Raw genomic sequence first — 72,089 nt, forward strand, 5'->3', positions numbered from 1 at the left:
GCCACCACGCCTCCAAAATGCTACTATTGGTTGTGACACACCTCTCTCCTCCACCCCCTCCTCTTCTTCTTCCTCCATGGCCTCTTCCAGTGCTCTGTCCTCAGAACCAGCGGTGCTCCGTAGGCGTTCCAGGGGCTACGCAAGTACGCAGGCAAAACGATGCCATGCCGTGCTTGCGCTGGTTTGTTTGGGGGACAGGAGCCACACTGGGGCGGATGTTTTGTCAGCTCTGCAGGGGCAGGCCGAGAGGTGGTTGACGCCACGCCAGCTTAAGCCAGGAATGGTGGTTTGTGACAATGGCACCAACCTCCTCTCCGCCCTCCGACAGGGACAACTGACCCATGTGCCCTGTGTAGCTCACGTCCTTAACCTGGTGGTGCAGCGGTTCTTGGGCAGGTACCCCGGCTTGCAGGATGTCCTGAAGCAGGCCAGGAAAGTCTGTGTGCATTTCCGCCGATCATTTAATGCCTGTGCTCGGCTGGCTGAGCTCCAAAAGGAGTTGAACCTGCCCAAGAACCGCCTTATATGTGACATGCCCACCAGATGGAACTCAACATTGTCCATGCTGCAGCGGCTGCACACGCAGCAGAGGGCCATCAATGAGTACCTGTGCGACTACGGCACCAAGACAGGGTCAGGGGAGCTCGGTTTTTTCTCACCACACCAGTGGGGCATGATCAGGGATGCATGCACTGTCCTGTCACCGTTTGAGGAGGCCACAAGGATGGTGAGCAGTGACAGTGCATGCATCAGTGACACTGTACCTCTTGTTGCATACGCTGCGTGGAATAATGGACAGGGCACTTGAGGCAGAACAGAGGCAGGAAGAGGAGGACTTCCTTGCCTCTCAAGGCCCCCTTTATCCAGACAGTGTTCCTGCTGTGCCACCCATCACACAGGAAGAGGATGAGGAGGAGGAAGAGGAGGAGGAGGATGATTGTGTCAGCATGGAGGTGGAGGCTGGCACTCAGCATCATCAGCAGCAGCAGCAGCAGTCTTGTAGGGATGATTTACAGTCCCAAGAAACACGTGGACTTGTACGTGGCTGGGAGGAGGTAGCTGCGGATCATGTTGTCCTTAGTGACCCAGAGGACTCTGGACCGAATGCCTCAGCTAACCTACGCTGCATGGCCTCCCTGATCCTGCAAAGCCTGCGGAAGGATCCTCGTATTCTTCGGATCAAGGAGAGGGACCATTACTGGCTGGCCACTCTCTTTGATCCACGGTACAAGGGTAAGGTTGCCGACCTTATCTTGCCATCGCAGAGGGAGCAGAGGATGAGACATCTCCAGGAGGCCTTGCAGAAAGGTCTGTGCAACGCGTTCCCAGAGACTGGGAGGTTACAAACTCCTGGTCCTGGACAACGTGTTGCTGAGGCATCGGTCAGAAGGAGCGGTGGAGAAGGTGGCCGTCTGACTGATGCTTTCAGACAATTTTTTAGTCCGCAGCCCCAAGGTATGATCGGTTCCAGCACCCATCGCCAGCGTCTGATTTACATGGTGCAGGAATACCTAGGGGCAAGGTCAGACTTGGACACCTTTCCCACCGAAAATCCTCTGGCTTACTGGGTCTTGAGCATGGATCACTGGCCAGAGCTTGCACAGTATGCAATTGAGCTACTGGCCTGTCCTGCATCCAGCGTTCTTTCGGAACGCACCTTCAGTGCTGCTGGTGGCTTTGTTACCGATCACAGGGTGCGCCTGTCCACCGAATCAGTTGATCGACTGACCTTCATCAAGATGAATCAGTCTTGGATCACCCACAGCTACCAAGCACCTGAAGCTGATGTAACAGAATAATTTTTTTTGAAATATCACATCCCTTCAAGACTGCCTATGCTGATGCTGAGTGACTGTCCTGTTATGTTGATTGTCTATCCTCTTCCTCCTCCGCTGATATGTTGGAAGAACATTTCTGGTTCTGGTTGATGCCATCAGCCCAATTTTTCTGCCCCTGTTTAACAGGGGCGTTTAAGTACAATTTTTGATGCAATGCTTTGCAGCAGGGCTAATTCCTGCATTAAAACTAGAGTATATGGCAGAGGTTGCAGTGTGGTGGCACCAGCACCAGTGCCTAAGGCCCAATTTTTCTGCCCCTGTTTAACAGGGGCGTTTAAGTACAATTTTTGATGCAATGCTTTGCAGCAGGGCTAATTCCTGCAATAAAACTAGAGTATATGGAAGAGGTTGCAGTGTGGTGGCACCAGCAGCAGTGCCTAAGGCCAAATTTTTCTGCCCCTGTTTAACAGGGACATGTAATTACAATTCTTGATATAATATTTCACAGGAGGGCCCCTTCCTGTGCCCACCCAGAGTAACGGTGAGGACTTATAGTGTTGTGGCACCAGCACCACAACCACCAAAGGTCAATTTTTCTACCACTGTTCAACAATGGCATGTAATTACAATTCTTGATATAATCGTTCACAGCAGGGCGCTCCAGCGCCCACCAAGAGTCACTTTGAGGGCTTACAATGTTGTGGCAAAACCAACACCTTGTTCCGCCATTTCTGCAGAGCATATAGGGCAGGCCCCTACTTTCAAACATCCAATTTACAAACATCTCCTATATGCAAACGCAAGGAGACAGCAGCAAGTGAGATGAAAAAAGATGGACGACAAAACAAATTATACAGGGGTGATAACCCTTCCCTATGTTTTCCAAAAAGCTTAAAAATAGTTTTTTTGACTGGAGCTACACTTTAAAAATGTACCAGTTGAAAATTACAAACAGATTCAACTTAACACAACAAACCTACACAGTCCCTGTTTTGTTTGCACCGCCTGTATACTGCTGTTCTGAGTATATAGGGCCTGGGGGCCACACGCATTTCCTTTTTTTAATATGGGTACAGGGTTCCCCTTAATATGCATACAAGACCCAAATAGGCTGGTAATGGGCAGGGAGGGCTACCCATGCCATTTTTCTCAATGATTTTCAACCATATTGCAGGAACCAGATATAACATTAAAACCGCAAGCAGTTTTAAATGGTGTTATTTCCGTTTAATGTCATTTTGTGCAGGGACTGTTCTAAACACGGGAAACACGTGGCACTTCACAGGCATACTACAGACACCCCCCAGGCACCATATTTAAAGGAATATTTCACTTTTTTTTTTCACTTTTATCGTCATTAAAATCAGTGCTCCCGCCAAAACTGCCATTTTTAAAAACATTTTAGGCATTGACCCATGTCCCCTGGGGCAGGAGTCAGGTCCCCAAACCCTTTTTAGGACAGTATCTTGCATATTAGCCGTTAAAATTAGCACTTTTAATTTTGAACGTTCGAGTCCCATAGACTTCAATGGGGTTCTAACGTTCATACGAATTTGAGGTCCGTTCGAAAGTTCTGGTGCAAACCGAACCGGGGGGTGTTCGGCTCATCCCTACCCACCACCATGTGAAATAGTCAAAGGCACCTCTTGCCAGATTCGTTGGACCATTAGTTTATAGTTGATCATAAAATGCTCAATGTATCAGGGTTAGGAATGATTCTACCACACCATGCCTGCGTCTTCCAGCATCAAGTTTACCAATGAAAAAATGATATACAAACTCCCATAGGGATGCATGTAAAAACCTTCATTCATTTACTGAAATTACAGCTCCAACATGGCAGAAAAGGATTGTTTAATCCCAGGATATAAAATTGTATGGCAGGCTGATGGCTCAGTAGTATTGAGGACCCCGGGATCGGTGGGAAGGGCCCTTCATGGTTTCTTACATCCGGGGCCCTGAAGGTTTTAGTTAAGCCTCTGCCCTCTGGTCTACATTATTGTTACCTCCATCTTTTTTTTTTGGCCTGCCCATCTACCTAATGACAATTACCCCTCTCCCCGTTCCCCTCCTTCCTTTATAACGATTACCCTCATCTGCCCTTGTCCTTCCCTTCTGTCTCTGTAACAATTACACCTGTCTGTCTGCTACCCTGGCTATCTGCCTAGATCACATCTGACCTGTGCTTATGTGATGAAACACGCAGGATGGAGCTTTGGACACTGACATCATCACAATGCATGGCGAGAGTGTGTGGTGGCATCCTACTGTAATATTTAGTGCTATTTTGTTTTTGTTATTTTAAATAAATCTCTTAAATAATAATCCACACTATATGCAGATTTTCCTCTTTTTTTGAGTGATATATTGCCACAATCAGGCTTACGATCGGCTCCTTTGGTTATCCAGCATGGGGCTTATTCCGAACAATCTCTGTGCAGTTTACTTTTGATTTACAAAAACTTTAACATAACGGCCTTCCTGCCCTGACAGTGTCACACAGACCACCTATTTTTTCGGGGGACAGAGCTATTATAATAAAGGGAACTCTTTATATTTTGCTCTCTTTGACTTGAACCCACACAGGCACCACTTGCAAAGAATAATACCTCTTCACTGACAAATTGGGGGCTAAAATCTGCACCCCTGCTCATAGCTATGCCCATTTGTCAAAGCTGTTCTATGAGAAGGGGAATCTCTTTCCTGTTAATGTTTATTTTCCATCATGAAGAATTCAGCATGGTAAGAGAGACTAAATTGTATGCTTATTTGGAAGTGGATCTTTGATTGAAAGATCACTCTGCATTGGCCAAGAAACCAGTCGGCCATCCAACCCACATGCATTCACCCAAAACTGCAATAAAAGCTTTGGCATGGCGCTGCTAGGCATTCTGCCATTGCAAGCTGCTAAACAATATATTGAAATGATTTTTCATTATTGATAGACTTTTTTTCCAACACAAAATATCTATGAAAAGATTTAATTGGCTGTTTAGGCAGAGGCAGCTATCCAAAGCCTGCATCCAGCTAAGGCTCCATTCACACCAATGCCTTTTTTACTTGCTTTTTGTAGAAACGCAGAACATTATTTTTTAACATGGGTTCCTATGCAACACCTTCACATCAATGCATTTTTATGCCTCTGTGTTTTTGGAAAGGGTCAGGGACCTTTTAAAACGTAAAATTCTTTTTTTTTTGCATTTTTTGGTTTCCATAGACTTCAATGGAGAAGCTGCAGAAAAGTATGTTGCGCATTTTTACAGAGATTTTGCTGCAATTTGTGTTTGCCGTAATCTACCCAACAATAAATTTTCCGAATATAATGCAAATTGTGGTAAAAAAACACGGAACGCACAGCAAAAATGCACTGCAGAAATGCTCAAAAGCAACTTGCATAGATGCGAATCGAGCCTTATGCCGCATACACACGACCGGACTTTCCGGAAGAAAAGGTCCAACAGAATCATTCCGTTGGATATTACGATTGTGTGTGGGCTTCATTTGACTTTTTTCTTAAAAAAGTCAGACGGACCTAGAAATAGAACATGTTTCAAATCTGTCCGACGGAATCAATTCCTATCGGGAAAATTCGTTTGTTCGTCTGTATGCTGGTCCGACGGACCAAATACGATGCAAGGGCAGCTATTGGCTACTGGCTATTGAACTTCCTTTTCTAGTCCCGTCGTACGTCATCACGTTCAAAATGAACGGACTTTGGTCCGTTCATGTGTGGGCAAATCCATTCGGTCGGAAGTCCATCGGGAAGACCGTTGGATCTTTTCTGCCAGAAAGTCCGGTCGTGTGTATACAGCATTAGACTCTGGGGACCACAAAAAGGTAAGTATTTTGGAAGCTCAGGGGATGGCTGTGTCATTTTTGCAATGGTAGGGTCAAGGGGGACCAATAGAATTAGGGTCTCTTTACACTTTAGTCCTCAAGCATACTGGATTTTTATAAAAACGGCAGTAGCTTTGCAGTGAGTCTCGTCAGCGTTTTTTTTTTTTTTATCAATGGGATCAAAAATGTTAAAAAAAAACTCTGTGAGCTGTGTTTTTGAACGTTCATCAGTGTTCTATGGCGTAGAGCGTTTTTATAGCTGAAAAACTCTTCCCAGAAACCACTAGTTTTGAGGGTTTTTTTTACAGCCAAAAACGCCCCTGCCAAAAACTGCTGATAAAAGCCTATGTATGCATGCATAGACACATAGGATAACATCAAGGGGAGTTTATTGACTGTAGCAAAAACGTGCACACACGTTATAGCACATGTTAACACATGTTGGGTTAAGGAACACCACAACGGATGACAAAAAAGAAGCGTTGCAATTTTAAATGCAATGTGCAGCATTGCCTTAGTTCGGGGTGCCATTCAAAATGAATAGCATTACAATGCAATGCAAATCACGAGTGTAATTTGACCCTCTAAGTACCTGTCTTGGAAGAAATATTTGAGCTACCAACAGTGGCAGCCCGTGCATTAAGGGTGCACGGGCGCCGCCCCCTCTCTCCTGCCACCCCCTCTATCACCAATAGATAGATTCATGAATTCTATGATTCTATGGCCGCTGCTTCCACCCCCTATTCAGGCACCCGGCCCCTTTTTGGGTGCAGGGTGCCTGAATTACAGCGGTGGGGGGCGGGGTGTGGTGGGGGTTTAAAGCACCTGATTAGAGCCATAGGCTCTAATAGGATTCAAAAAAAGGTGACCTGCGAACGCCATGCTGGCCGCTCGCAGGTCACTCAGTTGTGATAGAAAAGCGAATGACTATTTGATTTCCTAATACTAAACTTCCTCTCTGGGTCTGTTACCCTTCACCTGATTGGCTGAAAAGACAGGTGCCGCCATTGGACGCCTATCAGCAGGAGAGTGTGGGAGATGAGGATGGCAGGAGACGCATGGAGGACCCCGCTCGTCGCCGTCACCCACTGCCCCACCGAGACAAGGTAAGTGCCGGGCAGACAGCGAGCGGATGGTGTCACACTGGGGGCATTCAAGCATTTGATGGACACCCTGGCACAGTCACAGCATTTGGCAGGCACAGTGGCAGCGTTTGGTAGGCACAGTGCAAGTATTTGGCATAGTGGCTGCATTTGAGGTCACAGTGGCAGCATTTGATGGCACAGTGGCAGCCTTTAATGGGCACAGCAGCTGCAATTGATGATTTTTTTTCAAAATTGTTTTGCGCCCCCCAAAAGTTTTGAGCACCAGCCGCCACTGGCTACCAATGCTAGCGTCCAGTAGAAAATGCTAGTCGCTTGGCCATTCCAGCCTTCTACAGCAACAGACCTAAACAAAGCTTGCAGCAAATTAATGCCAGGAAAATAATTCCTTTTATGTACAGTATGCTTGTTGTTTGTGATTGCACCAGCATGATAGCCAGGCAACTAGCATTTAAAAACGTCAGCGATAACAGCCTCCTTACTTCTCTCTAAGCCAAGGGTATGCAGGTGATTTATGCATTGTGTTTTATGTGTGCAACTAGGATTCCTTCACAACTGTCATTATCAATCACAATGACTTAGGTTGTGATCTGTAGTTGCCCCTTTTGTCTTGAAATTGTCGTCGCAAAATTTACCACGGACGTTTGAAGCACAGCAGTCAGCACCCAATCAATCACAGACAACTGGTTGATGATCACAGAGGGGGCTGCAAAGCACCACTGTCACACATGTAACACTATTTAGCCTAGGTTCACACTCTTGCGATGTGGGAACCAGCGCGATTCCAGCGCCAGATCCCGCATCGCATCTCTCCCCACAAGCAGTTCACACTGTCCTCTGTGATCCACTGCAGGTGTCAATACAAAGTTCATTGGTTGAGAAGAATGGGTGTAGATCGCGCTGGACTGACTATCAGTCAGTGTTGTAGATTGATAGGGTGTGGGCAGAGGGAAAGAATTTGTTTCCAGAAGTCTGTGCCCAGTTTGAAAAAAAGGTGGTGATGAGCCCTGTCATGGGCTTGAGCTGCTACCTCGATGTGCGTCCTTATGGTCAACTCCACATGTAATGTAGAAGAAATTAGGATAAAGGAGCGCCTGGTGATCAAAGAGGTAGTTAATGTGTATTTTATTTGAAGTTTAGCAATAAAAAGAGGCCAACGCTCCAAAAAATGGAGGAGGTGTGAAGAGAAGGGATCATGTTTTAGACCCCTTTCACACCGAGGGCGTTTTTCGGGTACTATAGCATTAGAAATAGCTCCTGGAATCCGCCCTCAAACTGCTGCACCATTGTCTCCAGTGTGAAAGCCCAAGGGCTTTCACACTGGAGTGGTGCGCTGGCAGGATGTCAGGAAAAGTCCTGCCAGCAGCTTCTTTGGAGCGGTGAAGGAGCAGTGAAGTCACCGCTCCTCCACCGCTGCTCCCCATTGAAATCAATGGGGCAGCGCTGCATTACTGCTGGCAAAACGCTGATATTGCGGCGTATTGCCAGCAGTTTTAACCCTTTCTTGGCCACTAGCGGGGGGTAAAAGCGCCCTGCTAGTGGCCGAAATGCGCTGCAAATCCCACGGTAAAACGCTGCTAAAAATAGCTGCGTTTTACCGCCGACGCTGTGGGCGGCTTGGTGTGAAAGCCGTCTTAGCCCCTGTACACACGGTCGGAGATTTTGCCAACCAAATCCGTCGGATTTTGCCCGTCGGATTTAGTCCGACGGATTGTGTCCGAAACTGTTGCATACACACGGTCGGGCCAAGTTGGCGAAAAATCCGATCTTTCAGAACGTGATGACGTAATTTTGTTACGATGGGACTACATTCAGGCTAGTAGCCAATAGCTTTGATGTAGGAATTTGATCTGAGCATGCGTGGCACTTGGTCCGATGAAAATGCTCTACACATGATCGGATTAGGTCCGTCCGGCCCAGTTGGTCGGGAAATATTTCCAACATGTTGGAAAATTGGGTCGGACGGAGATTCGGACGGAATCAGTCCGATGCATACCACACACAGTCGGATTATCTGACGACACGGTCCGATAAGACTCATTCCGACAGATTCTCCGACCGTGTGTACAAGGGCTTAGAGGGAGAAGATCTGCTTTAAGATCCCTTTCACACTGAGGTGGTTTTAGCTAGAAATAGCCTCTATATAGCACCTGAAAACCACCTCCCATTCTTTGCAGTGTGTCTTTTCACACTGGGGCGGTGCTCTTGTGGGACATTAGAAAAAGTCCTGCAAGCAGCATCTCTAGGGCAGTTTGGGAGTGCTGTATACAGCGCTCCTAAAACACACTGCCCATTGAAATTAATGGGCAGCGTTTCCAAAGTGCATGAAAAAGCGTTTTGGAAGCGCCGCAAAATAGTCGTTGTTAACCCCTTCTTTGGGGTTAAAAGCACCATGCTAGTGGCCAAAAAGCGCAGCTTAAACAGCGCTAAAGGGCCATTAAAACGAGTGGTGCTTTAGTGCTGACGTGGCCACAGCCGCAGTATGATGGAAAAAGAAAAAAAAAACATTTAGGCTCCATGCACACTAGCATTTTTTTAAGCTATTAGCATTTTTTTCTGCTCCTAGAAGCTAAATAGTGTTATCTTATGTGTCCATAGGATAACGCTTGAGAGGGGATATGATTTCAATTTATAAATACCATACTGGTGACCCCACAATAGGGATAAAACTTTTTCGCGGAAGGGAGTTTAACAAGACACGTGGCCACTCATTAAAATTAGAAGAAAAGAGGTTTAACCTTAAACTACGTAGAGGGTTCTTTACTGTAAAGCTGGCCATACACCTATAGATTATCTGCAGATTTTCTATGGTTAGATGGAAAAAGTGCAACAGATTTCTCCATGTTCGCTAAATTGTGTGGATGGAGGAATCTCCCACTTTTTCCATCTAACCATAAAAAATCTGCAGATAATCTATAGGTGTATGGCCAGCTTTAGAGCAGCAAGGATGTGGAATTCCCTTCCACAGGCGGTGGCCTCAGTGGGGGGCATCAATAGTTTAAAGAAACTATTAGATAAGCACCTGAATGACCGCAACATACAGGGATATACAATGTAATACTGACATATAATCACACACATAGGTTGCACTTGATGGACTTTTTTCACCTTCACCTGGGAATAACGTTTCAAGAAACTCTGGAAAAACGTTTCAAGAAACTACGCTGAAAAGACGCTGAAGCTCAAAAAATGCTAGTAGCCTAAAGTAGTGATTTCATGTGATTTCATGTGCGGCTTGCCAGCATGTGCAACTTCATGCAACTTAATGTAAGTCGCACATGAAGTCACCAAAAATAGTGCAGGAACCTTTTTCAAAATCAGTGCAAGTCGGAGTCGCACCGATATGAATGGCTCCATAGCCAGAAATAGGGTGCGACTTGTTATACAACATTGATCTGTGAAATCGCATGACAAGTCACAGTGGTGTGTATGGGAGCTAAATATAAAAGCACTGCCCAGGGGCTTTCAGCCTCCCATGGCGTTTTACAGGCCACGGGCAGCAGGGCTAGACAATGTGCCCGTGTTTTCTGCCCACACCTCAACTAAAGTTGCCACCTCATCCCTTTAAACCCAAACACATATTAATTACACAGGTTCTGTGGCTGATTAAGGTGGTAATTAATCTCATTTGTTGCCTTCTCTGCATTTAATTAGCCTCAGAACCTGTGCAATTCATATGCGTTTGGGTTTAAAGGGATGAATTCTAACCTAAACACCTAGTGTGCATGAGGCCTTAGTAAGCCAAGGATCCAATACTTTCCAGAAATCACCTTTTTTTATCATTTGAGATAGCTGAGAGCTTATCAGTGATCAGTTTTGAAATAATCCAGTCAGAAATAATTGACAGAAAGTTCTATGACTTAGAAATTCGAATTCATGCTGCAAGGAAGACATCAGGCCTGGTTTATATATGTGTGGCTGTGGATTTGTGCCTTGGGTCCGCTGCGTATCTGTTCACCGTTTCAGGTTTGATTTAGGTCTGAATTTTTGCCTGATTTCGCAAACCTGAACCGGACCCAAAGATACACAGGACCCCTATTGTAATCCGCTCCACGGCCACCCCGGACATGTGTGCACCGGTTCCATTGAGAGCCAATCACACTCACCTGTCATGCGAATCGGACTCGGGGAATGCCGCATCCAATTTGCATATATGTGAACCCGGCCTAAACTTTCGTTTAATGGTGTTTTACTTACCTTGCAAACTACGCTGCATCTCAACATCTATATCGCAATTTTTCACTTTTCATTAGGGTTTCCACCTGTTCGGGATTCACCCGGACAGTTCGGGTTTGGAATCATGGGTCCAGGTTTCAAGCTACTTGAAACCCGGACACATTATTCAGAATGGACTATGGCCTCCCAGCAGGGTTGCTGGCTGCAGTTGTCTAAGTTGAGAATGTCTGTTACAATTTTTTCACACTGCCCAAAGCCAGCACTAACAATCCCCCCCTACACACACACACACACACACACACACACACACACACACACACACACACACACACACACACACACACACACACACACACACACACACACACACACGGAGAGAGGGCTCAATCTCTTCTTCTTCCTCCCGCCCCTACCCCTCTGTGTCTGCCCATACTCCAATCCCTGGCGCTGTGCCGCAGAAAAGAAAAGTGGGGGGCTGGAAATTTGAAGTCCAGCAGCCTTAGATACATCTGGATGAGAGGTGCCAAGGCGTGAGTGAGCTCACCATCCATCCCTGTCTGTGACTAAAGTCTCCCCCTTCTCTCTCCTGCCTCTGAGTGAGTACACTAAGGTAAATCAGAGTTCTCAGAGCACCCCTTATATCAGAGTTCCCCTTTACACCACAGTGTTTCCCCTTACATCAGAGTCCTCACCGTGCATCAGAGTTCTCAGTGTTCCCCCTTAAATCAGGGTTCCCAGAGCATCCCTTATGTTAGAGCCCCCAGAATTCTCCCTTACATCAGAGTCTGCAGAGTCCCTTCTTACAGTGTAAGGGAACTCTGCAGATTCAGATGTAAAAGGGGAACTCTGTGAGCTCTGATGTAAAGGGGGACTCTTGTGATTAACTTCATATGATTAGAAATGTTATTTACCATAATTGCAAAATATAGAGTTTATACTATAAAAAAAAAATTGCTGTGTGCTGCTAAAGTGTTCAGGTTTGACTTGAAGAAAAGGTGGCAACCCTAGATGCATGTGACGTATGTGACAGGGGGCGCTGATCTGTTTGGTCACTGCTGGGAGGGAAAGGGAGCCGATCAGTCAGTTGCGGGAAGGGGAGATGAGCTACTGATCACTGGGGAACTGAGCTACTGATCACTGGGGAGCTGTGGAGTCACTGCAGGGAGGAGGTGCAGGATGAGCTGAGGAGTCACTGCTGGGAGGGGGAGCTGAGCTGCTGAATCGCTGCTGGAAAGGGGGAACTGCTGGAACGCACAGAGGTGTAGGCCCCAGTGGAACACAAAACTTGGAAGAGTGCCAAATCTCAAAATATAATTATTGTGTATATTCATGAAATAATAAAGTTCTCAAAAAAATAAATGTATAAATAAATAACAATTTTATCAAAAATAATAGTAATAAATATGTCTTTGTGCTTTCTTCTAGTTGCTTAATCACGCCATAAAACATGAACGTTCCCTTCAAGGATGATGCATTTTACTTCCGAGTTATTTAACCCCTTCAGTACCGGGCACTTTTACCCCCTACCTGCCCCCGATCCATTTTCAGCTTTCAGCTTCCCATTAGTGCGATGTGGGAACCCTGCGAATCCAGTGCAGGTTCCCACATCGCACCCGACTCACAGGCAGTTCACACTGCCATATGCAAACTGCTGGGAGAGTCAATACAAAGTTAATGACACCCCCAGATCTGTTTGCAGATCTCAGTGCGAAATGTCAATTCGGACAGAAATCGTATCGCAGGGGCTGTGAACATCCATGCGATCCGATTCTGAATTCAAAAAATGGTCTTGTGCGAGTTTGGTCCGAATGCGATGCAAATTCAGCTGTACTAGCTGTATGGCTGAAATCGCATCGCACATGTGATCTGCACTGCAGTGCAACACTGTATCCATATGAAAGTTTTATTATTTTTTTCCCACAAATAGAGCTTTCTTTTGGTGGAATTTAATCACTGCTGGGGTTTTTATTTTTTGTAAAAAAATGAAAAAAATAATCCAATAAAAAAAAAAGTTTTTATTCCTCCGATACACCGCATCACCAAGCACGGTAAAGAGCCTATCACAGTGATGGCAAACCTTGGCACCCCAGATGTTTTGGAACTACATTTCCCATGATGCTCATGCCCTTTGCATTGTAGTTAAGCATCATGGGAAATGTAGTTCCAAAACATCGGGGGTGGGGGGGGGGGGTGCCATGGTTCGCCATCACTGGCCTATCACGTAGGCTCTTTACCATGTGATTAGCTGTGTCCAATCGCGGTTGATCACAGCGTTACTCGGAAGTTCCAGCTATCGGCTTTCCTCTATTCACGCTGACAGGGCGTAGAGTAGAAAGGAGAGCCAATAAGCAGCTTTCCTAACATGTGGGGGGATCTGCGCTGATAATCAGTTTTGCTCCTTTTGGGATAAAGGTTTTACATGCATAAATAAAAGCTGATCATTGTAAGTACCCCTGTCAGTGTTATAGGGTTTGTCTCATCCCTCTAACTGCTACTTCTGCAGGACAGATTGACCTTTTGGGAGAACAAGAGACTTACTGGCTGGATCACCAGACGAAAATAAATGAAAGAAAAACCTAAAAAAAAAAAGGAAATCGAATGCAGCCCCCACATCTTTGGAAAGCTGCAATATAATAAATGTTTGTTTTTGGGTTTAATGCGGCTTTAAAGTGACAGATGTATTGTATATTGGTAATGATTTGCTATCAATGCAAATGACAACCAATAGCGTTGTCTGTAATGACCAGGCGCCAATACTTTATAATGTAACCTAGAGTAGTAAAGCGGCTTCTGATTGGTCAGTTTTGAAATGTCAGGTAAGCTCAGCAGTACAGCCAACTGTCAGTTCAGTGGAGACAGAGACATGTCACGGAAGGGCACAGCGGGACCTCCAGGCCTGGCCATGGATTGGGATTTCAGGGCTCTATCCGCTTGTCCCAATACTGACATCCTGGAACAGACAATTAGAAGAATGGCCTGGACCACATTCCATGAGCTGCGGCTGGAGGATGAATTCTGTGATGTTACCATAAAGGTGGACGATGCCGAGTTCAAAGCCCATAAGATCATTCTCTCTGTATGCAGCCTTTATTTTAGGTAAGTGTAGATAAATCATTACTGCCACAAAAATTAGACCCATTTAGCTCTAATCAATCTGCTATAACCTTGTCTAAGAACTGCAGCCAACATTAGTACTCAATGGGAATTGACCTTCATGGTGTAATGGCCTCCCATTGCCTTCCCCTGTCTGGTGACAGTTGGCCTCCACTGGTCACAGAGACCGTTTTGCTTCAATGGCTGTTGGGCATGGCCTAGCCATAAGACCCCTTTCACACCACACTGCTGATAGCGTGGGCGGTAAAACGCCGCTATTTTTAGCGGCGTTTTACCGCTGGATTTGCGGCGCATTTCAGCCGCTAGCGGGGCGCTTTTACCCCCCGCTAGCGGCCGCGAAAGGGTTAAAACCGCCGGCAATACGCCGCAATAGCTGATTTCAATGGGGAGCAGCGGTGGAGGAGCGGTAAACACACCGCTCCTTCACCGCTCCAAAGAAGCTGCTGGCAGGACTTTTTTCTGACGTCCTGCCAGCACACCGCTGTAGTGTGAAAGCCCTCTGGGCTTTCACACTAGAAACAATGGTGCAGCTTCTTTAGGGCGTTTTGCAGGCGCTATTTCTAACGCTATAGCGCCTGCAAAACGCCCTGGTGTGAAAGGGGTCTAAGGTCAACATTCATTCAACACTCCCAGACTGGAGCTGAAGGCTTGCTGAAATCTTATCCATTGCTTTGTACACTTCTCCTCTATGAAGCTCCTCAGCTTGGCATTCCTAAGCCTTATCCCAACTTTTGAATCAGCATTTCATCCAAAAACATCCAAATACATTAATACAACTACTGACAGTGTTTATCAATGCCATGTAATAGTATAACATTTTGGGGCTGTGCTTCGATCTGTTTGGCTGTTTTTAGGATTTCTGGTTGCATTCGTTTTTACATTAGGCTAAAAATCTCTCTTTCCTCACTGTCTTTCCTCAGTCTTCTAAGCCGAGTGACACTGGGGATTATACAGCTGAGTAGACTGACATCTTGTGGCTTACAAGAGGTACTGCAGAGGCTGGCCAAATGATTGCACCATGTTCAAATAGTTCATGCAACATGGGGTCAGTCTTGCCCCTATTCAGAGCTGAGTGTGATCATAGCCATGTGATTTATTCTTAATATTATTATACACTTCCTTTTTTTTTTTCCTTCATTTCTGTGCCCTATTAATATGAAAATATTAATAAAAAAATGATTTAAATAATAAAAAAAAGCAAAAAAGAAATAAATAATATTATACACACAAGTGCCATCCTCCAAACCTATCAGAAGGTCCACGCCTCTGCACGGTCCTGGGTCTGGGAGTAAGGAATGCAAGAGCATGTTCATTGCACCCATGATGCACTGATTGCGAATGCAACGCTCTGCAGGCTTAAATGCAAAAATTTATTAAATGTACATTTTTTGCTACATTTTATTACCCCTTCCCGATGGTCGTACGCAAATCTGCAGCCTCACAGAAGTGGGTCTTTATCCGTGGGGCCACATATATGCGCCAATCACAGCGCACTCCCAGCACAGAGGGCGGGCTGAGTGACACTGGGGATTATTCACCCCAGAAGACTGGCATCTTGTGGCTTACAAGAGGTACTACAGAGGCTGGCCAAATGATTGCAATGAGTACCACGTTCAAATGGTTCATGCACCATGGGCTCACATTTTCCCCATTCAAACCTGAGTGTGAGCATAGCCATATGATTTATTATTAATAACATACAAGTTTTACGCTGTGTGGGTATCTTTGACTTGGAGATTGTAAACCTTTTACTTCTTAAACAATAAAACTTCTTAAACAGAAAAAAAAAGTATTATACAGGATTTATATAAACATCTAGAGGCTTCTCTTGCATGTTTGTTCTCATTTTCAGAACTTGTCATAGAGGAGCAAAATCACACATTTTTGGCGCCATAGATTGTTAAGTGATAGCGCCTGATAAACAAATAAAAACACGCCTTGTTTAAGCGCTCCCATTATAGCTTATAGAGCCGAAAACATACATTTCTGGTCTGAAGAGCCATGGAAATCACTGCTTTATACCCCATTGGCCAGGTGCATGTCCAGAACAGCTGGTGCATACCTCCCAACTGTACCTGATTTCGAGGGACTGTCCCTGATTTGGATGTCCCTCTGTCCCTCATTCCTCCTCATTTGTCCCTCATTTTGGTCTGATCTATATAGATGTATATAAAATGCACTTTTTATCTTTCAAAAAGTGTTTCCCAGTGCTAAACCTTCCATCCAAATTCTAAATTGCTGCATTTGTAAATTTTAAAAGCCAATATAAAGGAATAGTAGTTTTTAAAAAAAGCCCTTGTGGATTTAATTAACCTTTTTTTTTGGGGGGGGGATTATGTCCCCTTTTAGGGGCGTGGCAGGGGACGTGTCCTATACCTACATACGTTTGCTAGTAGGTGTCCCTCATTCCCAGCTCAAAATGTTGAGAGGTATGATGGTGTATGGCGCATCTGACCAATGGGGGCGCAAAGCAATTGTTTGCATGGCTCCGCCTGCTTGTCCTGAAATGAGGAAAAATTATTTTATTTTTGGGGTATGTGATAGAATGAGATACATGAATAGCTACTGTGCCGTGCAATGATTTGGTTGGAGGGCTTTTTGATTGCTTTAGTCCCTTCTCAACACAAGTTGTGTGGCTACTGTATAGCCATGGCTTGCTTTTACTACTCTGATGGCCAAATAGCCTGCAATAGCTTCTTGGCTAGGATCTTGGGTTTGGGAACCCCATGGTGTGAAAAGACACATGGCCACATCATTTTTTTTCTATGGGCTAGGCTTTTTCGCTAAACCAAGGCAATTTTTACTGCCAGGCTGCAAGGCCTAGCCAGCGCACCTGTACCCACACTATTTATTTTATGTATTTTTCTCTATTGTTGTCACTTTGCACTTTTGTGTATGTTTCTTTCACTTGGATGAAGGGTATGGGCCTCAAAAAACACAGTCACTTCCAGCACTAATAGGTCCTCCAAGGTGTGGAGTAACAGATGTCAGATAAAATGGTGGTGTGAGAGGTACTGTATTTATTGGAGTATGACACTCACTTTTCCACCATGAAAATTGGGTGCAGATAGCGCGTGCATGTTATACGCCAATACTTCAATTTTAGCTGCCTCGGAGGGGTCAGGGCGGGGGAGGGACGAGTGCCGTTAGATTACATACAATGAGAATCTCCTGTTTACTTGGCTGTCCTCTGTAATAGGAAGTCCCGTGTCCTGGGCCGCCATTGGACCACTGTTCTGTCTATCATAGGAGATTCTCACTGTATGTAATCTGTCATCGCTGGTCCCGCCCCCCTTCCTGTCCCCTCTAGGCTGTAGGTGGGCATTGATCTGGCTGCACTGATGGCAATGGTGAGGCTGCTGTATTGATGGCAATGATGAGGCTGTAAAAAGAATCTAATAACCGGTGTAACTGGCGCTACCTATGTAACATAAACAAATATTGACTCTTATTGATGAAACAAATGAAAAAGAGAAAATGAGAAATGCCAAGAAAAAATAGGAGTAATCTATCTCACCAGTAATAGTATTCATATGTGTAATCGTACCTAAATAAAAATGAAGCCTCCCTAAGGAAAGTCCACTTATTTCAATCCAAGCCCAAAAAAAGGCACATACAAGAGGCTACTTCCAGAGGTGACATACAATCGCACAGATTCCCTACTGCGACTCCAATGTGACAATAAGCAGTGTAATAATTTAGGACCTTATCCTGAGAACTTAGTATAATCTTGAACAAATCATATATAAATTCTGTGAAAAAACACCAGATTAATATAGAAAAACTTGTACTGAGTGCGACTTTTCCTTAAAATCGCATTAATGCCACATTATGATAAACCCACCGATCTGTCGGCTGGGAAGAGAAAAATATAAAAATCTACTCCAATTACTACATGTGAAAAAAATATATATGAATCTAAAAAATATATGAATATATAAAACAAACTCTAATAAGTATATGTGTGTGAGACGTGCAATTGAAAATACCGAATTAGATGACACAATTCAAATTCAAAAACAAAAAGTTCCAAACATATGTACTAGCAAAGCATCTATGAAAAAAATGATACAAATAAAAAATGTGTTATAGTGACTCTTAGAAAAAAAAAAAAAAAAATATATAAAAATAAAAGTCCAACTCTCCAAAAAGTCTTCAATAGTGCAAATTCAACATTAAATGTTCATAAAGTGACTTTTGTGCTTCTTGTGTGATCTTCAAAGTGACTTCCGTGCTCCCCCGCAAGGTACCCCACTCACCAAAAAAATTCACCCCTACAGGGGTAGTTCGCCTTTAAATCCAATCTGCCGATATCCAGCTCTTTGACCTTCTGACCTCTTTATTTATAATCGTTCGTATCCAAAAGGAGATTCCATTTGTGCCCTTAGTTTGAAGTTAATATAGCCTCAAGGTTACTCTCACAATGATTATGGGACTTCTGTATTCGGTATTGCTTGCCCTTTTAATTGGCTAGGGATATATGGATATTGATGCTCTCATCTGCTTGGTTTTCATCCACTGTCCAGCACATTACAATGATGAGGCTGTATTTATGGCAATGGTGCGGCTGCAGATGGGCACTGACCCTTATTTTTCTTCAAAGTTAATTATTTAAAATGTAAGTTTTTTTTTCCTGAAACTTCCTTCTTAAATTGAATGTGCCTGTTATACGCCGGTGCGTGTTATATGCCAATGAATACGGTATATATGGTATCCAAAACTGGGTGGATGCTGCCTTCCTCAGATGGGGTAATCCGAAAGGACCTACAAGAAAAACAGAAATGGAAGGCGCGCACACCTAGTGCATTACCAAAGATAATTTAAAGCGGGAGTCCACCGGGACTCCGCGTTTTTTTTTTTTTTTAAAAGCCAGCAGCTACAAATACTGCAGCTGCTGACTTTTAAAATAGTGACACTTACCTGTCCAGCGCGCCCGCGATGTCGGCACCCGAATCCGATCTCTAGGTCGTCTGTCGGGTCCTGCCGCCGCCATCTTGGGTATGGGAATCAGGAAATGGAGCCTTTTGGCTTCATTTCCTGGTTCCCTACTGCGCATGCGCGAATCGCGCTGCGCAATAAGGACGCTCCCCGCTGCCTCTGGGATCTGTGTGTTTCCCAGCAGGCAGCGGGGTACTTGCGGGAAGGGGCGGGCACTTGCGGAAAGGGGCGTAAGTTACGCCCCTTTCCGCAGAGAGCTATCCCGGAAGTGGGTGCAGTTACCTGGATTATCCAGGTAACTGCACCCCCCTCCCCCCTGAAAGGTGCCGATTGTGGCACCGGAGGGGGGGAGGGTTCCGATGAGCGGAAGGTCCACTTTAGGGTGGTCCTCCGCTTTAATAGTAAAAATGTTTTGTTTTAGTGGGTACTCACAAAATGCAACGGACAAAAGGCCATAAAAACAATGCATGTATAGGGAATTGATTCCTCTTAATGGATTTTAGGCCTCATGCACACGAGACGCAGTTAAACGCGTGTTCAGAGGCAGTTGGACACTTTTTTTAACTGCTCCTGAACTCATTCAATGTTATCCTATGTGTCCATGCACACAGTCTCGTTTTTTGCCGTTTTTATGCAGTTGCGTTTAACCTCGTTTTTCCAGAAGAAAAAAAATGGGTTCAGACGCAAAAGTTTCCACATTTCAGACGCAAAACGCAGCAAAACACGGTAAAATGCGCCAAAACGCCGCTACCGCGTTTTGCCGCGTTTTCGTTTATAAGCGTTTTTAAAGGTGACCTTTTTTTTTTACATGAAAAATCTCAAAAATGATTGCAAATGATGAAAAACCATTAGAAAAATATTTTAAACAATTGCAATTGCAAGTGGACAATCCACAACTTGTGGCAAGTGACATGGCAGGTGGCAAGTGACGTGGCAAGTGGACGATCCACAACTTGTGGCAAGTGAGGTGGCAAGTGATGTGGCAAGTGGACAATCCACAACTTGTGGCAAGTGACGTGGCAGGTGAAGTGGCAAGTGACGTGGAAAGTGGACAATCCACAACTTGTGGCAGGTGACGTGGCAAGTGACTGGGCAGGTGACGCGGCAAGTGACCTGGCAGGTGACGTGGCAAGTGGAAAATCCACAACTTGTGGTAGGTGACTGGCATGTGACGTGGCAAGTGGACAATCCATAACTTGTGGCAGGTGACGTGGCAACTGGACAATCCACTTGTGGCAGGGGACGTGGCAAGTGACGTGGCAAGTGGATAATCCACTTGTGGCAGGGGACGTGGCAAGTGACGTGGCAAGTGGTACAATCCACAACTTGTGTCAGGTGACGTGGCAAGTGACGTGGCAAGTGGACAATCCCCAACTTGTGGCAGGTGATGTGGCAAGTGATGTGGCAAGTGGACAATCCACTTGTGGCAGGTGACGTGGCAGGGGACATGGCAAGTGACGTGGCAAGTGGAAAATCCACAACTTGTAGCAGGTGACGTGGAAAGTGATGTGGCAAGTGGACAATCCACAACTTGTGGCAGGTGATGTGGCAAGTGATGTGGCAAGTGGACAATCCACTTGTGGCAGGTGACGTGGCAAGTGGACAATCCACAACTTGTGGCAGGTGACGTGGCAGGTGACGTGGAAAGTGATGTGGCAAGTGGACAATCCACAACTTGTGGCAGGTGATGTGGCTGGTGAAATGGCAAGTGGACAATCCACAACTTGTGGCAGGTGACGTGGAAAGTGATGTGGCAAGTGGACAATCCACAACTTGTGGCAGGTGATGTGGCTGGTGACGTGGCAAGTGGACAATCCACAACTTGTGGCAGGTGACGTGGAAAGTGATGTGGCAAGTGGACAATCCACAACTTGTGGCAGGTGATGTGGCTGGTGACGTGGCAAGTTGACAATCCACAACTTGTGGCAGGTGGCATGGCAGGTGACGTGGAAAGTGGACAATCCACATCTTGTGGCAAGTGACGTGGCAGGTGATGTGGCAAGTGACGTAGCAAGTGGACAATCCACAACTTGTGGCAGGTGACGTGGCAGGTGATGTGGCAAGTGACCTGGCAGGTGACGTGGCAAGTGGAAAATCCACAACTTGTGGCAGGTGACTGGCATGTGACGTGGCAAGTGGACAATCCATAACTTGTGGCAGGTGACGTGGCAAGTGGACAATCCACTTGTGGCAGGGGACGTGGCAAGTGACGTGGCAAGTGGACAATACACAACTTGTGTCAGGTGACGTGGCAAGTGACGTGGCAAGTGGACAATCCCCAACTTGTGGCAGGTGATGTGGCAAGTGATGTGGCAAGTGGACAATCCACTTGTGGCAGGTGACGTGGCAGGGGACATGGCAAGTGACGTGGCAAGTGGACAATCCACAACTTGTGGCAGGTGACGTGGAAAGGGATGTGGCAAGTGGACAATCCACAACTTGTGGCAGGTGATGTGGCAAGTGATGTGGCAAGTGGACAATCCACTTGTGGCAGGTGACGTGGCAGGTGACGTGGAAAGTGATGTGGCAAGTGGACAATCTACAACTTGTGGCAGGTGATGTGGCTGGTGACGTGGCAAGTGGACAATCCACAACTTGTGGCAGGTGACGTGGAAAGTGATGTGGCAAGTGGACAATCCACAACTTGTGGCAGGTGATGTGGCTGGTGACGTGGCAAGTGGACAATCCACAACTTGTGGCTGGTGGCATGGCTGGTGACGTGGAAAGTGGACAATCCACATCTTGTGGCAAGTGACGTGGCAGGTGATGTGGCAAGTGACGTAGCAAGTGGACAATCCACAACTTGTGGCAGGTGACGTGGCAGGTGATGTGGCAAGTGACGTGGCAGGTGATGTGACAAGTGGACAATCCACATCTTGTGGCAAGTGACGTGGCAGCTGACGTGGCAAGTGACGTGGCAAGTGGACAATCCACAACTTGTGACAGGTGACGTGGCAAGTGACGTGGCAGGTGATGTGGCAAGTGGACAATCCCCAACTTGTGGCAGGTGACATGGCAAGTAGACAATCCAAAACTTGTGGCAGGTGACGTGGCAAGTGACGTGGCAGGTGACGTGGCAAGTGGACAATCCACAACTTCTGGCAGGTGACGTGGCAAGTGGACAATCCACAACTTGTGGCAGGTGACGTGGCAAGTGACGTGGCAAGTAGACAATCCACAACTTGTGGCAGGTGATGTGGCAAGTGACATGGCAGGTGATGTGGCAAGTGACGTGGCAAGTGGACAATCCACAACTTGTGGCAGGTGATGTGGCTGGTGACATGGAAAGTGGACAATCCACAACTTGTGGCAGGTGGCATGGCAGGTGACGTGGAAAGTTGACAATCCACATCTCGTGGCAAGTGACGTGGCAGGTGATGTGGCAAGTGACGTGGCAAGTGGACAATCCACAACTTGTGGCAGGTGACGTGGCAGTTGGACAATCCCCAACTTGTGGCAGGTGATGTGGCAAGTCACGTGGCAAGTGGACAATCCACAACTTGTGGCAGGTGCCGTGGCAAGTGACACGCTAAATACAAGTACACTGCAGGTCTCACAGCTGCTGCTACTCACTCTGGTCTCACAAAATTGCTGAAATAGTTAATAATACTGTTTTTTGAGCTGGGGAGGGTCTATGATGTTAGCTTAACTAAACGCTTCTAGACGCAAACGCGGTAAAACGCGGTAAAACGCCGCTAAATCGAGGTAAAAATCGCGGCAAAACGCGCGTCTTGGGTATGGGAATCAGGAAATGGAGCCTTTCGGCTTCATTTCCCGGTTCCCTACTGCACATGCGCGAATCGCGCTGCGCAATAAGGACGCTCCCCGCTGCCTCTTGGATCTGTGTGTTTCCCAGCAGGCAGCGGGGCACTTGCGGGAAGGGGCAGGCACTTGCGAAAAAGGGGCGTAAGTTACGCCCCTTTCCGCAGAGAGCTATCCCGGAAGTGAGTGCAGTTACCTGGATTATCCAGGTAACTGCACCCCCCTCCCCCCTGAAAGGTGCCGATTGTGGCACCAGAGGGGGGGAGGGTTCCGATGAGCGGAAGGTCCACTTTAGGGTGGTCCTCCGCTTTAATAGTAAAAATGTTTTGTTTTAGTGGGTACTCACAAAATGCAACGGACAAAAGGCCATAAAAACAATGCATGTATAGGGAATTGATTCCTCTTAATGGATTTTAGGCCTCATGCACACGAGACGCAGTTAAACGCGTGTTCAGAGGCAGTTGGACACTTTTTTTAACTGCTCCTGAACTCAAAAATGATTGCAAATGATGAAAAACCATTAGAAAAATATTTCAAACAATTGCAATTGCAAGTGGACAATCCACAACTTGTGGCAAGTGACATGGCAGGTGGCAAGTGACGTGGCAAGTGGACAATCCACAACTTGTGGCAAGTGAGGTGGCAAGTGATGTGGCAAGTGGACAATCCACAACTTGTGGCAAGTGACGTGGCAGGTGAAGTGGCAAGTGACGTGGAAAGTGGACAATCCACAACTTGTGGCAGGTGACGTGGCAAGTGACTGGGCAGGTGACGCGGCAAGTGACCTGGCAGGTGACGTGGCAAGTGGAAAATCCACAACTTGTGGTAGGTGACTGGCATGTGACGTGGCAAGTGGACAATCCATAACTTGTGGCAGGTGACGTGGCAAGTGGACAATCCACTTGTGGCAGGGGACGTGGCAAGTGACGTGGCAAGTGGACAATCCACTTGTGTCAGGTGACGTGGCAAGTGACGTGGCAAGTGGACAATCCCCAACTTGTGGCAGGTGATGTGGCAAGTGATGTGGCAAGTGGACAATCCACTTGTGGCAGGTGACGTGGCAGGGGACGTGGCAAGTGACGTGGCAAGTGGACAATCCACAACTTGTGGCAGGTGACGTGGAAAGTGATGTGGCAAGTGGACAATCCACAACTTGTGGCAGGTGATGTGGCAAGTGATGTGGCAAGTGGACAATCCACTTGTGGCAGGTGACGTGGCAAGTGGACAATCCACAACTTGTGGCAGGTGACGTGGAAAGTGATGTGGCAAGTGGACAATCCACAACTTGTGGCAGGTGATGTGGCTGGTGACGTGGCAAGTGGACAATCCACAACTTGTGGCAGGTGACGTGGAAAGTGATGTGGCAAGTGGACAATCCACAACTTGTGGCAGGTGATGTGGCTGGTGACGTGGCAAGTGGACAATCCACAACTTGTGTCAGGTGAGGTGGCAAGTGACGTGGCAAGTGGACAATCCCCAACTTGTGGCAGGTGATGTGGCAAGTGATGTGGCAAGTGGACAATCCACTTGTGGCAGGTGACGTGGCAGGGGACGTGGCAAGTGACGTGGCAAGTGGACAATCCACAACTTGTGGCAGGTGACGTGGAAAGTGATGTGGCAAGTGGACAATCCACAACTTGTGGCAGGTGATGTGGCAAGTGATGTGGCAAGTGGACAATCCACTTGTGGCAGGTGACGTGGCAAGTGGACAATCCACAACTTGTGGCAGGTGACGTGGCAGGTGACGTGGAAAGTGATGTGGCAAGTGGACAATCCACAACTTGTGGCAGGTGATGTGGCTGGTGAAATGGCAAGTGGACAATCCACAACTTGTGGCAGGTGACGTGGAAAGTGATGTGGCAAGTGGACAATCCACAACTTGTGGCAGGTGATGTGGCTGGTGACGTGGCAAGTGGACAATCCACAACTTGTGGCAGGTGACGTGGAAAGTGATGTGGCAAGTGGACAATCCACAACTTGTGGCAGGTGATGTGGCTGGTGACGTGGCAAGTGGACAATCCACAACTTGTGGCAGGTGGCATGGCAGGTGACGTGGAAAGTGGACAATCCACATCTTGTGGCAAGTGACGTGGCAGGTGATGTGGCAAGTGACGTAGCAAGTGGACAATCCACAACTTGTGGCAGGTGACGTGGCAGGTGATGTGGCAAGTGACCTGGCAGGTGACGTGGCAAGTGGAAAATCCACAACTTGTGGCAGGTGACTGGCATGTGACGTGGCAAGTGGACAATCCATAACTTGTGGCAGGTGACGTGGCAAGTGGACAATCCACTTGTGGCAGGGGACGTGGCAAGTGATGTGGCAAGTGGACAATCCACAACTTGTGTCAGGTGACGTGGCAAGTGACGTGGCAAGTGGACAATCCCCAACTTGTGGCAGGTGATGTGGCAAGTGATGTGGCAAGTGGACAATCCACTTGTGGCAGGTGACGTGGCAGGGGACATGGCAAGTGACGTGGCAAGTGGACAATCCACAACTTGTGGCAGGTGACGTGGAAAGTGATGTGGCAAGTGGACAATCCACAACTTGTGGCAGGTGATGTGGCAAGTGATGTGGCAAGTGGACAATCCACTTGTGGCAGGTGACGTGGAAAGTGATGTGGCAAGTGGACAATCCACAACTTGTGGCAGGTGATGTGGCTGGTGAAATGGCAAGTGGACAATCCACAACTTGTGGCAGGTGACGTGGAAAGTGATGTGGCAAGTGGACAATCCACAACTTGTGGCAGGTGATGTGGCTGGTGACGTGGCAAGTGGACAATCCACAACTTGTGGCAGGTCACGTGGAAAGTGATGTGGCAAGTGGACAATCCACAACTTGTGGCAGGTGATGTGGCTGGTGACGTGGCAAGTGGACAATCCACAACTTGTGGCAGGTGGCATGGCAGGTGACGTGGAAAGTGGACAATCCACATCTTGTGGCAAGTGACGTGGCAGGTGATGTGGCAAGTGACGTAGCAAGTGGACAATCCACAACTTGTGGCAGGTGACGTGGCAGGTGATGTGGCAAGTGACCTGGCAGGTGACGTGGCAAGTGGAAAATCCACAACTTGTGGCAGGTGACTGGCATGTGACGTGGCAAGTGGACAATCCATAACTTGTGGCAGGTGACGTGGCAAGTGGACAATCCACTTGTGGCAGGGGACGTGGCAAGTGATGTGGCAAGTGGACAATCCACAACTTGTGTCAGGTGACGTGGCAAGTGACGTGGCAAGTGGAAAATCCCCAACTTGTGGCAGGTGATGTGGCAAGTGATGTGGCAAGTGGACAATCCACTTGTGGCAGGTGATGTGGCAGGGGACATGGCAAGTGACGTGGCAAGTGGACAATCCACAACTTGTGGCAGGTGACGTGGAAAGTGATGTGGCAAGTGGACAATCCACAACTTGTGGCAGGTGATGTGGCAAGTGATGTGGCAAGTGGACAATCCACTTGTGGCAGGTGACGTGGCAGGTGACGTGGAAAGTGATGTGGCAAGTGGACAATCTACAACTTGTGGCAGGTGATGTGGCTGGTGACGTGGCAAGTGGACAATCCACAACTTGTGGCAGGTGACGTGGAAAGTGATGTGGCAAGTGGACAATCCACAACTTGTGGCAGGTGATGTGGCTGGTGACGTGGCAAGTGGACAATCCACAACTTGTGGCCGGTGGCATGGCTGGTGACGTGGAAAGTGGACAATCCACATCTTGTGGCAAGTGACGTGGCAGGTGATGTGGCAAGTGACGTAGCAAGTGGACAATCCACAACTTGTGGCAGGTGACATGGCAGGTGATGTGGCAAGTGACGTGGCAGGTGATGTGACAAGTGGACAATCCACATCTTGTGGCAAGTGACGTGGCAGCTGACGTGGCAAGTGACGTGGCAAGTGGACAATCCACAACTTGTGACAGGTGACGTGGCAAGTGACGTGGCAGGTGATGTGGCAAGTGGACAATCCCCAACTTGTGGCAGGTGACGTGGCAAGTAGACAATCCAAAACTTGTGGCAGGTGACGTGGCAAGTGACGTGGCAGGTGACGTGGCAAGTGGACAATCCACAACTTGTGGCAGGTGACGTGGCAAGTGGACAATCCACAACTTGTGGCAGGTGACGTGGCAAGTGACGTGGCAAGTAGACAATCCACAACTTGTGGCAGGTGATGTGGCAAGTGACGTGGCAGGTGATGTGGCAAGTGACGTGGCAAGTGGACAATCCACAACTTGTGGCAGGTGATGTGGCTGGTGACATGGAAAATGGACAATCCACAACTTGTGGCAGGTGGCATGGCAGGTGACGTGGAAAGTTGACAATCCACATCTCGTGGCAAGTGACGTGGCAGGTGATGTGGCAAGTGACGTGGCAAGTGGACAATCCACAACTTGTGGCAGGTGACGTGGCAGTTGGACAATCCCCAACTTGTGGCAGGTGATGTGGCAAGTCACGTGGCAAGTGGACAATCCACAACTTGTGGCAGGTGCCGTGGCAAGTGACACGCTAAATACAAGTACACTGCAGCTCTCACAGCTGCTGCTACTCACTCTGGTCTCACAAAATTGCTGAAATAGTTAATAATACTGTTTTTTGAGCTGGGGAGGGTCTATGATGTTAGCTTAACTAAACGCTTCTAGGCGCAAACGCGGTAAAACGCGGTAAAACGCCGCTAAATCGCGGTAAAAATCGCGGCAAAACGCGCGTCTTGGGTATGGGAATCAGGAAATGGAGCCTTTCGGCTTCATTTCCCGGTTCCCTACTGCACATGCGCGAATCGCGCTGCGCAATAAGGACGCTCCCCGCTGCCTCTTGGATCTGTGTGTTTCCCAGCAGGCAGCGGGGCACTTGCGGGAAGGGGCGGGCACTTGCGGAAAGGGGTGTAAGTTACGCCCCTTTCCGCAGAGAGCTATCCCGGAAGTGAGTGCAGTTACCTGGATTATCCAGGTAACTGCACCCCCCTCCCCCCTGAAAGGTGCCGATTGTGGCACCGGAGGGGGGGAGGGTTCCGATGAGCGGAAGGTCCACTTTAGGGTGGTCCTCCGCTTTAATAGTAAAAATTTTTTGTTTTAGTGGGTACTCACAAAATGCAACGGACAAAAGGCCATAAAAACAATGCATGTATAGGGAATTGATTCCTCTTAATGGATTTTAGGCCTCATGCACACGAGACGCAGTTAAACGCGTGTTCAGAGGCAGTTGGACACTTTTTTTAACTGCTCCTGAACTCATTCAATGTTATCCTATGTGTCCATGCACACAGTCTCGTTTTTTGCCGTTTTTATGCAGTTGCGTTTAACCTCGTTTTTCCAGAAGCAAAAAAATGGGTTCAGACGCAAAAGTTTCCACATTTCAGACGCAAAACGCGGCAAAACACGGTAAAATGCGGCAAAACGCCGCTACCGCGTTTTGCCGCGTTTTCGTTTATAAGCGTATTTAAAGGTGACCTTTTTTTTTACATGAAAAATCTCAAAAATGATTGCAAATGATGAAAAACCATTAGAAAAATATTTTAAACAATTGCAATTGCAAGTGGACAATCCACAACTTGTGGCAAGTGACATGGCAGGTGGCAAGTGACGTGGCAAGTGGACAATCCACAACTTGTGGCAAGTGAGGTGGCAAGTGATGTGGCAAGTGGACAATCCACAACTTGTGGCAAGTGACGTGGCAGGTGAAGTGGCAAGTGACGTGGAAAGTGGACAATCCACAACTTGTGGCAGGTGACGTGGCAAGTGACTGGGCAGGTGACGCGGCAAGTGACCTGGCAGGTGACGTGGCAAGTGGAAAATCCACAACTTGTGGCAGGTGACTGGCATGTGACGTGGCAAGTGGACAATCCATAACTTGTGGCAGGTGACGTGGCAAGTGGACAATCCACTTGTGGCAGGGGACGTGGCAAGTGACGTGGCAAGTGGACAATCCACTTGTGGCAGGGGACGTGGCAAGTGACGTGGCAAGTGGACAATCCACAACTTGTGGCAGGTGACGTGGCAAGTGATGTGGCAAGTGGACAATCCCCAACTTGTGCCAGGTGATGTGGCAAGTGATGTGGCAAGTGGACAATCCACTTGTGGCAGGTGACGTGGCAGGGGACATGGCAAGTGACGTGGCAAGTGGACAATCCACAACTTGTGGCAGGTGACGTGGAAAGTGATGTGGCAAGTGGACAATCCACAACTTGTGGCAGGTGATGTGGCAAGTGATGGGGCAAGTGGACAATCCACTTGTGGCAGGTGACGTGGCAAGTGGACAATCCACAACTTGTGGCAGGTGACGTGGCAGGTGACGTGGAAAGTGATGTGGCAAGTGGACAATCCACAACTTGTGGCAGGTGATGTGGCTGGTGAAATGGCAAGTGGACATTCCACAACTTGTGGCAGGTGACGTGGAAAGTGATGTGGCAAGTGGACAATCCACAACTTGTGGCAGGTGATGTGGCTGGTGACGTGGCAAGTGGACAATCCACAACTTGTGGCAGGTGACGTGGAAAGTGATGTGGCAAGTGGACAATCCACAACTTGTGGCAGGTGATGTGGCTGGTGACGTGGCAAGTGGACAATCCACAACTTGTGGCAGGTGGCATGGCAGGTGACGTGGAAAGTGGACAATCCACATCTTGTGGCAAGTGACGTGGCAGGTGATGTGGCAAGTGACGTAGCAAGTGGACAATCCACAACTTGTGGCAGGTGATGTGGCAGGTGATGTGGCAAGTGACCTGGCAGGTGACGTGGCAAGTGGAAAATCCACAACTTGTGGCAGGTGACTGGCATGTGACGTGGCAAGTGGACAATCCATAACTTGTGGCAGGTGACGTGGCAAGTGGACAATCCACTTGTGGCAGGGGACGTGGCAAGTAATGTGGCAAGTGGACAATCCACTTGTGGCAGGGGACGTGGCAAGTGACGTGGCAAGTGGACAATCCACAACTTGTGTCAGGTGACGTGGCAAGTGACGTGGCAAGTGGACAATCCCCAACTTGTGGCAGGTGATGTGGCAAGTGATGTGGCAAGTGGACAATCCACTTGTGGCAGGTGACGTGGCAGGGGACGTGGCAAGTGACGTGGCAAGTGGACAATCCACAACTTGTGGCAGGTGATGTGGCAAGTGATGTGGCAAGTGGACAATCCACTTGTGGCAGGTGACGTGGCAGGTGACGTGGAAAGTGATGTGGCAAGTGGACAATCTACAACTTGTGGCAGGTGATGTGGCTGGTGACGTGGCAAGTGGACAATCCACAACTTGTGGCAGGTGACGTGGAAAGTGATGTGGCAAGTGGACAATCCACAACTTGTGGCAGGTGATGTGGCTGGTGACGTGGCAAGTGGACAATCCACAACTTGTGGCAGGTGGCATGGCTGGTGACGTGGAAAGTGGACAATCCACATCTTGTGGCAAGTGACGTGGCAGGTGATGTGGCAAGTGACGTAGCAAGTGGACAATCCACAACTTGTGGCAGGTGACGTGGCAGGTGATGTGGCAAGTGACGTGGCAGGTGATGTGACAAGTGGACAATCCACATCTTGTGGCAAGTGACGTGGCAGCTGACGTGGCAAGTGACGTGGCAAGTGGACAATCCACAACTTGTGACAGGTGACGTGACAAGTGACGTGGCAGGTGATGTGGCAAGTCACATGGCAAGTGGAAATCCACAACTTGTGGCAGGGGATGTGGCTGGTGACATGGCAAGTGGACAATCCACAACTTGTGGCAGGTGGCATAGCAGGTGACATGGAAAGTGGACAATCCACATCTTGTGGCTAGTGACGTGGCAAGTAGACAATCCAAAACTTGTGGCAGGTGATGTGGCAAGTGACGTGGCAGGTGACGTGGCAAGTGGACAATCCACAACTTGTGGCAGGTGACGTGGCAAGTGGACAATCCACAACTTGTGGCAGGTGACGTGGCAAGTGACGTGGCAAGTAGACAATCCACAACTTGTGGCAGGTGATGTGGCAAGTGACGTGGCAGGTGATGTGGCAAGTGACGTGGCAAGTGGACAATCCACAACTTGTGGCAGGTGATGTGACTGGTGACATGGAAAGTGGACAATCCACAACTTGTGGCAGGTGGCATGGCAGGTGACGTGGAAAGTCGACAATCCACATCTCGTGGCAAGTGACGTGGCAGGTGATGTGGCAAGTGACGTGGCAAGTGGACAATCCACAACTTGTGGCAGGTGACGTGGCAGTTGGACAATCCCCAACTTGTGGCAGGTGATGTGGCAAGTCACGTGGCAAGTGGACAATCCACAACTTGTGGCAGGTGCCGTGGCAAGTGACACGCTAAATACAAGTACACTGCAGCTCTCACAGCTGCTGCTACTCACTCTGGTCTCACAAAATTGCTGAAATAGTTAATAATACTGTTTTTTGAGCTGGGGAGGGTCTATGATGTTAGCTTAACTAAACGCTTCTAGACGCAAACGCGGTAAAACGCGGTAAAACGCCGCTAAATCGCGGTAAAAATCGCGGCAAAACCCGCCTTTTTAAACGCCGGTTTCAGCTTTTAAAAACATGTGTCCAGCAGAGTTTGCATCTGCGTCTCGTGTGCATGAAGCCTTAAAGGGAAAACGACTACTCTTGTATTTTGCTAAAGTAAACAATGTTTATTGTAGATTGTTATTATTTGTGTTTTTTTGTGTGTAGGTAAACAAGACCTACATTACAAAGAAGAAAGGGAAAGATAGGTACATATAAATTATACAGGATTCAATGATCACAAACATGGAATACAAAATCAAAGATACGCAGTTATATATGCTGACACGTTTCTAATATTGACTCTTCTTGAGGGTAACAGATCAGCAGATTAACATATATCATGTATTGTATCTTGAAACCATCATGTATAGTTGCATCCAAAATAAAAAGAAAGGAAAACCCTTTGTACAGAGGGCAAAGGGATAAGCAAGGTCACTGCTCTGCACTCAACGCCTAGCCCGGAGCCAGCAGGTCTGGTCCTTCAGCCAGTCCCCAGAAGACAGTACAGTAAGTACAGTAAGGACAACAAAGTGTGCTTTGCTTCAAGTGGTGTCGTGCTGGGGGGGTGCAGAGATGGCACAATGCCAAGGTCTTGCCAGATGGCCAAAAGATACCCAGAGGTGGCACTAAGGATGTCCTTGTGTGCTTGTGGTGGGTGGTGGGCACTGAGCTAGCCCATGCCAGGAGGCATGAGCTGCCCGGCAAAGGGAGGTATGCCACAATATGGAGGCCTAGGATATAGGCTCAAAAATGCACTGTTGCAAGCCTGAATTGGTTTCTCCAAAAGGAAAATCAAATCCAATCACCAAACAAAGAGAAAACGACCAGCCAATGCCAACAGGACTAAAAACAATGCATTGACATGCACAGAACACTGGGTACAGCTAACGTCTTTCGGGGGCGCACCCCCTTCCTCAGAGCTAGCTTAGCTCTGAGGACGGGAGTGCACCCCCAAAACGCGCAAGCTGTACCCCGTGTTCTGTGCATGTCCATGCATTGTTTTTATGGCCTTTTGTCAGTACCCACTTTTATATAAAACATTTTTATTATTAAATTGTATGTTTACAATGCGCATACAACATTCACTTTACCTGGGCTACCATCAACTACAGACCTATGTGTAGCATTTGTGCTACTACAAATCCCCCCCCCCCCCAAAAAAAACAACATATTAAATGATGAAAAACTTTATTTTAATAAAAGAAGTCTAACATGAATTCTTCTCCTCCTCCCAGGGCTCTGTTTTCTGGAAGATGGACAGAGAGAGAAAATAATGTGTGCCATATACCCGGAATTTCCCGAGACATAATGAGCTTGGTCCTCCAGTATATCTACACCAATGCAGTATCCATCAATTCCGAGAATGCACAAGCATTGTTTTAATGGCCGCAGAGCAGTTCAATATCCTGGGTCTAAAATGGCGATGCTCGGATTTCCTCATTGGCCAGCTATGTCCTGAGAACTGCATTGGCATTGGCAGGTTCTCCAGACAGGTTCATTGCCCCAAGCTGCATGAGAACAGCCATGCGTACATTCTTCACCACTTTCACGAAATAGCATCGACCTCTGAGGAGTTTCTGGATCTGTCCCTAACAGAGTTTAAGGATCTTATTACCAAAGACGATCTTGTTGTTAAAAGAGAGGAATTCATCTTTGAAGCCGTCATCAAGTGGATTGAGCACAACCCCAACGATTGTAGGCAATACATCACCACCCTACTGCCTAAGGTAAGGTGGGGAACTCCATTTACTCATTGGGGTTGATTTACTTAAACTGGAGAGAGCAAAATCTGGTGAAGTTTTACATGGTGCCCAATCAGCTTCTAACTTCAGCTTGTTCAATTAAGCTTTGACAAAAAAAAAAACCTGGAAGCTAATTGGTTTCTTTGCAGAGCTGCACCGGTTTTAGCGAATCAAGCCCAACGTAAGAAAAAAAATATTCCATATTTTGTAGGTGCATTCTCGCACAGTGCAAGCAGCACCCCTGTTGAATTTCTTTGAGAAAAACAGAGAAGGTTTTCAATTTCTTCCAGCCCATAGTTTGTACAAATGTATGCAAAATGTTATAGGTAATCGTAAATCGGAACGCCACCCTACAGGGGAAATTCTGCTTTAAGTCCTGCTCCCCTGTCACTTTTTTTGCACTTAATTTTTTGAGGGGGAGCAGGTACCTAGTTTTAAAGGGTACCCGCTCCCACTTCCGTTCAGATCTCCTAGGTGATCTGAGCAGAAGCTCTCCTCTCCCACCCTCCCCACAGTCTTCTGGGACACATCACAGGTCCCAGAAGACTGCGGGACCACTCACAAAGTGCAGCGCAACTTGTGAAGCCAAGCTGGCTGTGAAGCCAAAAGCAGCATAGCCAGCTGCCCACATTTAGGATGCCAGCGCTGGATCCCTAGACAGATAAGTGTACTTTTATTAACCACTTAAAGAGGAATTCCCCTAAAAAAACAAATACTGCAGCTGCTGACTTTTAATAATCGGACACTTACCTGTCCCAGGGTCCAGCGATGCGGGGGAACGAAGCCCCGCTCATCCCCCCCCCCCTGCTCAACAGCGGCGGCATTGCAATTGTGGGCACCCGGCTGAGGCTTCACAGCCGGGCACCCACTGCGCATGTGCGAGCGTCGCAGCATGTCATGATTGGCCACGCAGTCATCTGGGACCTGTCATGTGTCCCGGATGACTCACAGGAAGGAGGGAACAGAGCTGAGCTGGTGATGTCACCAGCCCAGGCACTGAAGGAGGTAGACTACGACAGACCCCCTAGCAACAGGCATTTAGAGGTGAGTTTAAAAAATAATAATAATTTATTTAGGATTTTTTTTTTTGTGGAGCACCACTTTAAGGACCAGAAGGATTTACCCACTTAATGACCAGGCCATTTTTTGCGATACAGCACTGCATTGTTTTAACTGACAATTGCGTGGCCATGCGATGCTGTACCCAAACACAATTGTTGTTGTTTTTTTCCCACAAATATAGCTTTCTTTTGGTGGTATTTGATCACCTCTGCGATTTAAATTTTTTTGCGCTATAACCAAAAAGCCCGACATTTTTGAAAAATAAAAAAACAATATTTTTTACTTTTTGCTATAATAATTACCCCCCCCCCCCCCCCCAAAAAAATGAATTTCTTCATCAGTTTAGGCCATTATATATTCTTCTACATATTTTTGGTAAAACAAATCGCAATAAGCGCATATTGATTGGTTTGCACAAAAGCTATAGTGTCTACAAAATAGGGCAAAGATTTATGTCATTTTTTTTATTATTATTATTTTTTTGTACTAGTAGTGGCGGTGATCTGCGATTTTTAGATGGACTGTGACATTGCGGTGGATAGATCGGGCACTTTTGACACTTTTTTGGGACCATTGCCATTACAGTAATCAGAGCCAAAAATAGCCACTGATTACTGTATAAATGACACTGGCAGGAAAGGGGTTAACACTAGGAGCGATGAAGGGGTTAAGTGTACCCTAGGGAGGTGTTCCTAACTGTGGGGGGAGGGGACTGACTGGGAGTACAGAGAGAACACTGTTCCTGATCACTAGGAACAGACAATCTCACTGATCTCTACTGTCAGAACTCTACTTTGTTTACAATGGCAATTCGTTCTGCCTCTCTGAGGAGCTATCGCGGATAGCCGGCGGACATCGCGTCCGCCAGACCCGCTCATCGGCTCCCCTGCTGTGCAGCGGGCTCGCACGAGCACCCACAGTGACTCATACACAAAATGACATACAGGTGTGTTGTGTCTTGCAATAGGACCGCCCTGACGTTGTATATATGCGGTGGGTGGGTTAAAAAAGTCAGCAGCTACAGGACTTGTAGTTGCTGACATTTCTTTTTTTTTCCAGAGTGAACCTCCTTTTTAAACTGAACAGTTTAAAGGTATCTTTCGGTATCTGAGAGTGTTGTCTATCTCAACCCATTTATGGTTAGATAATTTTTGTTTCTCTATAGCAGTCTTTCTCAACCTTTTCAACAGGCAGGAACCCCTGCTAAAAATTTGAAATCTACAACTCATAATACATTAGCGTGATGGTCAGTGAGAAGAATGGTCCTTACACTTGTGGTCATTGGGAAGAATTACCTCCTTACAGACAGCTAAAAAGATCAATGGTGTCAGTGGGAACTTATCTGAGAGGCAGAAATTGCCCAATGCTGAAGGAACCCCTAGCAACTTCTGGACGTACCCTATGGTTCCAAGGAAACCCTGGTTGAGAATCACTGCTCTATAGGCTCCCTGACCATAGCCAACATTCCTTGTATTTCTGCCAACTCCAACCAGTATGTAGGCAGGGGCAAGCTGCAGTACATCCTTCAACCTGAAGGTGGAACTGCATAGATCTTCAAGTTGGCTGGAGTCCAGTGGGGAGGAAATGTCTCCTATGCCATCTTACTAGGGAAGATGGTGATCTTATTAGATACTGAAGATTGGGGTGGCCATCTTGACAAAGGTCCCTATTAGTTTAAGGGACAACCATTTACCCCACCCACACTGAGGCAGTAAGGTAGGAAGAGAGCTCCACTGCTTAGGAGAAGCACAGGTGCAGATGTATGGAGAGGTTCCTGAGGAACAAGGACGCGTAGGTTTCCTTTTCAGGGTGCCTTCTTTGCACCGGTCCTGGACAGACTGCCTCTGACCATTATGTACCTTAGAGGCCTTGTAGAACCCAGTATCATTGAACCTTACCACCACCCCTCCAATGGAGCATGCCTCTGGTATTGCAAAATTATAAATGTAATTAATTTAATATAAACACCACTGAGTAAAGCCTACTTCCTTACCAGTATTCTTTGAATAAGGAAGCTGTATACTTCACAGCTTATGTGGTGTCAAAATTGTATTGGACTTTTGTACCTCAATGATTGTCTATTGAGTTTTGTTGACCTCTACAACATGAAGACACCTTTATCTCTTCTTCTTCAGGTTCGAATGGCTTTGATGCGCACCAGGTATTTGATGAACAAGGTGATGACTTACATCCACATACAGCACAAGAAAGAATGTGTGAATATTGTCACTGGTGTACTGAAGACAAAATATAACTTAAATGCAAATGGATCCTCCTGGTCAGATTTCAAGAACCCAATGACGAGGCCACGCCTACCAAGTGCAATTCTACTCGCCATTGGCGGCTGGAACTCTAATGACCCTACCAACGCCATAAAGGCCTATGACTGCAGGGTTGACATCACCCATGATATGGAAAGCCACAGGGCCTACCATGGAACGGCATACCTAAATGGTTTTGTGTACGTGGTTGGAAGGTTTAACGGCATGGATTTTTTCAATAGCGTAAGACGGTTTGACCCAGTCAGGAAGATCTGGCAGCAAGTGGCTGCAATGAATCATAAGCGCTGCTATGTCAGCACGGCAGTCCTGCAAAACCCGCTCTACGCCATGGGCGAGTTTGATAGCCACATTCGCCTGAAATATACAGAATGTTATGACCCAGAAACCAATCAATGGAATCTTATAGCTCCAATGAATGAAATGAAGCGATGCAAAAGCCACCACCCTCAATGGCAAGGTAAGATATAGACACCCACTTAAAAACCAAATGGTCTTACACACACACCTACATTCTAGAGCTACAGCCTTCATCGCTTTCTTCGGCATTCTACACTTCTGTGAGTGTCGGATTCATTTGTCTGCTGTAGCTTAGGTGTTTCCATCCCCTGACCACTGGGACACTACAAGATTCAGCAACGACATGGGGGTCAGAGGTCGTTCCTTCTTCCAGGTCAGGGACCTGCTAAGCAGTGAAGAAAGGATGGGTTTCTTTTTTTTTTGTAATTCCTTTATTTATAGAATTATTATACACCAAACAGACAAGAAAATTACCAGTATAAGCAGAATAATTGGTATTGTCCAGGTTTCTTTTAAGGTGATTGCAAAGGTACAGTTTAAAAAAAAAAAAAAAACCTGTTATACTTACCTGCTCTGTACGATCCCCCCACTGGCACTTCTGACTCCTCATCCCACCCCCGTTGAGTGCCCCCATAGCAAGCCGCATGCTATGGGGGCACTCATGCGTGCTTACTCCCAAGCCTATGGCCCCACAGAGATTGGCTCGGCCCCGCCTCTCGCTCCTTCGTCACTGGCTGAGATTGACAGCAGAGGGGGCAGCTCCCGCTGCTGTATCTGAGCCAATGAGGAAGGAGAGAGCCTCAGCTCTCATGCACATTGTTGGATCGAGATCAGGCTCAGTTTTGTATTTAAAGGGGGCTGTGTGAGAAGGAGCTGCATGCAGAAGGTTTTCTACCTTGTAAAAAAACCTTCTGCCTTTACAATCACTTTAAGTAAGCAGCAATAGAGGTAACACACTGGGGTTTTTCAGCTGTCATTCAGCTATATCAGGCTTCTGGTGTGTTACTGTATTGTTATGGCCTATTCACACCTATGCGTTTCCCCCAATGCCATGTCATTTAAAAACAAAGAGTTTAATATCATTCTTATTATGTTTTTACAGATCTATATATGTGGCGGATTTAGTGGAGAAGAATTCCACTTCACAGCAGAAGTCTACAACCCAGATACAGACCAAAGGAGCATGATCGCCCCGATGCGGAGCCAACGCAGTGGTGTTGGTGTCATCACTTATGGAGATCTGGTCTATGCAGTATGTGCAATGATTACTTTCTACCCAAATGAGATTGAATGAGAAACATAATTTGTAGCATGCGTCTGGTGAAACCGATGTCAGAAGAACTGGAAATGAGAGGATATCTCTCTCTAACAGAGCCACTGATAGGGGTACTAATCCCTCCCCACTCCATCCAAAACTAGGAAAAAAGGCTTTGACTTGAAATTAATTTTAAAGGATAAGTTCACCTTTTGGTAAAAAAATAAATAATTTTATTTTTGCAGGAGAGAAATGTGCATTTATTATTTTTTGACTGAGGAGCCTGGAAAGCATTGGACCTGTCATCAGTGGATCGGGGTGCAATGGCAGACTCCTGCAGACAAGCTTTTCCTGCAGCATTTCAGGGCTTGTGAATAGCATATTAGGCCACTCATCGGCGACCTCGCAGTCCATTCAGAACTACAAGCCATCAGCCACAAAGCCTGACAGTACTTGTAGTTCACATATCATTTAAAGCCCAACTCTGACTCAAAAAAGAAAAAAAAATTACTTGTTCAGCCTAAGGGGTAGAGCAAGGGGCTGCATCACCTACCCGACTCTTCACTCCACCACTGCTATTTTGTCCCTGAAGCTTCCAATCTGTGCATCATCACATACAATGCAGGGCTAATAACCCTGCATTGTACATAGTGGAGGCAGGAGCATGGGCGTCCGCAGGTAGGGGCAAGGCGGGTCAAGTGCCCCCCCGGAATCAGGGATTGGATCTTAAACTCAGTACAGTTGCGTCGCTATTGTGGTGCTCAGTACAGCAGAGAACTTGGCAGTGCTGTGACAGAAGAAAGGTGAGCTGCGGGCTATCAGAGGCTTCTCCCACTCTCCCCACTTTCTCCTGTCAGGGAGAAGAGACAGCGGCTCTCACCAGGTTCCCCACCCAGGTTCCTTCCCGCTCTGTTCCTTCCCTATTGGCCATAACTGAGGGCCAATCAAAGGAGACTGGGAGAGGAGATCATCATGGGACATGTAGTCCCAAAGATTGGCGCCCCCATTTTCCACAGGGAGGAGGCTACAGCTTGATCAAGAGGGATATTGACAGACTGCAGCCTGGAAAAAAGAGTAGGGAGAGAGCGCTACAGGACAAAGAATGAGAAGTGTGCTGGGCGGAAGCCAGAGAGAGAGCCGCACTGCCCAGCGCCACCAGAGAGAGAGCCACGCTGCCTAGCACCACCAGAGAGAGAGCCACGCTGCCCAGCGTCACCAGAGAGAGAAAGACTGAGCCACTACCAGGGTACAGACATGCTACACTACTGACAAGAGTCGCCCCCAGGGAACCCAGAATGAGCGATCGTCCAGCCGGAGGGATCACTGCTGTCGTTTCGCTGGGTCTGGTAAAAGGGCTTGTTGGCCATTATCCATTACTTATCCTAGGGACTTACTATGTCTGCAGTCTCTGACCATGATAATGTGAAAATGACCTTGTCGAAAAGGGACGTTGCATGGGTGACCCCAAAATGATGCCCCCTCCCTGAAAAAAATCTGCGGACGCCCATGGGTAGGAGTGTGACCACAGCTGGAAATAGCTTACCAAGGTGGCTATAACAGACCAAGGTAGCTTGCTGGAGCAAGGAATAATATGTCTTACCACTAGACTTAGGCTGGCCATAGATTATGCTAAAATCACTCAAAATCACTCGAATTTCTCCTTGCGGAGCTATTGCTTTCTCCCGGCAGGGAGCCGTCCCTGTTGAGAGAACACAATCAAGAGGATTTACTAAAACTGCAAAGTGCAAAATCTGGTGGAGCTTTGCATGGTAGCCAATGAGCTTGTATCTTCAGTTTGCTCAATTAAGCTTTGACAAAAAAAAAAAAAAAACTGGAAGCTGATTGGTTTCTATTCACAGCTGCACCAGATTTTACACCCTCCAGTTTTAGAAAATCAACCCCAATTATTATTGCTTGCAGCTATAGTCGCTGACAATAATTGCATGCTAGAAGTCAGATTATTTTAAAGAACATGTAACATGTAACCCTTGCAGTGTGTGTGTGTGTGTGTGTGTGTGTGTGTGTGTGTGTGTGGGGGGGGGGGGGGGGGGCACTGCATTTTTGTTTTACCCGGAGTTGGCTTTTAGAAGCAGGCTATGTCACTGGGAAATGGAATGGACACTCTCCATGATGTTGTGGCTAAGCCTTGGATATTGTTTATTCCATTGTTCAGTGAAGCAGCCTTAGCAGTCAGTAATGGTATTTTCATTGGCTATGGGCATGGCAATTGGTGGAGCTTAGTTATGAAGTCAAGAAAAGTCAATAAGGCCAACAAAAATTAAATGCAAGAATCTAGAAGAGTATACTCTTAAAGTCCAACTCTAAGAACAATAAAATAAATAAATACAGTGGGCCCTTCCACGCTGCAAGGGTTACATGCTATATTCAGACATGGTCCTTCATGTTAAGGTGACCTTTAAGACCATACCCATCATCCTTGTGAAACCTGTTTGCCACATGAAGTAAAACACGGTAACACGCGTTGTCTCTTACAGGTCGGAGGATCTAATGCAGGCGGTAGACTGCGCAGTGCCGAGGCCTATAACCCAGCCAACAACATCTGGACTGAGATTGCCTCCATGTTCAGCCCACGCAGCAACTTCGGGATTGAAGTACTGGAGGATCTCCTTTATGTGATTGGAGGTTTCAACGGTTTCGAAACAACCTTTGAAGCAGAGTACTATGACAGGAAGACCGATGAGTGGTACGGCGTCCACAACATGAACATCCATTGCAGCGCCCTGGACTGCTGCATTTTGCCTGGCCTCCCCAACGTCCGGGGATTATGCCGCTAGTCGAGACCCATTCTACAGAGAGGGAGAAAGGCGGACATTATCCGAAAAGCTCTTTATAAGTGTATCGGAATGAAGTGACTCCTTAAAGCACATCAATATAAACTGTAGTTGGGAATAAATTAGAAAACTGAACTCAAATGTTACTGTTAGGGGAGGGGCTAGGACGGTGAAGGCACTCGGGCTCTATAGCGATTTGAGGAGCTGATCGAGATTTTGGAAGTGCAGCTCGATGTTGCATTTTAAATTCATGTCCGTATTAGTGTGGTGCGCTGGAAGCACCCACATATTTATTGTGAGTACCCTGTACATTTTAATAAACGCATGTTAAAGTGTTTTAAACAAATCAAGCACTATTGGAGTCTTTTTCTCTGCATATACTCTGCTGCTGACATACTGAGGAGGAGATCTTGGGAGAAGTTTAGGAGCCATATGTGTTGGATTCTCACTGAGTCCTGGGGGGGCTCACAGGCATTTTCTGACCCTGCTTAGTTTGGGGAGTCGCACTCCCAGAGGTGAGCCTATACCTATTGGGGGGGAGGGGGTCACAAGTGAGGTGATTCGCTGGTGGTCTGGATGTTTTACATAGGATTTCAATATTTTTATTTGTTCATCAATCAACATCCATTTGTGGAATTCAGTCAATAAGTCCCTCTTTTTTTTCTCCACCCAAAGGTGGAACACAATTTTTGACTGCAGCAAACACAGAAATTCATTTTTTGTACAAGAGGTTTTGGGCACATATCAATTTAATTATACACAAATATATTTATTGCGCCATTGGCTCACATATTTCACATTTGTGGTGAGGCGGCAATGATGGGCGCAGTGAGGCGGCAATGATGGGCGCAGTGAGGCGGCAATGATGGGCGCGGTGAGGTGGCAATGATGGACACAGTGAGGTATCCCCCGGACGCATGCGCAGTGGAGGGCGGATTCCCCGGGCCGTACTGCGCATGCGCAAAACGGAAATCAGGCGCATGCGCAGTGAAGGGCGGATTTCCTCAGACCGTACTGCACATGCGCAAAGTGGAAATCGGACACATGCGCAGTGGAGGACGGAATCCCCCGGACCGTACCGGACCACCCGGACTTTTTTAGTCTCGCTGTAATGGAGGTCTCTATTGGGGGGGGCACTGTCTGATAGATAATCTGTTACTTTGCACTGCCCTACTGACACCGCCCACTGCCCTACTGACACCGCCCACTGCTCTACTGACACCACCCACTGCCCTACTGACCACGCCCACTGCTATACTGACACCGCCCACTGCCCTACTGACACCGCTCACTGCTCTACTGACACCGTCCACTGCCCTACTGACACCGCCCACTGCCCTACTGACACCGTCCACTGCCCTACTGACACCGCCCACTGCTCTACTGACACCGTCCACTGCTCTACTGACACCGCCTACTGCCCTACTGACACCGCCTACTGCCCTACTGACACCGTCCACTGCTCTACTTACACCGTCCACTGCCCTACTGACACCGTCCACTACTCTACTGACACCGTCCACTGCCCTACTGACACCGTCCACTGCCCTACTGACACCGCCCACTGCCCTACTGACACTGTCCACTGCTCTACTGACACCGCCTACTGCCCTACTGACACCGTCCACTGCTCTATGTACACCGTCCACTGCTCTACTGACACCGCCCACTGCTCTACTTACACTGTCCTCTGCTCTGACACCGACCACTGCCCTACTGACACCGTTCACTGCTCTACTGACACCGTCCACTGCCCTACTGACACCGTCCACTGCCCTACTGACACCACCCACTGCTCTACTGACACCGCCCACTGCCCTACTGACACCATCCACTGCCTTACTGACACCGTCCACTGCCCTATTGACACCCTCCACTGCTCCTACTGACACCACCCACTGCTCTACTGACACCGCCCACTGCCCTACTGACACCATCCACTGCTCCTACTGACAACGTCCACTGCCCTACTGACAACGTCCACTGCCCTACTGACACTGTCCACTGCTCTACTGACCCCGTCCACTGCTCTACTGACACTGTCCACTGCCCTACTGACACCGTCCACTGCTCTACTGACCCCGCCCACTGCTCTACTGACAATGTTGACTTCTCTACTGACACCGTCCACTGCCCTACTGACACAGCCCACTGCTCTACTGACACCGCCCACTGCCCTACTGACACCATCCACTGTCCTACTGGCTGACAGTGTCCACTTTTAAGGTAGGCTAGTTTCATATTTTAACTGACATTTCTTTTATTAATAAAATCATATTTTTGGGGTACACAAATGCTTTTGTTTAACCATGCCCCTTTAAGTCCCCCCCCTGTTAATGCAATTTGGCCACAGCCACTGTTGACCATAGCACACCTTATTAATACTCTCCTTGGGTAACCAAAAAGGTGTCCCAGGTATTTTACAAAGAAAAAGAAGGAGAAGGGGGCGCCTCTGGGTGTAGATTTTTTTTAAAAGCAATTTATTCACAAGTCTAAAACAGAGAGATTTTGCACTCACATTTTCCAAAAAATAAAATGGCATGTAGGATAAGAGGGGTCATCTGATTTGTCCGTCACTTCGAATCCGCAAGTGTCCTATTGTCCTCTCCTGGCGTTACCACTGGTTTGTTGTTTTTCGAAAAGCCGGCTCGGTGGACGCAGAGGATGTTTATCCAAAGCGAGGCTTGGTTGACTGTGACACGCGGGTCATGGAATTGTGACGTCACGGCGGGCGACGCGTTTCGGGTCGAGGTGGAGAGACGACCGCGCTCTTTCATCGGGCCAATCAGCTGATTGGCCTGATGAAAGAGCGCGGTCGTCTCTCCACCTCGACCCGAACGCTCAGGAAAAGCGTCACCCGCCGTGACGTCACAATTCCGCGACCCGCGTGTAACAGTCAACCAAGCCTCGCTTTGGATAAACATCCTCTGCGTCCACCGAGCCGGCTTTTTCTAAACAACAAACCAGTGGTAACGCCAGGAGAGGACAATAGGACACTTGCGGACCGGATTTGAAGTGACGGACAAATCAGATGACCCCTCTTATCCTACATGCCATTTTATTTTTTGGAAAATGTGAGTGCAAAATCTCTCTGTTTTAGACTTGTGAATAAATTGCTTTTAAAAAAAATCTACACCCAGAGGCGCCCCCTTCTCCTTCTTTTTCTCTGTAACAGTCTAGGAGCCTGGTTTCAGCTCCCTGCGGTGGCAGCCCTGCATGTTGAATTCCCACCCAAGGAACGAAAGACACTTTCCTGGGACTTGATAACAAAAAGATCTCATATGTATTATCGTCTCATATAACTCTATACAGACAGCCTTTTTGAGTATATTATTATGTGATTTTTGCGCCTCTACTTGTTGTGTACCAGGTATTTTACAATCCTATAGCAGTGATGGTGAACCTTGGCACCCCAGGTGTTTTGGAACTACATTTCCCATGATGCTCATCCACACTGCAGAGTGCATGAGCATCATGGGAAATGTAGTTCCAAAACATCTGGGGTGCCAAGGTCCATCACTGCTATAGCGTGTAGTACAAAAAAATTGCTGTGCGCCGTGAAAGTGTTCGGGTTTGGCTTGAAGAAAAGGTGGCAACCCTACTTTTCATTCACATCTGTGGTACAAATACTGTACACCTACACACTGCTAAATGCTGCATTAGAGTACAAAGACATTTACTACCATATATAAAATACATTTATATTTTTAAGTGAGATCAGGCCAGAAAACACTGACTTGAGAAATAAATTGATTGACCACCTGCATATTCAGCCAATAGACTTCTGCCTTGCAGAGAAGGTGGTTATTTAACTGCTTAAGGACTGTCTCATGTACATTTACTGCAGCAGGGCGGCCCTTTAGCCGTTCCATGAAAAGAAAAGACAGAGATCTTGTGTTTCTTCTAAGCAGCAACACAGATCTCTGTCTTCTTACGGTACAAGCACCCCCCCCCCCCCCACAGTTATAAAGCACCCCCTAGAGACACATTTAACCCTTTGACTGTCCCTGATGTTAACCCCTTCCCTGAAAGTGTCATTAGTACAGTGACAATGCATATTTTTTAGCACTGAATGAATGAATAACTTATATAGCGCTACATGTGCAAACTAAATCGCCTCAAGGCGCTTTAGACATACACAGTGTGATCACTGTGTTAGTGTCATTGGTCCCCAAAAAAGTGTCAAAAGCATCACTTAGTGTTCGATTTGTGTCCTGCTATAAGTCGCTGGTCGCCATCCCATAGTTTGTAGATGCTATAACTTTTGCGCAAACCAATCAATATACACTTATTGGGATTTTTTATTTATTTTTTACCAAAAATACATATTGGCCTAAATTGATGAAGAAATTTGATTTTTTTTACATATTTTTATTGGATATTTTTTATAGCAGAAAGTAAAAAAAAAAATATATTTTTTTTTTCAAAATTGTCAGTCTTTTTTTTTGTTTATAGTACAAAAAAAAGACTGACAAATACCACCAAAAGAAAGTTCTATTTGTGGGAAAAAAGAACATCAATTTTATTTGGGTAAAGCTTTGCAATTGTGAGTTAAAGTAACGCAGTGCAGTAGTGCAAAAAATGGCCTGGTCATGAAGAGGGTAAAACCTTCCGGGGCTGAAGTTGTTAATTACAAATATGCCTTCCTGTATAATTATATGACTAGCTTTCAGTTCTACCACTAAAATCAAGTAACAAAACAAGTTAGCAAAAGCAAATTTCCCCTCATCTGTCTGATCAGGTGTGTTGGGAGGTGGAGCTGTATGCTCCTCATTTGTGTCACCTGTTAGGCATGTTGCACTGCCAGCTCAACACCAACTCTAATGTATGTGGAATATGGTATGGCCACAGAACTCTGCACTGGCACCGAAGAGAGTGACGCACCCTTTCCTAGGTAAGCACTTTTGTTGAGAACCCTACTGCCAGATTTAAAGGGAAAGTATGCTGTATTTCTAGTGAACACATATTTGGGTTATTTCAGTGTCAGAATTTTTTTTTTTTTTCTGCACAAGCATGTTTTTCCTGACTTTTGTTGTATAAAATGCAAAGCTCTAAACTGAAGACTAGCCATTAAGGCTACTGCTGCTAGAATGCTATATTTTATTGTCACCACTAGGGATGAGCTCAGGCGTGTTCACATACTCCACGTGCAGAGCCCGCCAGGAAGTCGGTGCAGTGCTGCGCTAATCACAGGCAGTGAGACATTGCCCAATCTCTGCAGCCGCTCTCACTGCCCGTGATTAGCGCAGCTCTGCGCCGACTTCCTGGCGGGCTCTGCACGTGAAGTATGCAAACACGCCGGAGCTCATCTTTAGTCATCACATAACTTCACTGCTTAACCCCCTGCCGACCAGCTGCCGTCATTATACGGTGGCGGGTTGGCTCGTTCCCGCAAATCGCTGTAGCTGTATGTTGCTTGGGAACTCGCTTTTGTTAGCACGTGCCCGCGTTCCCATTGGCCAGCAGTGGAGCTAATCAGCGGGTCCGGCGGACTCTATGTCCGCCGCTCAACCCGCGATCATTCCCCCACAGTGACAGAACGGGGATCTGCTTATGTAAACAAGGCAAATCTCCATTTTTGACAGGGGAGATCACACAGATCCTCTCTTTCTGCTAAGCAGACGTATCTGTGTGTTTCCCCAGTTCCCCAAACAGTAAAGGCCGTACGCACGATACGAAAATCAGACAGAAAAATTGGTACGATGAGCTGTCTGACGATTTTTCAGATCGTTAGTACGGTTCTTTTGACAGACGATTTTTTTTTTTTTTTGTCAGACAAAAGCTAGATATGCAGACTATAACATTTTTGTCGGATGTGAACTCAACGTTCGATTTTTGTTTCATTTGTACGGTTTTGTACAAAAAAAAAAAAAAAAAAAAAAAACTACGCATGCTCAGAAACGAAAGAATAAGTACAAAACTATTCAACACATTATGTCACTTCTGACGTTATATTTCATATTGTGAGTAACCTCTTCACTTTCGACATGAGACTAGCATGCAAAAAAAAAAAAAAAAACGGATGTCGGTCGTTTGAAAATCTAAGCATGTGTACAAGGCTTTAGAGAATACAAACCTTTAACCCCTCGATCGCTCCTGATGTTAACCCCTTTCCTGCCAGTAAGGATGAGCTCTGGCATGTTTGCAGAGCCCACGTCAGAGCCTGCCAGGAAGTTGGCGCTGCACTAATCACAGACAATGAGACGTTGCGCGGCTGCAGAGATCAGAAAATGTCTCACTGCCTGTGATTAGCGCAGTGCCGACTCCCTGGCGGGCTCTGCACATGGGCTGTGCGAACACACCATAGCTCATCTTTGCCTGCCAGTGTCATTAGTACAATAATAGTGCATATTTTCAGCAGTAATTACAGTAATAATGTCACTGGTTCCCCAAAAATATGTAAAAAATGTCAGGTGTCTGATCTGTCCCGCTAAAAATCACTGATCGCCGCAATTACTAGTAAAAAATAAATAAATAATAAAAATACCATAAATCTATCCCCTAGATGCGATAACTTTTGCACAAACCAATCAATATACAGTTATTGCGATATGGAATATTTTTTATTTTTTTTCCCAAAAATATGTAGCAGAATACATATAGGCCTAAACTGACAAATACAATTGTTTTTTTTTACATTTTTCTTTTTTTGGAAATGTTTTATAGCAGAAAGTAAAAAATTTTGTTTTTGGTTTTGTGTTTTCAAAATTGTCGCTTTTTGTTTTATTTATAACGCAAAAAATTAAAGCCTTAGGCCGCGTACACACGCGGGGACTGTTCGCTGAAACTGTCCGCTGAAACCAAGTTTCAGCGGACAGTCCGCTCGTGTGTGGGCTTTCAGCGGACAGTTTCAGCGAACAGTCCGCTGAACAAGGTTTTTCGGAAATTCCGAAAAACTGTCCGCTGAAACCTTGTTTCAGCGGACAGTCCCCGCGTGTGTAGGCTTGTTCGTCAAACAAAGTTGCGCGCATGCTCAGAAAGGATTTTCACGCCGAAAGTTATAATGCAGTGTATAGGACGTCGTATTTTTCGTCCCGTCGTACGTGCCGTTCACGTCATCGCGCACGGTTTCAGCAAACTGTTCGTCCGTCGTGTGTGGCCATGTCCGTCCATGCTAATTTTGAGCGGACTGTTTGCCGAAACTGTTTGACGGACAAAGTTGGGCGAACAGTCCCCGCGTGTGTACGCGGCCTTAGAGGTGATCAAATACCACCAGGAAAGATCTATTTGTATATATATAAAAAAAAGGGACATCGATTTTGTCTGGGTACAGCGACACACGACCGTGCAATTTTCAGTTAAAGCAACACAGTTGCGTATCGCAAAAAATGGCCTGGTCAGGAAGTGTATAAATCCTTTCCGGGGCTGAAGTGGGTTAAGGCTATGTCTATATATATATATATATATATATATATATATATATATATATATATATTGAACAGGAGCTTGCAAAACCGTTGCAGGTGCAATACACAGGCTCCTAGGCAGTGGCAGACAGGACTTTATTCATTCACAGATCTCTTTTGAATAAAAGATGCGGATGTGTGGACACAGCTGCACCGAAATGTAAAAAGTAACGGGAGCTGGCAGGGAGAAAAGCCCTGTAAACTTGCTGCGGGGTGACAGTTAAGCCCCATACACAAGATCAGAAAAGCGTATGGAAAAATACTACATTCAAAACGATCGTACAATAATCGAATCCTTGGTACAGAGCTTTTGAGAGCCAATCATGACAGTTCATCCAATATTATCCAATCGGACATGCACAAATTTTTTTTTTTCGTACGATGCCAAATCATACAGTTTTCATTTAATCAGTACAACTGTAGTTCGGAAATGCATTACATCACTTCTGAATCTTTATTCTGTTGTACGTAAATTATCGGGATTTTAGTAAACTCTTCAGGTTCGATCTGAGATCAGCATGCAAAAAAAAAAAATGGAAGATAATTATTAAATAATCTCTTCCAGTGTACCAGGCATTAGGGGGTTGGGGGACTGGCACCATGATACATCTTACCCAATATGGGTATAACATGGTAAGAAAGGAGTTTTCTTTTAACAATTGTTGAGATATCACCTGCACAGGTGCATTCACTGCAGTTCATAAAGTGCAACTTAGAGGGTCATTAGAAATGCGTCTCGCTGTAGGGCAGGAATATGCAATTAGCGGACCTCCAGCTGTTGCAAAACTACAAAAGTCCCATAATGCTTCTGCCTTTGGGTGTCATGCTTGTGGCTGTCAGATTCTTGCTATGCCTCATGGGAATTGTAGTTCTGCAACAGCTGGAGGTCCGCTAATTGCATATCCCTGCTGTAGGGCAATTATGGACATCTATTAGTATACAATGAAACCTGACCGGGCTTCCTACCATGACACACACTTTCTAAAAGCAAAGCAATTGATCAGTAGGGATGAGCCGAACACCCCCCGATTCGGTTCGCACCAGAACATGCGAACAGGCAAAACATTTGTGCAAACACTGCTAAAGTCTATGGGACATGAACATTAACAATGAAAAGTGCTAATTTTAAAGGCTAATATGCAAGTTATTGCCATAAAAAAGTGTTTGGGGACCTGGCTCCTGCCCCAGGGGATATGTATCAATGCAAATTTTTTTTTTCAAAACTGCATTTAAAAAAAAAAAAAAATTTTTTTCAGGAGCATTGATTTTATTAATGCTTAACCACTTAAGGACTGCCTCACGCTGATATACATTGGCAGAATGGCACGGCTGGGCACAAGCATGTACAGGTACGTTGCCCTTTAAGTGCCAAGCCGTGGATCGCGCGCGTGGCGCACTAGCGGCCCGGTCCTGAGCTCCCTGACCGTGGCCGTGGGACCTGCGGACCCGATCGCCGCTGGTGTCCCACGATTGGATCACAGAGCTGAAGGTCGGGGAGAGGTAAGTGTAAACAAACCTCTCCCCGTGCTTCCTAGTGAGCCTGTCACTGATCGTCTGTTCCCTGTCATAAGGAAAGACAATCAGTGACGTCACACGCCGAGCCCCTACAGTAAAAAAAACACACACTCACACTTAACCCCTACACTGCCCCCTAGTGGTTAACCCTTTCACTGCCAGTGACATTTTTGCAGTAATCAGTGCATTTTAATCGCACTGATCGCTGTATTAATGCCAATGGTCCCAAAAATGTGTCAAAATTGTCAGTTTCCGCCATAATGTCGCAGTCACAATAAAAATCGCTGATCGCCGCCATTACTAGTAAAACAAAAAAAAATAAAAAATTATTAATAATGATGCCCTATTTTGTAGACGCTATAACTTTTGCGCAAACCAATAAATAAACACTTATTGTGTTTTTTTTTTTTTTTTTATTTCTGAAAATATGTAGAAGAATACGTATCGGCCTAAACTGAGGGAAAACATTTTTTTTTATATATTTTTGGGGGATATTTATTATTATAGCAAAAAGTAAAAAATATTGCATTTTTTTCCAAAATTTGTCACTCTATTTTTGTTTATAGCACAAAAAATAAAAACCTCAGAGGTGATCAAATACCACCAAAAGAAAGCTCTATTTGTGGGGAAAAAAAAGGACACCAATTTTGTTTGGGAGCCACGTCGCATGACCACGCAATTGTCAGTTAAAGCATCGCAGTGCCGAATCGCAAAAAGGGGTTTGGTCCTTTAGCTGCACAATGGTCCGGGGCTTAAATAGTTAAAGTGAAACAATAAAAATGAAATATTCCTTTAACCACTTTCAGACCGGACCATTTTGCTGGTCAATGACCAGAGGTCTTTTTACAATTTGGCACTGCGCTGCTTTAACTGGTAATTGCGCGGTCATGTAATGTTGTACCCAAATAAAATTTGCGTCCTTTTCTTCCCACAAATAGAGCTTTCTTTTGATGGTATTTGCCTCTGCGATTTTTATTTTTTGCGATATAAACGTAAAAAGACCGCAAATTTTGAAAAAAAATGATATTTTCTACTTTTTGTTATTAGAAAAATCCAATAAACTCAATTTTAGTCATACATTTAGGCCAAAATGTATTCAGCCACATGTCTTTGGTAAAAAAAAAAGTCAATAACTGTATATTTATTGGTTTGCGCAAAAGTTGTCACATCTACAAACTAAGGTACGTTTTCTGGAATTTACGCAGCTTTTAGTTTACGACTGCCTATCTCATTTCTTGAGGTGCTAAAATGGCAGGGCAGTACAAAACCCCCCCAAATGACCCCATTTTGGAAAGTAGACCCCCTAAGGAAATTGATAAGTGGCATGATGAGCCCATTGAATATTTTATTTTTTTGCCTCAAGCGATTGAATAATGACAAAAAAAAATTTTTTTTTTTTTTTTTTTTTACACAAAGTTGTCACTAAATGATATATTGCTCACACATGCTATGGGCATATGTGAAATGACACCCCAAAATAAATTCTGCTGCTTCTCCTGAGTACGGGGATACCACATATGTGGGACTTTTTGGGAGCCTAGCCGCGTACGGGGCCCCGAAAACCAAGCACCGCCTTCAGGATTTCTAAGGGCGTAAATTTTTGATTTCACTTCTCACTACCTATTACAGTTTTGAAGGCCATAAAATGCCAAGATGGCACAAAACCCCCACAAATGACCCCATTTTAGAAAGTAGACACCCCAAGCTATTTGCTGAGAGGCATGTTGAGTTCATGGAATATTTTATATTTTGCCACAAGTTGCGGGAAAATTACAAACTTTTTTTTTTTTTTTTTTTTTTCACAAAGTTGTCACTAAATGATATATTGCTCACGCATGCCATGGGCATATGTGAAATGACACCCCAAAATAAATTCTGCTGCTTCTCCTGAGTACGGGGATAACACATATGTGGGACTTTTTGGGAGCCTAGCCGCGTACGGGGCCCCGAAAACCAAGCACCGCCTTCAGGCTTTCTAAGGGCGTTACAGTTTTGAAGGCCATAAAATGCCAAGATGGCACAAACCCCCCCCAAATGACCCCATTTTGGAAAGTAGACACCCCTAAATTTAGGGGTACACTAGTGAGACTAGGTAATAAATGGCGGGTGCCCTGAAACTATAAAAAAATAACTAACCAACCAGCGTCACCTGTAACAGTTATATGGTGATCACTGGTGAAAGGGTTAACTAGGGGGCAATCACGGGGCTTTATGCGGTAGTATATGGGGGTCCCTGGCGCTATAAAAAGCTTCGGCGAACCTAAATACCTACCTGCCTAACTAGCGTCACCTGTGACACTAATACAGCGATCAGAAAAACGATCGCTTATTAGGCTGGGTTCACACTGGAGCGATGCGGGAACGCCACGAATCCGCGGCGGGTTCCCGCATCGCATGCCTCCCGGCGGCAGTTCACACTGCCCTATGCGAACTGCTGGGAGTGTCAGTGAAATGTTAATGACACCCCCAGATCAGTTCGCATATCGCAGTGCGATCTGCAAACTCGGATCGCATGGTGTGAACACCCATACGATCCGATTCTGCTGCGGACCAAAAAAGGGTCCCGTGCGAATTTGCGGCGGGTGCGATGCGAATTCAGCCATACTATCTGTATGGCTGAACTCGAATCGCACAGAGATCGGATGTGATTTGCACTGCAGTGCGGTGCGAATCACATTCGTTCTCATAAACCGCTGCAATGTGAACCCAGCCTTAGTGACACTGGCGACGGGGGGTGATCACGGGGTTAAACCTTTTATTGGGGGGGTAAGGGGGGTACCTTAGAACTAAAGGGGGCTAACCCTAACTGCCCTAACAGTTATTACAGTCACAAATGACACCCGCCGGGTGATCAGGGGGTTAAACCTTTATTAGGTAATAAATGGCGGGTGCCCTGAAACTATAAAAAAATAACTAACCAACCAGCGTCACCTGTAACAGTTATATGGTGATCACTGGTGAAAGGGTTAACTAGGGGGCAATCAGGGGGCTTTATGCGGTAGTATATGGGGGTCCCTGGCGCTATAAAAAGCTGTGGCGAACCTAAATACCTACCTGCCTAACTAGCGTCACCTGTGACACTAATACAGCGATCAGAAAAACGATCGCTTATTAGGCTGGGTTCACACTGGAGCGATGCGGGAACGCCACGAATCCGCGGCGGGTTCCCGCATCGCATGCCTCCCGGCGGCAGTTCACACTGCCCTATGCGAACTGCTGGGAGTGTCAGTGAAATGTTAATGACACCCCCAGATCAGTTCGCATATCGCAGTGCGATCTGCAAACTCGGATCGCATGGTGTGAACACCCATGCGATCCGATTCTGCTGCGGACCGAAAAAAGGGTCCCGTGCGAATTTGCGGCGGGTGCGGCGCGAATTCAGCCATACTATCTGTATGGCTGAACTCGAATCGCACAGAGATCGGATGTGATTTGCACTGCAGTGCGGTGCGAATCACATTCATTCTCATAAACCGCTGCAATGTGAACCCAGCCTTAGTGACACTGGCGACGGGGGGTGATCACGGGGCTAAACCTTTATTGGGGGGGTTAGGGGGGTACATTAGAACTAAAGGGGGCTAACCCTAACTGCCCTAACAGTTATTACAGTCACAAATGACACCAATGCAAAAAAAAAAAAAAAATGACATTGGTGTCACTGTGACTGGGGGGCAGGGGTAATTGGGGGGGGTGATCGGGGGGGTGTGAGTGTGCCTGGCATGTTCTACTGTGTAGTGTCGTGTTGGTGCAACTCGATCCTCTCTCCTTGGTGTCGGAACGAAAAATACCGACACGGAGGAGAGATTACATCACTTCCTCTCCTGTGTTTACATTACAGGAGAGGAAGTGATGTCACGGAGGATTTTCATTCGTCGGGAGCGATCGCGAGGGGGTGGCCATGAATGAATGGCCGCCCCCTCATCCCGGATCGCTCCCGAACGAATACCGACCGCCGCAGGCACCGGGGGGGGCCCGATCGGGCCCCCCACCCGCGGGAAGGCAGGGACGTACATGTACGCCCATATGCCTGCCCGTGCCATTCTGTCGACGTACATCGTCGTGCGGCGGTCGGCAAGTGGTTAAATATCGTGCCTGGGGGTGTCCTTGGTATGCCTGTAAAATAGCACATCTTTCTGGTGTTTAGAACAATACCACAGCAAAATGACAAGTAATTTAAAACTGCTTGCGGCTGTAATGAATTTTTTAGGTCTCGCCAAAATAGATAAAAATTATTGTAAAAAAACGGCATGGGTCCCCCCCCCCCCCCCCCCCCGGCCATTTCCACACCCAAATAAAAAAACAAATGCGTGGGGGGGGGGGTCTCCCCAAAATCCATACCAAGCCCTTTAGGTCTGGTATGGACATTAAGAGGAACCCTGTGCCCAATAAAAAATGCCATGGGGTCCCCCCAAAATACTCTCTCATCGTTGTCGCCCCCCCCCACCCCCTTTTCCTGCGGCCTGCCAGGTTGTGTGCTTGGATAAGGGTCTGATATGGATTTTGGGGGGGGCCTCTACGCCATTTTCTTTTAAATTTTGGCTCAGGGTTCCCCTTAAAATTCATTACAGCTGCAAGCAGTTTTAAATTTTTTCCTTTTTAAAATGTAATTTTCCTGTGGAATTGTTCTAAACAGGAAAAATGCGCTACTTTACAGGCATACTAAGAAGACGCCCGGTCATGATATTTAAACAAATTTCATTTTTATTGTTTCACTCTAAGCATTATTAAAATCACTGCTCCTGAAAAACTGACATTTTTAAAACTTTTTTTTGCATTGATACATGTTCCCTGGGGCAGGACCCTCCAAACAATTTTTATGATAATAACTTGCATAGAAGCCTTTAAAATTAGCACTTTTGGTTTTTACTGTTAATGATGCATTGAGCTTTAATGGTGTTTTACTCGAACATTGGGCTCATCCCTATTGCTTGTTGCATTTACTGCCTCATGTTTAAAACAACACAGTGCGCTTCATGATCTACATTAACCAACCTATAAAGCCTAACTTCCCCTTCTTGGGTGCGTGCGTTTTTATATATTTTTAGTCCCCTTGTGTGAGATAGAGAGAGAGAGATATTATATATATATATATATTATTATAGTCCTCGGTGATGCCAAAACTGTTGATGATGTCAGTACCTATCTCAGTGTGCTCTGGTAACACCCTCTTCAGGCTGTGCTTTTTTTTTTTTCTGCATTGAAACGCATGGAAAGTAGGTTATATGATTTCCAATAGCATAGTTCACACCAGTGCCGTGTGTTCCAGTGCTTTTTAGTTTAAGAGAAAGGTACGTGATGCTATTTTTTTTTTTCCTACAAAGAACTATACTGGAGCACAAAAAACACATCAAAAATGCACTGGACTGTACACTGAAAAAAAAAAAAAAAGGAAAGAAAAGCATCTGGAATGCATTCGGAAACGCACCGGAATGCATCAAAAATATACGGCAGAAATGTACCAGGAACAGATCTGGAAGAATATTTGTGTTGTGGATGGGAAATTGAACTGGTCTAGGTTCACACTTGTGCATTTTTAGTTTTGCAGGATTTGAGCACAGGTAAATCCTTGTCTCTTTTGTTTTGCAGCAATGCACTACAGTCCATTTACGTTATTTCCTATGGGTCATATATTCTGTGCGTTTTCAACCAGTGCGGTTTTTCTTTTAGGGTCAGGTACTAATTGCCCACTGTGATTTTTGCATTTTTGATTCCATAGACTTCAATGGAAACGCAGCAGAGATGCATCATACACGACAGCAATGTGGTTTTGCTGGTCTCTTCCACATGACAACAGACGCATCGCAAAGCACAGCCTCTGACAATTACAAGCATGACTTTCTAAGGCAGAGGCATGATGGGACTTGTCATTTTGCAACAGCTGGAAAGTCAAAGGTTGAGCGCACATGCTTTAGGGTAGGCATGTCCAAAGTCCAGCCCGCGGGCCAATCATGGCCTGCATTCCGGTTTCCAACAGCCTGCCTGGTAATTTTGGACATCTATATGTTTTGTGGCCCCCAGCGAATCCCCGAGCGCTGTGTGCCACAAAAGATATACATGCTGGCTGCCTTGGAGGGGGCGGGATGAGTGCCGTACACACAGGTGTATTTCCTGTTTGCACAGTGGCCTCTGTAATAGGAAGTCCCATCTCCTGCACTGCCATTGAATGACTGTTCTGTCCATCGTAGGAGGCGGGACTTTGTAGTAAAGAGGCTGCCGAGAAAACAGATTCTCCTGTATGTAATCTGTTGCCGATCGTTCCGTCCCATCCCGTCCACTCCGAGGTTGCAGATGGGCATCACTGCACTGATGGCAATGATGAGTCTGCAAGGAATGCAGTACCCCCATTGCCAAAAATGCAACGGTGGGTCTGCGTTCCTGGCAACGGTGGGTCTGCGTTCCTGGCAGTGGTGGGTCTGCAGATTGATTAGGCTGCATTAATGGGCACTGACCCTTGTTTTGCTTCACAGTTCTTTATTTAAAATGTAAGATTTTAAATATTTTTTTCCTGAAACTTCCCCTTTACGGTGAAGGTGAGTGTTAAACGCCAATAAATACAAATATCCAAATAACCAAGATCCAAGATCATCTCTTCACCACACACAGGCAGAAATACAAGAGTTCTTGTTGGGCAGTGTATTAGTGCTCAGAGGAACACCCTTATGGGCCGTACACATGATAGAATTTTCTAACAACAAATGTTGGATGTGAGCTTGTTGTCGGAAAGTCCGACCGTATGTAGGCTCCATAGAACATTTGTTGTCGGAATTTCCGCCAATAAATGTTTGAGAGCAGGTTCTCAAATTTTCCGACAACACTTATTGTCAGAAATTCCGAGCGTGTGTACACAATTCCGATGCACAAAAGACCATGCATGCTCAGAAACAAGCAGAAGAGCCACACTGAGGATTTGAACTTCATTTTTCTCGGCTCGTCATAAGTGTTGTACATCACTGTGTTCTTGACGTACGGAACTTCCGACAACATTTGCGTGACCATGCGTATGCAAGACAAGTTTGAGCCAACATCCTTTGGGAAAAAAAATCCACCGTTTTGTTGTCGGAAAATCCTATTGTGTGTGCATAGCTATAGACCGAATTTTAATGTTTCAAAGAATATCAAGCAAAATGGTCGGCCCTCGTGCATGTTCACTTCATCAAATCTGGCCCTCTTTCAAAAAAATTTGGACACCCCTGCCTTAGAGGGAGGGTCCATGATGCACTGCACTGACAGTATGTCCTCAGTTTTCCTTGTTCAGTGACAATGGACATCTAATCTGAAAAACTGAGGACATCTTGTGGCAGATAAGAAGTACTGTGAAGGAGAGTTGTTTGAGACACAAATCTTTAACATACTGTTAGGGTTTTCATCATCTTAAATTTTTAAAAAATAAAAATAAAAAATCGGTCTGTGATCTGCAGGGAAGTGACTTCATCTAGGCTGGGATGATGCCATCAGTCTGCTGCAGCCAGGAGGGAGCATTTCTAGTCTCCTCACCCTCCGCTTTGTAGCACGTCACAAAGTGAGACGTTGCAACTTGGGTTGATCTGTGTCAGACAACTAAACGCAGGCACCAGAATTTACTCCCATTTCATCATCCATGAGCAGACATCTGTCCTGGAAGTAGATGGCTGACCGTGGATGATTCTTTAGCAAACCTGGTGCTGTCCTTCTGGAAAAGAAGACAGAGGAAGGCATTGTCAGTGGGCGTACTGAGATCTGCTAGAGGCAATGAGTACCTAGAAGTGTTACACTGACACCATAATTAGCAGGCAAGCACTGGGCATGAAAACAAACATCTGAAGCTAGGGGCTCTTAATTAATGCCAATTTTCTAGAACAGCTTTTGCAGATACAGTTTTGCGTTGATATATAGACGGCATGCAACATTTTGGAAAATTATTTCTGCGTGATCGTTGTTTTTGGACAGGACAGGCTTTGCATTATGTCTGCAGCCTTCAGCCAAATCATTATGATGACTAAATGAAGTGCGGCCTGAGAGGAGGGAAACAAGCCTGGTCACTGCCTCCATGATTCATCGGATCTGTCTTCTGCTGAAAGATAACTGAAACTTGAACTCTACTTTATGATAATCAATCATCTCTAAAGGCGATGGTTTGGGGATGTCTGTGAGGGTGCTCCCAGCTTTATAAATAATTTCTCCAAGACTCCAAATTTACAGGACTATTTATTTAAATGAGAAGAGCACTGGAGTGCATTAACCCATAGCAACCAATCATCAATTATTTGGCATTCCAAATGATTATTTATTATATGGCCTGCATCAGATTAGCTTCTTCTATGATAAGCTCCCTTATGTGGAAAAATGGAAACAGGATATAGGGGAGGTCTTGGACCCTGCGGAGTGGCATAGACTGGCGCATTGAGCTGCAAAATCAATTATAAACACCTCCCTAATAGAAGCCAAATACAAAGTACTAATGCAATGGTACTTGGTTCCCTCCAAAATTGCCCAATGGGTGGCAGGAGCTTCCCACCTGTGTTTGAGGCTGCAGCCAAGAGGGAACAGCGTATCACGTTTGGTGGATGTACCCAAAAGTTTGTTTATTCTGGATCCGCATCTATAATTTTATCTGTTCCCTAATTTGACTAGTGTCCCGTACACATGATCGGAAATTCTGCCAGCAAAAGTCCGATGAGAGCTTTTGGTCAGAAAATGCGATCATGTGTATGTTCCATTGAACTTTTGCTGGCAGAATTTCGGGCAGCAAAACATTGAGAGCAGGTTCCGATCGCCTGTACAAATTCTGAAGTGCAAAATTTCTACGCATGCTCGGAAGCATTGAACTTAATTTTCTCTGCTCGTTGTAGTGTTGTACGTTACTGCGTTCTTGATGGTCAAAAGTTCAGCGAACGTGTGACCGTGTATGCAAGCCAAGCTTGAGCGGAATCCCGTCGGAAAAACCATTCAAGTTTTTTCCAATGGAAAATCCGCTTGTGTGTAAGGGACATTCGTCCCCACAACAGGCACTCCTCAGACACCCTGTTAGGGGAGCTCCGAGACCCACCCAAGATGACAGTCCACCAGATCGCCATTCTGTCGCTTCATTGGGATCTGGTGCACACACCTTGCTGAAGTTGGCATTGGACCTATCTTTATCCCAAGGCATTTTGTAAGGTGAAGATGGGGACTGGGCAGGTCGGACATTGTTCCTGCAATCAGATTCTGTGCATGGCTTAGTGTATGTGCTGGATTCTCAGGGTTCATAAAGATGGGAAATAACATGTAGGTCTGAGGGGAATAAAACGATTTTATCACTAGATCTCTGTAGTACATGCGCATTTGCCTCATCTATTCATAATGCTGGAAATACAAAAAAATGCTTCTTGACCCTGCCATAAATCCAGTGAGTTCCTACTAACAGTGCTGAGATGGCATTGCTGCTGTTGCTACACTCCAATCCCAAACAGTCTTGTCAGTCTGAATCTGCGTTCTTCCTTGCTGGACTACAGAACACCCCTATGCTGCTGTATATTACATGTGGGAGGTGTTTTGTAGTGCAGGAAGGAAGCACTCGGGTAGAACTGACAAGTTTAGTTTCACTGCAGATGAAAGGTGTAATGTTATTTCACTACAGGAAGATGGGGACTCACTAGATTTCTGGCAGATCAATCGGTATTTTTCTGCACTTGGAGTCCCTTTAAAGTGTATGTATTGCAAATATGTACTACATGTTATTTTTGCCCATTGATTTTTGGAGACTGGTCCTGCACTACTTTGGTGCAATTCCAGCGTAATTTTGGCCCCATAGAATATGCAAACCACATACAAAATGTAACCAAGTCACACTACATAATCGCACTTAAATTTGGATCAAAATCGGATCGCAGTAGTGTGAACCCAAAGTGGAACTCTACTCAAAATTAAGATTTGCTAAATTGTAGGCAACATCTAGAAATATTCAATGTCATATCGCCCAACTTTTTGAGATGGGAATGAGGGACACCTGTCAGCAAAAGCATGCAGGCATAGGACACTCCCCTTGCCACGCCTCCTTAAAGGAGAATTGTAGTAAAAAATCAAGATTTGTTAAACTCCACAAGTGCTTTTTTTTACCACTACTATTTCCTTTATATTGGCTTTTGGAATTTACAAATGAAGCAATTTAGAAATCGGATGAAAGGTTTACTGCTGGAAAACACTTTTTGATAAATAAAAAGTACATTTTATATACAACTATATAGATCAGACCAAAATGAGGGACAGGGGGACAATCCCTCAACATCAGGGACAGTTGGGAGCTATGCATTGCGACTAAGCAGTTCCCTGAAAGATTTACCTTTTTATCTTAAATTCGTTCTGAATATAGCAGGACACTTCCTGACAGACAGCCGCTGGGGATAGATGCGGGTAGCCAAATAGAGACAGTATCGCAGCGTTTGGGACCCCAGACAGGTTGTGGGGCAGGTGTCACTAGCCTGCCCATTCTGGACAAGTCAGTGGAGCCAAGTGCTGGAAATTGCTCTGGCACTGGGCCCCGCTGCGGCACTCAGCCTTAACTCAAATCCTGAGAGGGTCCTGGCGAATCTATGATAGTTGTCTGATGGTGTAAGGCCAAGGCCTGGTGCAACCTTTTGTGACCCAGGTAGTTCCGCCACCGTTGAGCTCTAAGACACTGCTGCCTGACTGCTAGCCTTAGGAGATCTGGAGTGAAACTTGGTAATAACTCTTCTCCTTCTCATGAGAAAGCAAAGCCCTGCCTTTACTAAGATGTTCACATACAGACAAAGATACAATCCAATGAAAGCACCAAGCAAATGCCTAATTGGATTATATGTATGTGGATTCTCAACTCTGGGTCCTTTCTCTGTTCTTGAGGGTGATCCCCATTTTGTGGGGTGCTGCCGAACCGGTGCACAGTTACAATTTCAGTGAGAAATTCAATCAAAAAAGAAGTCCTTATAACCAAAAAATCCTGGTTCTAACTAAAGAATAATGAACAGGGAAATCAGTCCTTCTCAAAAAAAACGGAAAAAAGTTGGACTCTTACTGCAATGGGTGGACTCCAAATCAATGGAGTCATTAGCGCTTGCAGACAGCCCTCTGCAGGGTTCGCTTATGCGTATTCCGTTCCCACACGCTACTGGGGGTGTGAGTACATGCAGGTCATCCGAAGGCTACTGACCTGGGCCAAAGAGTTCCGGAACCAGCCGATCGTCCTGCTTTTCCTCTTGGTCACCAGGAAGAAAAAAGGCAAAAAATGCCTTGTCCTGGACAAGGCCTGTCTGTTGGAATTAAAGCTTTTGCCCTCCCCTCTGCCATTTATTGTGATGGGTGACCTCACTGACAAATAGAGAGGCTCAAAATACGAGAGGACCAACTCGCCTTGCATGTAAAAGGTTTGCTCACTGAAAAACCTTCGTATTTGATGACTTATTGGAGAGCTTTGGGTAACTCCAGGAACTCATAGTGATCGGACGGCCACCTTGCCATTTTTCTTCTTGGTGACCAAGAGGAAAAGCAGGTCAATCGGCTGGTTCCGGAACTCTTCGGCCCGGGTCAGTAGCCTTCGGATGACCTGCATGTACTCACGCCCCCAGTAGCGCGTGGGAACGGAATACGCATAAGCGAACCCTGCAGAGGGCTGTTTGCCAGCGCTAACAACTCCGTTGATTTGGAGTCCACCCATTGCGGTAAGAGTCCAACTTTTTTCCGGTCTGGAAGCGATATTGGCATAACCAGGAAGGTCTCATCAAATTTTTGAGAAGGACTGATTTCCCTGTTCATTATTCTTTAGTTAGAACCAGGATTTCTCAAGTCATCTTCCAGGACGGCACACCTGAGAGATGAGAGGCTCCTCCCTACAGGAAACACAATCAATCGACAGCTGTTTTAAGTCCCCACCCTTCCCCTTGATCCTCAGTTTTTGATTGTGTTTCTCCCTACACAGCGAAACTGTTTGTTTTTTTCCAAATGACCCGAAGCCTGGGGCTGGTGGTCTCCCCCTGGGAGCCGGACCACAAGCCTGGGAAGCCTCTGGGTCTGGTAGGATATTCTTGTCCTTCCTGGGGGGTTCCCCTATCTTTTCCTCAGGGCGGGCAGCAGAAATTGGAAGAGCCCCCCTGAGAGCTGAAGGACCCTGGGTACAGTGGTGTACCCAGAACTTCAGGGGCCATTATCCTGTCTCCCCCTCCTTACCTGTACAGGTGGCTGTTCAGACGGGGGTGCTGGCCATCGGTTCTTTCCAGGGGGATCTTGTCCCCGACTCCTGGGTCCCCGGTAGCTCGCGTGGGCTGCCGGAGAGGGCGTGGCAACAAGCACCCGCGTCATTTTCAAACTTCGGGAAAATGGCAGCAGCGTTCTTACCCAGGAGGGAAGGCTGAGAGTCAGTAGGAGCAGGCGCCCACATCCTCCTTTCTCTAGAGCGAGGAGGCACCAGTTTACTACGGTGGATGTCTGCCTTAACCACCTCAGATATGAAGATGGGAATGAGGAATGGAAGGCATTGCCCCCCCCCCCATGTATATAGACTGACTGACTGACTGGTACAGTACAGGACACAGCCTAACCTAGCACCTCCCTATGGGGACAGCAGTTGGGGGGGGGGGGGGAGCACTTTGGCGGCTATCCTCCTTGCGTGTGGACCATAAGGATGGAAAAGCAAGCCCGCTGGCTGTGGCAAAAAGAGGAAGACGACAACGGTGAGTACTTTACTTTCCTTTTGCCGTGGGAAATTAGCTGCAAAATCCCCAATTCCAGCCAGAGGGTTTCTGGGCATTTGAGATCTCACCTGGGGTCTGGATTCAAATAGCCCTTAAGCTTCTGCTAAAAACACCAGCTGCAGCCCCTCTTACATCAGAGAAGCTGTATGGTGGACAGGTGGTGCAGAGGAACGAGTGTGCCTAAACCACCTCAGATGAGAAAGGGGTAGGTAGGCCATTGCTCCCCCTTCCCCGTGTATATACTGACTGGTGCAGTGCAGAACTTGGGGTCGGGATACAAATAGCGCAGACGCCACTGCTAAAACCACCAGCCACAGCTCCCTCTTACAGCAGAGACACTGTGGTTATCGCAGCAGTAGGTTGCCAGCCTCTCCCTACATGCCCAGTTGTGGTACATTTAGTAGGGATGAATATAGCGTACAGAGGGGACCTGGTAGATACAAAGTTACTTACAGGCCAGGTATACCACTGAACAGGTTATTAATTGGGCAGTGGTTGGTGGATTCAGAAGCTCCCCTGGTCAGCAGGTGCACTAGGTTACCGGCCCTATTAGCCCAGCTGCTAGGAATCTGAAGTTGCTTCACAATGTTTAAAAGCTGACCTAACATTCAAGGATGGGCAGAGACCAAGCTACTGTGTGGCACAGTAGGGGTTCCCTTGTCACAGATCCTCCTTTTGGGGGTTGCCTGCTATAGTTAACTTTCATAAGCTCCAAACTCCCACTCCACCTTTACACTGTGTTTATATTATAGTGTAGGAGTTAAGAAGAAACTTTTTTTTTTTTTTATTGGTTTGGGCTACAATCCACTCAGTGGCAGATCTAAAGGCGATTCACCATAGATCGCTCCCTACATCCTTTTAATTGAGGATTTTCTGTGCAAACCTATGCAAGAGCTACATAATTGATTGTTTGAAGCCTGCAAATAGCTATTTACCTCCCAGGCTAAACTGGTAACCACCTCTTCTAGAGAGGTCTTAAATTGGTCTCTAGGGCTGGGCTCATTGAGACTTTAGTTGCTAATCAGCACCACCTGGATATGTGCTGGCTAGCGTTTGCTCAGTCTATGGAGGTAAGGTAGGACAACAACTACTACTAATAGTAGGGTGTCCAACCATTTTAGGATCTGTTCCTTCTCTGGTGGTGAAGGTTTAGTATCTACAGCCCAGGCTATGCCTATGAAATAAATTGCCTGTTGGTTATTTCATAAAGGGATAGACCATGACTCCTCATTGGCTGCACACCAGTAGACCTCAGTAGTGAAGGTTTGTCCTTGCTGGGATGTTTTTGTGGCACAGCAGAAATACACATTGAGATTTGTGACATCTCTGCTTAATAAGGACTATATTGCTGTACATCAGAAATGCACTGCACTGAAGCTTGTTTTCTGTCCTTTATATACTAAAGGTACTGCTTTGTTTGGCTACAGATCAGAAGAATACAACAGTGAAGGTGGTCTGTACTTTCTGGTTTTGTGTTGCACAGCAGAAATGCACATCATTGAGTCTGGTGACATCTCTGCTCATAATGGTTATATTGCTGCACATCAGACATACACAAGATTGAGGTCTGTCTGTGGGGCTTTGTGTCCTGTTTTACTGCCTTGTTGGTTACTTATCAGAAAGGCAGCAGTGAAGTCTGATGGTCCTGATTTGCGTGGCGCTGTGCTGATTCAGACAGTGCTATTAACAGCAATGGCTGCCGAGTTTAAACATGCAGTTTGACATGTTGAGTCGCATGACAAATCATTTCAATATGGATGTGCTATCTCTATTCATAGTGTTTTATTGTTGCACATCAGATTTATACAGCATTAAGGTCTGTGAGGTTTTGTGTCCTGTATTACTGCCTTATCAGAAAGGCAGCAGTGAAAATTGATGGTTCGAATTTGTTGGGCTACATAGTAGAAATACAAATTGAACCCCTGCCAGGTGTAGTACATATACTGCCTTTGGTAATCCATGTAGCACCACAAAGTGGTGTTGTGCTGATTTTAGCCATGCGATTTGACATGTTGAGTCGCAAGGCCAAATCGCTTCAATATGGATGTGCTATCTCTATTCAGAATTGTTATATTGTTGCACATCAGACATATACAAGATTGAAGGTTGTCTGTCCTTTTATGTCTTGCATATACTGCCTTATTGGCTGCATATCAGAAAGGACACAGCAGTGAAGATTGCTTGTCTTTTTCTGATTTTGTTTTTGCTGCTCAGCTGAGAGACACATTGAGGATGGTGGCATCTCTGCTCAGTATTGGTATATTACTACACATCAGACATACACAAAGATTGAATGTTTGTGTCCTGTATGTCCTATATTTACTGACTTATCGTTTGTATATCAGGCTAAGCAGTGTTTCTCATGGATCTACCTTTCTGCATCTTAGGGATACACAGCAGGGGTTTGTTGGCTGCAATCCTCCAGGGAGTCACAGCATTGGGGACCCCTTACTTGTTCCACCTGAAAATTGCTATTTGTTTTTTTTTTTTTCCCTGCGACCTGTGTAATCTTGAGGTCTGTGGATCCAGGAATCAGGGACTGCTGGTGTCGCACAGACACAAATGGTACCCATTGGAAGCCATAGTATATGACTTCTCATGCGTCTTGCAGTCCCAAGTCGCAGGTTGGGTCACACGGGTGTGGGAACCCTAAACTTATCTGTCCCTTCTGATTGAGGTTTTGCTACACAGCAGGAATACTCATCATGACGTTATTGTTTTATTTTGCAGCAGACCAGAAAGATTGCAGCTGTAAAGGCTGTCTGTCTTTTTCCTCAGTGTCTGCTTTTATGTTGTTGCACAGCAGAAATACTCAAGATTGAAGCTTGTTGGTGCTTTCTGTTTCAGAAAAACACAATGCTGCAGGTTGCTTGTGTCCTTTCTCAGTGTTGGTTCTATCTGAACTACACTACAGAAGTGCATGACAGAAAGGATTGTCTTGTGTTCCATATTTTTCCCTGTGGCATAGCAAAAATGCACAACACGGGAGTTGGTGTTCATATTAATCTTATAACTGTGGTGGTTTGTCAGAAATACACAACATAGAAGTTTGGGTCTTTCTGTCTTTATAGCCTTGTTTTGCTGTACATAGGTAAAGCACAACAGTAAAGGGGTTCCTGTCCTTTCCGTATTTATATATCAGTTATGACCTAGCTAGCTGCACTAAAGAAATACGCAGCATTTAGGGTTTGCTTGAGTCTTAATGTTTTTACGTCTTGGCAGCACATCAGAAAACCAGACTATGAGGACTGTTTGTCTACGTTGAGGTTCAGATTTGGGTCTCTTCCCATATTTGATATATTGGTTTAGCTAGTCACACTCAGGCACACAACATTGTTGTCTATGCTTGTGTCCTTTCTGTCTAAATCTATTGTCTAAATCTACCTTTTTGTATTTCAGCCTTCTTTTCCATGGAGGGGCCAGGAGTTCGGGCTGCAGCTGCCACATGTCAGAAAACCTTGACCACTTGCATTCAGGGATGCCAGAACCATTTCCTAGGGTTGAAGCCCTGTAGGGTTATGGGACACTGGAGGAAGGGGATAATGAATCGCCCTGTTTAGTAAGAACTTGGAGAGTTCTGTTCAGAGGAGTATTAGGGCCTAAGGATGAAGTATAAAGATGTATACCCGATCGAATAGGTTTCGGCTCGGTGCATGGCCTTCATTTTGCCCTTTTAGCAAAACTAGACATAGCAATATGGGTAGTCTACTCCTGCTAGGGACTTTAATCTCCCGAAGAAGGCTCTCAGGCGTAAGTAAGGACATAGATTGGGCGTGCCTTAAACCCAGGGTTCAAGCTTCTGTTAATCTATTTCCCTTAAGTAGGCTTCCCTTTGGTCTTTTGCTGACATAAAGATAAAAAGGAAGCAGTTTTATTTCCCTCAACAGGATAGTGTTAAGACAGGCCCTCTTATTGATTAATGTAGTGTCCTTGTCTTACACAGGTCTCTTATTTATCTTATTAGTGGTTCTAAGTAGCACCTACAGGCATAATAGGCCATGGTTGTTAGATGTGTGAGATAGGCAACATTGCTAACCTACAAGTTTAACATGTTTTCTGATTCCATTTTTAAGAGCCCATTTCACCTAGATACTGCATCCGAAGCGGAAAAGGCAGGAACATCTGTGGAGCAGACCTGCAGATCAGCCGCATGATCCAGCTAAGATGCCTTCATCAAGCATATGAGCGTATGGAATGGAGGTAAAGCTCACTGCAGAGCCAAGGTTCGCCAAGAGGGTTTTGCAGTGGCCCCACCCTAAGGTAGGCCTGAGGTACTTGTTTATCCTCTCAGGTGTGCCGTCCTGGAAGATGACTTGAGAAAAGTACCAGTTACTTACCGGTAACTGTCTTTCTGGGAAATCTTCCAGGACGGCAGGCCTACTTCCCGCCCGTTGGAGGAGGGAAAATTCTAGAACACTAGAAGGTGAGTACCTATGAGGAATGATTTCCCTTGTGAACCTGGTTCAGGAGTTACTTCTCTACAAACTGAGGATCAAGGGGAAGGGTGGGGACTTAAAACAGCTGTCGATTGATTGTGTTTCCTGTAGGGAGGAGCCTCTCATCTCTCAGGTGTGCCGTCCTGGAAGATTTCCCAGAAAGACAGTTACCGGTAAGTAACTGGTACTTTTCTTGGTTATAAGGACTTCTTCTTTGAGTTTTATTACTTTTTTCACTATAGATTTCACGCATATTTAGCACAACTTTATGTATAACTTTTTTGATTTGATCCATAATTTCATATTTGATGGTTTTTAGTTGCAGCTCTTAGGTTTTGCCCCAAGCGCAATATTTTTGTTTGTTTTCTATTTATACAATTTCAGTTACCCTTAGAAAATCTGGATTCAGCACCCCATTTGGTCTTGTGTTTGGACACCCCAATGGAGAGATAGTGTAGAACAGGGCATAGTATGTCAGTAATCCTTTGCCCTCTGCCAGACTATTTTGAGCAAAGTGTTCTTTTGAGGAAGCCCAGTGTTGCTCCCTGTTCTCCTTGATTGTGAAGTGTTGTTAGCCAGAACTGTTTTAAGACTTACACATCAGGGAAGGTAACAAATAGTGGTGTAGGCATGAAGCTTATGCCATTCTTCTACACTGAATAAACAGAGTGGATCTTGCTTCTGATTAACAAAAGGGGTGCAAGACCCTTTGTTAATTAGGAGTGATCTGGTCCTTCTTCTTTGCCATGTCTGCACTAGACAGAGGGGTTGATTTACTAAAGGCAAATCCACTGTACACTGCAAGTACACTTTTTGAAGTACAGTCGCTGTAGATCTGAGGGGAAGCTCTGCTGATTTCTATAATCCAATCACGAGCAAGCAAAAATGTTGTTTTTGATTTTTCTTGCATGTCCCCCTCAGATCTACAGGGACTGCACTTCAAAGTGCACTTGTAGTGCAAAGTGGATTAGCATTTAGTAAATAAATCCCGGAGTGTACAAGAGAGCTTAGTAGCTCCAGATACCTCGTATAACTAAAGTGTCATCCAGTATTCATTTCTTCAATGAAAACTTTTTCGTCCTAATTTTCGGCGGCAGCATATTTCCAGTGACGGAAACTATGACAAAAATCAATTGCGTTTTTGTCAACGAATGAAAACTGAACAAAAATGAGAGGGAGGGGCTTTTATCCATGTGAACTTCCAGTCTGTGAGTGTTTCCCCTCCCAGCAAGCAAGGTAGCGATTTGTAGCCTGCTTAGCACTGTGCAGCATTACAGGCTTCCTCAGACCACCCTCCAGAGCACTGTGCAGCATTACAGGCTTCCTCAGACCACCCTTCAGAGCACTGTGCAGCATTACAGGCCTCCTCAGATCAACATCCAGAGCACTGTGCATTACAGGCCTCCTCAGACCACCCAGAGCAATGTGCATTACAGGCCTCCTTGGGCCACCGTACAATGCATAATTACTGGCCTACTCAGACCGCCGTCCAGAGCACTGTGCATTACAGGCCTACTCAGACCGCCGTCCAGAGCACTGTGCATTACAGGCCTACTCAGACCGCCGTCCAGAGCACTGCGCATTACAGGCCTACTCAGACCGCCGTCCAGAGCACTGCGCATTACAGGCCTACTCAGACCGCCGTCCAGAGCACTGCGCATTACAGGCCTACTCAGACCGCCATCCAGAGCACTGTGCATTACAGGCCTACTCAGACCGCCGTCCAGAGCACTGTGCATTACAGGTCTACTCCGACCGCTATCCAGAGAACTGTGCATTACAGGCCTGTGATGGAACTGGGGAGAGGACTTGTGTTGGAGGGGCTTATGGGAAAGAGGATTTGTGCTGGAAACGATGAGGGAAGGGGATTTGTTTCAGGAATGGGAGCATGTTGTGCTGGAAAAGAGGTATTTTGGGAAGCGAATTTCTACTGGGAGGGGGATGTCTGCTTGGGGGGGGGGATTTGGGGGTGGGATATTTCTGCTGGAATGAGGATTTGTGCTGGGACAGGGATTTGGGTGGTGGAAGAAGATTTGTGCTGGGAGGGGGATTTTTCAGGGTGAGGGTCTGTGCTAGAAGAAGGGATTTTTTTGGGAGGAAGATTTGTACTACAGGAGAGAATTGGGAAGGTATTTGTGCTAGAATGTGGGGGGGGGGGGGAGGCAGTGCTGGGCGGGAGGATTTAGTGGGTGGAAGATGATTTAATCTGAGAGGGGTATGGGGGGGGGGTTGTGCTGCTAGGGGAAGATGATTTGTATTAGGAGGGGGTATTGAGAGGGGTGAGGATAAATGCTGGATGGGGAAAAAGGGGGGGGGGGGGTTGTGCTAGGACTGTGGATTTTGACACACACACACACACACACACACACACACACCTGACTCCTGCACTCTTTTTGTTTGTGCTTCTGACTCCTACTATGCATTAAATACACCTGTCCCTTCCATTTTTTTACATTAGATATTCCTGCCTCCTGCATTCCATGCATAATACTTGCAATTTGATCACAGCCACTGTTCACCATGCACGCTACAGTACTGCTCTCCTTGGGGCACACAAAAGGGTTCCAGGTCTTTTACAATCTCCTATAGTATAGGATAATAGTATAGTGTCCCAGGCCTTTTACAATCTTATAGTGTGTGTGTATGTATGTGTATGTGTATATATAGATATATATATATATACAGTGGTGTGAAAAAGTGTTTGCCCCCTTCCTCATTTCCTGTTCCTTTGCATGTTTGTCACACTTAAGTGTTTCGGAACATCAAACCAATTTAAACAATAGTCAAGGACAACACAAGTAAACACAAAATGCAATTTGTAAATGAAGGTGTTTATTAATAAAGGTGAAAAAACCCATCATGGCCCTGTGAAAAAGTGATTGCCCCCCTTGTTAAAACATACTATAACTGTGGTTGTCCACACCTGAGTTCAATTTCTCTAGCCACACCCAGGCCTGATTATTGCCACACCTGTTCACAATCAAGGCATCACATAAATAGGAGCTGCTTGACACAGTAAGGTCCACCAGAAGATCCTTAAAAGCTACACATCATGCCGAGACCCAAAGAAATTCAGGAACAATTGAGAAAGAAAGTAATTGAGATCTATCAGTCTGGAAAGGGTTATAAAGCCATTTCCAAAGCTTTGGGAATCCAGCGAACCACAGTGAGAGCCATTATCCACAAATGGCGAAGACATGGAACAGTGGTGAACCTTCCCAGGAGTGGCCGGCCGCCCAAAATTACCCCAAGAGCGCAGCGACGACTCATCCAAGAGGTCACAAAAGACCCCACAACAACGTCCAAGGAACTGCAGGCCTCACTTGCCTCAGTTAAGGTCAGCGTTCATGCCTCCACCATCAGGAAAAGACTGGGCAAAAATGGCCTGCATGGCAGAGTTCCAAGGAGAAAACCACTGCTGAGCAAAAAGAACATCAAAGCTCGTCTCAATTTCTCCACAACACATCTTGATGATCCCCAAGACTTTTGGGACAACATTCTGTGGACCGATGAGACAAAAGTGGAACTCTTTGGAAGGTGTGTGTCCAAGTATATCTGGCGTAGAAGGAACACTGCATTTCATAAAAAGAACATTATACCAACAGTAAAATATGGTGGTGGTAGTGTGATGGTCTGGGGCTGTTTTGCTGCTTCAGGACCTGGAAGACTTGCCGTGATAAAAGGAACTATGAATTCTGCTGTCTACCAAGAGATCCTGAAGGAGAATGTCCGACCATCTGTTCGTGTACTCAAGCTGAAACGAACTTGGGTTCTGCAGCAGGACAATGATCCTAAACACACCAGCAAGTCCACCACCGAATGGCTGAAGAAAAACAAAATGAAGACTTTGGAGTGGCCTAGCCAAAGTCCTGACCTGAATCCTATTGAGATGTTGTGGTATGACCTTAAAAAGGCCGTTCATGCTCGAAAACCCTCTAATGTAACTGAATTAGGACAATTCTGCAAAGATGAGTGGGCCAAAATTCCTCCAGGACGCTGTAAAAGCCTCATTGCACATTATCGCAAACGCTTGGTTGCAGTTGTTGCTGCCAAGGGTGGCCCAACCAGTTATTAGGTTTAGGGGGCAATCACTTTTTCACACAGGGCCATGATGGTTTGGATTTTTTTTCACCTTTAATAATAAACACCTTAATTTACAAATTGCATTTTGTGTTTACTTGTGTTGTCCTTGACTATTGTTTAAATTGGTTTGATGTTTTTCCGAAACACTTAAGTGTGACAAACATGCAAAGGAACAGGAAATGAGGAAGGGGGCAAACACTTTTTCACACCACTGTATATATATATATATATATATATATATATATATATATTAGTGAGGGGTTAGCTCGGCAGCGGGTGTGTGTGACCCCCTGGATGGGTTCACAACACAAAATCAGGCACAGCAGACAGCGTTGTAAGTAGAAAAAACAAAAGGTGCGGTTTATTCATGCTACATGCAGTAAAAAATATAACAGCCAAAACAAAAGAAAAACATGAAAATAAATCCTGGTCAGCTTGACCTCTAATTACACACTTAGTTTCCCTGTCTAACAACTGAGTGCAGCCTTGTGCTGCACCAGTCCCTGTCTCTGTTGTAGAGGTTTGCCACACAGGCGTTAACTCACCGCACAGAACAGGTGTCACACTCCCCAGTCTATACAACACAAAACTGGTTCCAGGATGGAGCATCTCCCTAAGCATGCTGGGGTTTTTTGTAGAGGTCTTAATGAGCCCACTTACTTCAGCTGGGCTCATTAACTCTTCCCCTCTAGTTGTACAAGTCTGCATAAAGCCTGAATCTAGGGCACACATATTTCCCATCCTGGATACAACCAGGTGACTTTACCTGCGTGCTGCCACAATATATATATATATATATATATATATATATATATATATATATATATATATAATATATTATAAAAAAAAATACTAAAGTGTTCAGGGTTGGCTTGAAGAAAAAGTGACAACCCTAGTTAACGCCAGATTGTCCCCCAACCTAACACATGGCTGATCACTGCCATTACCAGTATATCATCATAGCTATGTAAATTTCAATAAATATACCATCGTTTTGTAGATGCTATAACTAGCAATTAATATACACTTAATGTAGCAGAATACTTTTTGCCCTAAATTTATGAAGAAATCCGATTATTTTTTCTTTTCTTTATTGGCTGTGTTTTATAACAGTACACAATTTTGTGGTGTGTGTGTGTGTGTGTGGGGTTTTTTTTATTTATTTATTTATTTATTTTTTTCGGTCTTTTCTTGTTTATATAAATAGAATAGAGCTGGCAACTCCAAACATATCCTTGCTGCTTCTTTATTGATGCATAAAAAAAAAAAATGAATAAAAATATACAGGGGCTCACGTGCTCTGTGTCATGGTTATGCATTAGAGTTGTTCTCCTTACCTGTCTGCATGTGTTCATTTCTA

General features: G+C 46.0%; 1 protein-coding gene across 1 annotated transcript; it reads left to right on the forward strand.

Moving 5' to 3' along the window:
• Nucleotides 1–13,865: 13,865 nt before the first annotated feature.
• On the forward strand, nucleotides 13,866–40,628 carry LOC143942931 (kelch-like protein 10). The gene is given in 7 exon segments (XM_077464366.1): nucleotides 13,866–13,990; nucleotides 32,415–32,556; nucleotides 32,559–32,906; nucleotides 36,119–36,687; nucleotides 36,689–36,722; nucleotides 37,665–37,814; nucleotides 40,313–40,628. Coding segments are annotated over 7 exon segments (1,668 nt in total). The 3' UTR covers nucleotides 40,613–40,628.
• Nucleotides 40,629–72,089: the final 31,461 nt, after the last annotated feature.

Source organism: Lithobates pipiens, unplaced genomic scaffold (assembly GCF_037356315.1).
Source record: "Lithobates pipiens isolate NorthernLeopardFrog02 unplaced genomic scaffold, aLitPip1_a1.2 Scaffold_30, whole genome shotgun sequence".
In the NCBI taxonomy this organism is placed as follows: domain Eukaryota; kingdom Metazoa; phylum Chordata; class Amphibia; order Anura; family Ranidae; genus Lithobates; species Lithobates pipiens.